The sequence below is a fragment of the Arachis stenosperma genome, chromosome 4 (genome assembly GCF_014773155.1).
Source record: "Arachis stenosperma cultivar V10309 chromosome 4, arast.V10309.gnm1.PFL2, whole genome shotgun sequence".
Lineage (NCBI taxonomy): Eukaryota > Viridiplantae > Streptophyta > Magnoliopsida > Fabales > Fabaceae > Arachis > Arachis stenosperma.
Genome location: NC_080380.1, coordinates 1 through 71,892, shown reverse-complemented (window position 1 = coordinate 71,892; position 71,892 = coordinate 1). Strand labels below are relative to the sequence as shown.

The following is a 71,892-nucleotide window of genomic DNA, read 5'->3' as shown; positions in this document are numbered from 1 at the left end:
CATCTTTTGTGATGTGATTATATTTAAAAAAAATAAATCTCATAAAATAAAGCAGCTCATAGTCACCATTTTAAAATACATTTTAAAATAGGGTGACTATACATAACCTATGGTCATGGTTTTAATCAGGGGTGACCATAGATAAGGCTATGGTCACGATTTTAAGGAGGGGTGATCATAGAGGCTATGGTCACGGTGAAAGCCATGACCATAGATAAGGTTATGATCACAGTTTTAAGAAAGGGTGACCATAGATAAAGCTATGATCACGGTTTTAATGAGGGGTGACCATAGATAAGGCTATGGTCACGGTTTTAAGGAGGGGTAACCATAGAGGCTATGGTCACGATAAAAACCGTGACCATAGATAAGGTTATAGTCACGGTTTTAAAGAAGGGTGGCCTTCACCGTGACCATAGATAAAGCTGTAGTCATGGTTTTAAGGTGGGGTGACCATAGAAGTTATGGTCACGGTTTTCGCCATGACCATAGATTAATCTATGGTCACGGTTAAAAATCTGGCCTAAAGTGTCAGAATTTGAAAATTGTAATCGTAATTATAGATAAAAAAAAATGTGACTATAGACCTATGGTCACGGTAAAAAATCGTGACCATAGATCTATAGTCACCCTAACTGTGACCATAGGCCTTTTTTTTTTAGTGATTAACAGTTCAGCTAGCTAATAGTTCATATCAAATTTATCAATCAATTTTTTTTAATAAATCATTTATGTATAATTGTATATATATAATTTAAGTGGTAGTTAGTATTTACGAGCCCTGAAGCTTATCATATAATTAAGTCATGGGAAAAACAAGCAGATGTCACTCGTTCTTACCTCGATAAAGCTGTCAAGAAGATGAAAAAATGGACAGATAAGAAGAGGAGGCATGCAAGCTATCAAGTGGGAGACAAGGTAATGATCAAACTTCTTCCACAACAATTCAAAGTCTTTCGCAAAGTTCATAAGGGTTTAATCGGCAAATACAAAGGGCCATTTGAGATTATTGGATGTGTTGGGGAGGTTGCTTACAAAGTACAACTCCCTCCCTCTATGAAGATCCACTCGGTCTTTCATGTGAGTATGCTTAAACCATATCATGAAGACCAAGACGAACCGAGTAGAGGTGACTCGAGTCGTGCCCCGCCCGTGGTGATTAGATCATTTGATAAAGAAATCGAAGAGATCTTAGCTAATCGCATTGTGCGACGAAGAGGGGTACCACCAAGTTTCCAATAGTTGATCAAGTGGAAAGGACTCCCGATAACCGAAGCTAGCTGAGAAACTCGTGAAGATCTATGGCAATTCCAATAACACCTACGACGCTATCATGAACAGAACGCGATGAGGACGTATGCGCATTAGGTGGGGGAGAATGTTACGGTAAATTTTAGAAGGTTAAATTTAACAGTATTTATATAATTTTCTGAAGTGTTCGAGAATGTTCTAGATGGTTCTGGAACATTCTAGAATGTCCTAGAAGGTCGCAGAATACCCTAGAAGGTTCTAGAAGAGTGTAGATGTATATAGAAGTATAAAGAGTGGTATGAAATAATTTAGAAACATTTAGAAAGTTGTGGTATATAGATATTTGTAAAGAAGATTCTAGATGATTAATTTGGATCGTGGATTAGATTTAATCTTAACCATCCATTAAGGAGGTGGATGGCTATAAATAGGGGTGAGAGTTAGAGTTTGTATGTGTGAATCATTTGTAATGAACACTTGAGCAATAAAGTGTTCTTTCCACCAAAACTTCATTTCTCTTGTGTTCTTAGCTTTTTTGCTAAATACTGGGGGTTAGGCTGACTTGGTCTTAGCTCAAGAGGTTGAGTAAATTCGAGTGCCGGCACGGTAGCGTTGGAGTGTGTCCAAGGTCGTGACAATTTGGTATCAGAGCAAGGTTCGAGAGGGAGCACAAGTCGCTTGTGGGTATGACTTCTAGTATCACCATGGAGCATGTTGAGTCTCAAAGGGGAAGAAATGCTATTCTTTCTCAATGGAGAGGCAAGAAAGTCCGTTCTTCAAGTGAGCCTAGAAATAAGGACTCTAACTTCTTAGAAGAGAGAGTTTCTGTGTTGGATAATGTTTTATCCTCTATGGATGAGCGTTTTCAAAGGATAGAACATGACAAGGAGTACTTATTTCGGTAAATATTTTTTAAATTATTTATTTTGGTAATTATTAAATTTATTTTATTTATTTAAATAAAAAATCTAAAAAAAATATTAGAGATAACTGAATACTTTTTTACAAATTGAAGGTATTTATAATTAAAAATTTAATTAAATATTTGACCGCATATATTTTCTTAAAAATATTATGTTAATTTTAACATTTTTAACATGTAAAGGATGTAATTACAAAAATAAAGGTAATGTAAAAATTCAATTGAAAAAAAAAATATAGAGACATAATTAAAAATTTGATAAAATTATAAAGCCCAACAGAGTAATTAAACCTTTTTGAAATTAACTTCATACACTAAAGCCATCTTTGAGATTTCACTTATATTAATTACATTTTTAAAATAGATAAAAATATACCACGTTAATTTTTGACTTGTTTTCCATTATATTATCATTCTAAATACTAAATTAATCCTTAATTTTATATTATAGTCTTATTTTTTACTTTTTTTTCCCGAAAAGCATTATTACTTCGAAGGAAGTGAATCCATTTGATAAAAAATTATCTTTTACCATCTCTATTTTTTGAAATGACATTAGAAGTAGCCACACTTCTTTTATTAGTATTTAATTGAAGGGAAATAAAAAAGAAAAAGAGAGAGAAAAAATAAATTAATATAATAAAATAAAAATATAGAGTAAATATAATTATAATCAAGCTTTCTCTAAAAAAGTTTAATTTTTATTTTCATTCTTGTTAAATATGTATTTTTATTTTTTTAAACTATTCACTTATAAAAGTTAGTTAAGAGATGCTAGTAGTTAATACGAAGATAAATTGAAAAAATATGTTAATCCCCTTTTATATTTATTTTATATTAGTGTTAAATATGTTCAGTACACGGACTTATATTTTAATTTAATATGATAAATTGAGAACAATATTTTATAATCATAAATTTTTTAAATTTAGTATAACACTATCATCGTTATTATATAATCAACGTACTGAATAAGTTGTTTTATTTTTATTCAAAGTAAAATACAAATGGAACAGTTTAAAATTTATAATATTCTTGAACTATAAGCAAAGAGATCAGACCTGAAAAAATAAGAATATATATAACTGTAATAGTAGCATGTTAATTTCACGCTAAATTTTATATTATAAGACTAATAAAAATTTATCGACAACCTAGTATTTTACTAACCTCATTAGAAAAATAATTGGGATATGATGTTATGCTCCATGTTACACATTTTATTTCAAGCCTGTAAGTATAGGTATAGAACAAATATTTGTACAAAAGTGTAAATCATAATATGTTACTAAAATAAAAATCTCATTTTTCTTACCTAAATATTATTAAAAACATCTTTGAATACGTCATTTGTTGTTGATGACTTTGGATTGCTGTCTTCATCTATAATTAATTTTTTTAATTTTTTTTCAATATACAAGTTATAATTTATTGATATAGAATTATAGATTATGTTCCTTTTATTTGAGCCAGCTCATGAGCTTTCGGTGAGTCGAGCTTGAGTTTAAGAAATAGACTCGATTATTAATGAGCCGAGCCGTGAGCCAAGCTTAATTTTTGTGAGCCGAGCTTGAGTTTGGTCTAGCTCGACTCAACTCGGCTCACTTCCAGCCCTAGTTCAGGCCATTGTGACTCTTAACTCTTGACAAAACAGCGCAAAATTTAATTACTCATAGGTGAACACTAATTTTGGCAAGTAAAGTCCTGCATGTGATAATGATTTATCACATAGTGAAATACTTTGATTTTTTAATATTTTTCTCCTATAGTATCCCGTCAGCCAATAATGTCCATGTTACATTCCAAATACAATTTAGTTTGCTAATACTATTAGATATCAATAGCATCACAAATAGTTTTCTCAATTGATCACCAAACCTCATTAATAGCTGCAATAAATTTTCTATCATCACGTAATAGTCTACTAAATAGAAAGCATCTTGGAAGTTAGGATATGTAATCCCATTAACTGTCTTAATAGACTCATATGTTATGCAACTTTTTTTAACGATTAACAAAATTCTCATATAGTATATATCACCTGTATCCGGTGGAACATAGTTTAACTTCTAGATAAAATACTCTCTTGTTTCAAATTCTTTGTTGGCCTCCATCCATGCTAACAACATCGTGCATTTTTATTTCTCTTAATTCATGATTTTCTCAAGATTGTCATCGTCTATAGAGATGATATTTTGCTTTCCAGACAAATAAAAGATTAATCTCATCATTGAAGGTCATCTTCGATGAATATCATAAGTCAAAGTTCTCCACACAGCCTCCAATGTAAAGAAATACCTGCAATTATAAAATTGTTTGATTTCATAATATGTTTCTTTTAAGAATGCTTATTTTTTATATTTTTAATATTAATATGCCAATAATAATATTTTAAATAAAAAAATAGAAAAATACTTATCCACTAAAAATATTTTTTTTCCAACAAATTAAAATCTTTCAAGTACAAAAAATTTGAATACTACAAAAATAGTTATAACAAAATGAAGTTAAAATAACAATCTAAATAGAAAATACTAAAACAAAGGTTCTGCAAATCGATTTGAATTGACTGGTCAAATTGATCAAACTGCAAACCGTTGCCAAATACAGTTTGAACAAATGGCAAAATCGGCAAATTTGAAAATCGATGTTAGACCGTCGAATCGGCCAAGAACCAATTAGTCAAACCGAACCGTGACTCGGCCGGCTTTTGAATTTTAACAAAAACACTGCGTTTCGAATGGCAGGGATGGGCAACCCTAAGTTCCCTAACACCTCTTCCCTCTACTCTCTAGCCTCCACAACGCGAAGCAACAGTCTAGAGTCCAAACTCCAGCCCCAATTCGTCTCAACCTCATCGAAGTTGCCGGCGCAAGTCCGTTTAGTCACCACCACCATCCCAGCTTCAAACTTCGAAGGCATCGGCACAACGTCCGTCCAACCAACATCTAGCCATCGCCGTTTGAGTTTCAAAATCGAAGCCACCGTCACCGGTCTCGCCTCTTGTCTCTGTTGCCGATCTCGCTTCCTGACTCCGCCGCGCAGCCACCTCCCGTTGGTGCCAGCTCTGTTCCACACCATTGCATCAGTCACTGTCTTTCCAGTCATTGTCCCCAGCTACTTCCACACCACCGCCAGCTCTGTCCTATTCCAGTTTTCCAGGATTCAGCTTCTAGCAGTAGGTATTATTTTTTTTTTTTGGTAATAATAATTGTTCAACAATTGATTAATTGTTGTTACTTATTAGTTAACTTTGCTATTGAATCATTGATTAATTGTTGAATAATTAATTAATTGTTGTTACTTATTAGTTAACTCTGCTATTGAAACATTGATTAACTATTGTTACTTGTTAGTTGACATTGCTGTTAAATCATTGATTAATTGTTGAAGGCTTGAAGCATTGATTAATTGTTGTTACTTGTTAGTTAACCTTGTTATTGAAGCATTGATTAATTGTTGAAGGCTTGAAGTGGAGAGGGATTATAGAATTTGAATAATAATATTAATAATAATACTAATTACAAAGTAAAAAGAGATTGTAGAATTTTAAATAAGAAAATAGAAAAATATTTATTCATTGAAAACAAATTTTTTTAACAAATTAAAATCCTTCTAGCACAAAAAAAAGTTTAATATTATAAAAATATTTATAACAAAATAAAATTGGAATAATAATTTAAATACAAAATACTAAAACGAATAAATTCAAATATATAGAATAAAATTTTAAAACAAATTCAAATAAATAAATTTACATTAAAGTTAATATTTAAATTTTTAGATTTTATTTTATTCATCTATTATATGTAAGTGCTTATATTTAAAAAATAATAATTGATTATCCATCATCGACTTCTAATTCAACAATATTGTACGTAGTAGACTTGTCATCATTTTTAAGAGTGTTCTCACTCCTAATTTCAGCAAGATATCCAACAACATTTAAAATGGATTAAAATAAAAAATATTTGTTGTCAATAAATTTGTTAAAAAAATACAACCGATATTATTAATGAATTAAATAAATTGATCATTAAATATTATTTTAAACAACAAACTTATAAACTAAATAGGTGTAATATAAACCAGGAGCATTGAGAGTATCAAGACTCACAAAACTAAATCTATATTGTAGGATACTTGACGATTTGAGAAGTCTCTGCACATTAGTACATTGGTTTAAACTCACAAACTATTTCTTCTCTTAGTAAATTCATGAATCGATACACAAGAGTCTTCTTTAACTGAGGGATGTATCCCTCCCTAGAATTGACACACATAAAATCAAAGAAAAAATAAAAATGGTAAATAAACATATTTGAAATATCAATAATACAAATTAAACATTAATTAAAAAATGGCAAAAGCTTCAAATCTTCATCGAGGCAAACCATATCAATTGAGTATGGTAGTAGAGAATTTTTGTAATTTAGTAGTGTCCAACTCTCCATAACCTTATCACTTGTATATTTACACACAAATTCTTGATCATAGAATTGATCTCAACACTTTTATGAATACCAACTGCCACTAAAAAAAGTAGAGAAATTTTAAATAAGGCAAATATGTAAATAAAGTAATTGATTGTTGATAAACGAAATTTTGCATGCCGATTTAGAATTCAAAGATGAATATGATCGTGAGTATAGTCTAACCGACACTTAAACCTCGTACCAAACAATCCTACAATCTATATCCGAGAGTACTAGTCTCCCGAGTCGTCCTCCATTGGAATTGCCAAAGTGTGCATCTTATTGATTAGAAAGCCTTGTTAGAATTCTTTGAAGGTTTTAGCAAAGTAATAAGAAACAAACAATCAATCATTAAAAGACTTGGCTTAGGGTTGGCATTAGAATTCATATCCTTATAATTCATTCAATGATGACAACAATTAGGCTTTGCCTCATTTAGTTATCCTTTAGGTATAAAGGAAAGTCAAATGAAAATAATCAACTTGAGTCACAAGTCCTAGCTTCACCTCATGGGAATCTAGCTTTAGTGCACTCCAAATCAATTAGCAATCCCTAATTCCAAATCAACAATTGACACAACTATTCAACTTCTCCTAATGTCCCAACCCTATGCCAAGTAAGAAATTTCTACTTCATAACTAGTGTTGACATTTTATCAAACATGTGATGAGCAAGAAAGAAAGTCATAGTAAAATGAGAAGAAAAGTAGAATGGAAAGTATTGCAACACAAGGTACTAACAACAATTCTCAAAGAACAACAATGAAAATCAAATTCTCAATGTATTGATAAAATCAAAAACTACAAAGTTGAATTCTAGATCTATAAGAATTGAGCAATTACAACTACTACTTGAAATTGGAGAAGAAGATCTATGACATGAACAAAATGAAGTGAGAATTGCAATGGATCTCACCAAAGGAGTGATTGAAATTTCAGAAATTGGATGAAGAAGAACCCTAGTGAGAGCTTGAGATCTATCTCTCCTCCTCCAAGAGTGTAACTAACTATTCTCCCAAAATTATCTAAAATCTAGAAAATGAACTAAAAGTCCTTAACCCTTGCTCCTTTGGTCTTCTTAAGCTTTCTCCCGCCAGGGCATTCCCCAAAAATGGGATTCACAACTAACTCCACGCCTGAGTCACGTGGCTTCTTAAAAGATCATATTCGAACATCGGCGCGCACGCGCACCACAGATGCATCATGTAATGTACGCGGAGGCGTGACGTACGCGTGCGTGCCCATGAAGATCATGGCTTAGCCGCTACGCAAGCCGACTCGTGGCTCGACTCTTGGCTTCGGCTTTTAGTTGCTCTATCCACGCGGACGCGTCAAGTGCGCGCACGCGCCCATGCTGAGATTTCCAAGGCTTAATTCTCTTGCTCCCTTCCTTTGCTCCCATCCTCCTTCTCTCTTCCGGTCCATCCCTGCCCTATATTCTGAAACCACTTAACACACAAGTCATGGCATCGAATGACATCAAGAGAAGATTAGAAATGTATCTATTTTTGTGCAAAATAAGCATGTTTTCATCCATGAGGCAAAACTAGGAAAGGAACACAAAATCTTGTATTTTCACATAGAAAGTGTGTGGAATCATTGATAAAACCCCTGAAATCAGCACAAGATAAACCCTCAAAATGGGGTTTGTCAACCTCCCCACACTTAGATTCTAGCATGTCCTCATGCTTAGAGAAATGTAAAAGAAACACAGAAGACCGAGGGATCACAAAAGTATAAGACTCATGAAGTGCAACCTACTTATATGAATGCAACTATGACTAGTGCTATTTCCTACTTGGTTAGGAACAAATCAACCTTCCCATGACATATGCGAGCATATGGGACACAATGGTGGTCAATGTATGGGACTTGCCAATTTTTAAGCATCAAATGCGGCATATGCAACCTTGCATGAGGAATGCTCGTGAGAGCCGGGAATCAAGGAATTGAGCATCGAACCCTCACCTAAAGTGTTTACACTCCAGCCGCTCGGTGTTTGGGATTGATTCACTCAATTCTCCCCTAATCATGCTTTCCAAGATTTGTTTCTCTTCTAACAATCAACACTTATTCAATGTATGCATACAATTATCATGAGGTCTTTTCTTTAGGTTGTAATGGGGCTAGGGTTCAGGTAGGATACGTATTTGGTTAAGTGAGTTTGAAATTTGAATATTTGATAAGCTTAAACTTCCCACCTAACCTATATAGTAACCTATACAATTAAGTGCTAACCTAGCTACCCATCCTTCACTTTTCCACATACTCATGCACTTTCTTTTCACTTCACAACACTTATGCATTGATTTTATTGAGCTACACCTTGCTTTGGAGCATTTTGTCCCCTTTTTATTTCTTTCTTCTCTCTCTTTTTTTTCTTTTTCTATTTTTTCTTGTCTTTTGCATATTTATTTCTTTTCTTTTCTCGTCTCTCTTTTTTTTCGTCATCATTTTTTTTTCTTTCCATATACAAGAACATCAATGCATAAGGTTTTAAATTTAATCAATACATGAGTATGTGCCCCATTCCCAATATTTTCAATAGCAATACAAAATTACCCTTTTATTCACCCAATGTCCCAAGGTTCACACACTTGAATGATACTCACACACTCTAGAATAAGCTAATCAAAGATCCAAATAAGGACATTTATTGTTTTTCGCTTCAAGGCTTGTAATGTGCTAAAAATTAAGAACAAGTGGGTTAATCGTTGGCTCAAAGTTGGCTAACAATGGAAGATAAAAGGTAAGGTCATTTGGGTAAGTGAGCTAATGAAATGATGGCCTCAATTATATAAATGCATGAATACACAAAATAATGGACATAAAGAATCAAACAAATCAAAGATTACAATCCTAGAAAGAGAATAATGCACACAAGAAGGAGAATAAGTGGTTATAAGATGTAACCACGCAATTAGGCTCAAAACTCACTAGCTTGTGTTCTCAACTCAAGATCCATGTTCCAAAATATAATTCTTCATGCAGATTTGGCATCAAAGTATTTTAAAATTGGCAATGCCACGGTTGCCCCAAAGTGTCGGTTTCCTAAGAAAGAGTTTCATTGTTCCAACCAAGTAAACTTATCATGCGAATGGTGTCAACTAAAACCTACTCATGCAACCTATCCTAATTACAATGGGGTTCAAGAAACAAGAATTTATTCGGGTGTTACCTACGGAGATCGGTCGGCCGACCTCCCCACACTTAAAACTTAGCACGGTCCTCCGTGCTATAGGTTAGGCGCAATGGGTGGTCGAGTCGCGAGTGTCCCTCATCTCCAATATCATCGGTATCCCCGCCTGAAGTTGTGGTGGATGTGGAGATATCTGGCTCCTCCATAGGTGGTGTGACTACGCTTAGAAGTCTCTTCACATGAGCACATCGGCGTTGGTTACGCCTCTCATAACGGTCCAATTTCTTGTGAAGGTCTTCAAGGCGTTGGGTGGCTGATTTTTGTGGTGTAGATGATGTGGTAGTGTTGCGAGTTGGTGTGGGTAGGCCAATGTCCTTGGTGAATTCCGGAGGCTTGAGGCATCTCTTGGTCGGAATAACATCACCTTCGACCGGAATTGAGGTTCTCCTATCTTTAGCCTCTCGGTTGACGTCGGCCTTTGCAACTAATTCGGTCACCATAGCGGGAAATGGTAGATTTCCCTTAGCATGAATGCGCCCCATGGATTGGCGAATGGCATGCGAGATGTCGACCGATTTCTCGGTTAAGATGCACCATATCAATAGGGCAAGCTCGGCAGTAATGGATGACCCATGTGTGCTTGGGAGCACGTAGTGAGCTAGAATTTGGGCCCATGCCGTGGCTTCTTGAGTGAGGTGGCGGACATCTAAACCCTTTGGTCTTTGCTTTATGGTTCCCCAAATCCAACATGCGTCGGGTAAAGCAATGACGTGGAGGATCACGCCCCAATCGAATGCACGGTCATCGCATGTAGCCAAGACTTCTTGGTAGGCATCATATCCATCCGACAATTGCCCAATCCCAAGGACTTCTCGGATGGTTTCCACTGTGACTGACATTTGCTTTCGGCGCACAAATATTGATGTGAGAAGGGGTGAGTGGTAGTTGGAGTAGAATTCCACCACCCATGAGAGATTGGCCTCCTTTGGTTGCCTCAAGAGGAACCCCCATTGCCTCCGGTCAATGTGTGGCATCACAATCGGATTGAGGTGAGCCGGTAGGACTAGAAGGGGCTCCGGGTGATAATTCCTTTCAATCATTCTTGAGTAAACAAGTTTGCAGTAGCGGTTGGGGAACTTGTTTGAATCCTTTGGAGGGTTGTCCTTCTCTAGAACATCAACGGGGCCCTTAGTCTTCTTTAAGAGTGGCTTGGCCGTTAGGTCTTGGCGCGCTTTATTGGAAGCTGACTTCTTGGGGGGTTTTCCCTTTGTTCTTTTTTATGACCATCCTGTGAAAGCAAAGAAAGGGGGTAACATCAAACCCAAAGAAGTGGAAATAAATGCGATTATACAATGAAAGGTTATGCCATAGAATATTGGTATCATTGTTACATGACAGCTGCAACATGTAATTAAGATAACATGGGAAGAGCAAGGAAAATCATTTTCATGTGGTACAAGGGTAGTGTAAGCATGCAAGTAAGAAGCATGAGAAGCATATACCCTTAAGGACCACAAATGGAAAGCAAGTTAAGAGAATGTGAGTGAATGGATTGGAGAAAGTGGGGATGCACGCGAAAGTGATAAGTTGAGAGGCAATTTAGTCAAAATGAGCTCAAAACTCAAGTATGTCTTTCGTCGAACACTTGGCGTGCATCCTTTTGTAGTATGGGATTAGAGGATGGTGAAAGCAATGTAACATTCCACAATCCATTATTAATGATTACAGTGCACAGTGATTGTAAGAAAAGCAAACAACACAACTCATCTACTAATGCAAGTGAATTTGAGACCCAAATGCCCATGAAGAGTTAAATTGAAAGGGAGAAAAACAAAAACATCCTAAAGAAGTAACTAAAAAAAAAAGAAGAAAAGGAAAGAAGCTACCTAAAAGAAGGTAAAACTAAATGATTAAGAATCAAAAGAGATGGTTGGAGTAAGAGGGTAGCTTAGTATAGTACCTTGTGAGATGGAAAAGGATATGGAAGAAGAAGTTGTAGAGTGGGTTGATGGAGAGTGGAGAGTTAATGTGGGGCCACCGGAGGTAGGTGGTAGAAGGTGGTTGAGAAGAAGGAATGGTGGTGGGTGGATGGGTAGTAGAAGGGATGAGAAGAGGAGGAAAAGGGGAATAAGAATGAAGGGGGTAAGTGTGCCCCTTCTTAAGTTGGCGCCGATCACCCGCGCGTGCGCGCACGGTGCGCGCTCGCGCAGGGAAGCGAGGTGGAGTGGGGACGCGCGCGCACACGTTGCGCGTGCGCGCCCATGCACTTGGGTTGGTAGCACAGGGGTGGCATAGAGGTGGCACAACTCTCTGGACGCGGTACCAGAAGTTGGCTACAGGCTGTTGGCGCGCGCGCGCACGGTGCGCGCACGCGTCAACGTGGTTATGCCCCAGGCGTGAGAAGGGCCTGGGGTAGGCCCAACTCTCTGTGGAGTGGCCTAGAGGAGAGGGCAGAATCAGGGTATGAGTACCTCAAGTGGGGTGGTAGTGGCTTCAATTCCATCTTTTTGTCACTCTTTGAAGTTTGAGTTTCCAGATGGTTTGTATGATGTGTGGTGTTTAGTTCGCTTGAACTTTCATTTGCTTCTTCAACCATGTACTTCTCATCTAACTTTGCAAGGTGCACTTCGGCAACCATGTTATCAATTGGGTCACACCGAAATAGAGAGTGATTCTCCGGTGGATGCTTCATTGCTTCTTCTAGGCTAAAACTTACAATTCTCCCATCTATTTCAAATGAGTAGTTCCCCGAGTAGGCATCAAGCTTAAATCTAGAAGTTCTCAAAAATGGTCTTCCAAGTAGGATAGATGATGCTCTCTCGGTCTCGCTTGATGGCATTTCAAGGACATAGAAGTCAATCGGAAATACCAACCCTTTGATATTCACCAATACGTCTTCCGCAACACCCGTCACGATTATTATGCTTTTATCCGCTAGGACAAATCTTGCCATCGACCTTTTTAGTAGTGGCAACTTCAATACCCGGTAGACGGAGAGCGGCATGATGCTAACACATGCTCCGAGGTCACACATACAATCTATAAATTGAACTCCATTAACGGTGCAAGTGACCATACAAGGGCCCGGATCATCACACTTCTCGGGCAATGCTCCCATTAAAGCGGAAATAGAACTCCCCAATGGGATGGTTTCCAATTCAAGAATTCTATCCTTGTTTATGCATAGATCTTTGAGGAATTTTGCATATCTAGGAACTTGATGTATAGCATCAAGGAGGGGGATGGTTACCTCTACTTTCTTGAACATTTCTACCATTTTGGGGTCGAGTTCTATGCGCTTTCTCGCTTTCTTTGCAAGTGTTGAGAATGGAAGTGGTTGAGCAATTTCTTCTTCCAAGGTTCTTTTGGCCTTGGTAGTCTCCCTTGTTGGTTGGACTTCATTCTCAACTATGACTTGTGGTGTCTCCTCTTTCACTATCTCTTCTATATCTATTCCCTCTTCCTCTTGGGTGGTTGTGATAGGATTTGAGTCCTTTGCTTCCTTCTCTTTTAGTTATGTTCCGGATCTAAGGGTGATGGCATTGATGCCCCCCTTTGGATTTGGTTGGGGTTGAGAGGGAATGACACTTTGGATTGGGGGTTGAGGAGTGGGATTTGATGGTGTATCCATGCGTGCAAGAAGAGCTTGTAGTGTAGAGGTGAGGCCGGTGAGACCGGAAGCAAGTGTATTTTGTAGTTCCTTTTGGCCTTGGATAATGGTCCGGAGTGTTTCGTCTTGGTTGGAGGGGGTGGTTGCATATGTGAGTTGAGGAGTTTGTGATTGGTTGGGTGGTGGTCTTTGATGTGGAGGTTGGTATGTTTGGTAGTTTCTTTGTGGGTTTTGTTGGTTGTATGGTTGATTTTGTGAGTTATATGGCCGGTTTTGTGAGAAGTTTTGTGAGTTGTTGCTCCATCTTTGACCTCCTCCATTGTTGTTGTTGTCCCTATTCCCATGTTGATGGTTGTCTCTCCAATTTTGATTGTGGTATCCATTCCCTTGATTGTAGCTTCCTCCTTGATAAGGGTGCCCTTGGTTAGGATTGCCGCCTTGGTAGTACCCTTGATTGGGGCGGTCATAGAAATTATGGGTAGCCGCCAAGGTGTTATCTTCTTGAAGGCTTGGGCACTCATCCGTGTAGTGGGAGTAGCAAGAACAAATGCCACATACTTTTTGAGGGACCAATTGTTGGTTGTGTTGTTGAGGTGGTGGAGGGTGTTGTTGGTATGATTGAGGTTGTTGTGGTTGTTGTTGGTTCAATTGGAGTTGCCTCAAGATGGATGTCATTTCGCTCAAGGATTGAGTTAGAGCGGTGGTTTCACTACTAGTTGATACCTCATTCACGGTCCTTGGGTGGTTGACTCTTCGTCTCATATGTTGATTGGATTCGGCTAAGTCAATGATAAGTTGCCATGCCTCTTCCGCTGTTTTATATTTGGACAAAGACCCATTGCTAGAGGTGTCCAAGAGAGTTCTATCTTGCTCTCGCATCCCTTGACATATGTATCCAAGCAATACTTGAGTATCAATCATGTGATTAGGCCATGCGTCTAGTAGCTTGCGAAACCGTTCCCAATACTCGTATAGTGGTTCCGTCTCACCTTGCACAATACAAGACATTTCCTTCCTTAGCCTATCCATCTTCTCCGGGGGCAAGAATTTATCCAAGAATCTTCTTCTAAGTAGGTCCCAATCGGAGGTGACTTCACTAGATAGAGTGTAGAACCATTCTTTAGCCTTGTCTTCAAGAGAGAAAGGGAAAGCAAACAACCATATAGCAACTTCATCGGATCTCTCTCGTCTAGTAGTTGAGCATATACGATGAAAGTCCTTGAGATGTCGAATGAGGTCTTGTGCGGGAAGCCCGTGAAACTTGGGTAGGAGGTTGATAAAAGCAGTATTCAAAGTTTGCATTTAAGTTGGGGTGAGTTACATGAAGGGGTTGAAGGACATAATCCGGTGCACCCGCTTCCTTGATGGTAACTCTCCTCGGAGCATCCATGGTATTAGTACCTAAAACAAAAGAAGAATTGTTAGTGAGATTGATGGAAGTATGACTAATGCCTTCTTTGAGTGACGGTTCAATGTTCACTTTTAGTAAGGTGGTTGAGGTGGTGAAAACCTCTTCACCTTTCCCAAACTTTAGCCGCCTCCGAGCTTGTCTAATATGAAACAAAGTTCGTTCTATTTCCGGATCAAAAGGGACTAAGCTCGGATTCGGTTGTGAACGCGTCATGCAATGAAGGGGAAATGAAATTCATGGTAACGATGAGGGGTTAGTCACTTGAACAATTTACAATGAAATGTAACTATGTACATATATACACACTATTCCAAACAATAACATGGCACACTAAGCAAATCCCCGGCAACGGCGCCATTTTGATAAACGAAATTTTGCATGCCGATTTAGAATTCAAAGATGAATATGATCGTGAGTATAGTCTAACCGACACTTAAACCTCGTACCAAACAATCCTACAATCTATATCCGAGAGTACTAGTCTCCCGAGTCGTCCTCCCTTGGAATTGCCAAAGTGTGCATCTTATTGATTAGAAAGCCTTGTTAGAATTCTTTGAAGATTTTAGCAAAGTAATAAGAAACAAACAATCAATCATTAAAAGACTTGGCTTAGGGTTGGCATTAGAATTCATATCCTTATAGTTCATTCAATGATGACAACAATTAGGCTTTGCCTCATTTAGTTATCCTTTAGGTATAAAGGAAAGTCAAATGAAAATAATCAACTTGAGTCACAAGTCCTAGCTTCACCTCATGGGAATCTAGCTTTAGTGCACTTCAAATCAATTAGCAATCCCTAATTCCAAATCAACAATTGATACAACTATTCAACTTCTCCTAATGTCCCAACCCTATGCCAAGTAAGAAATTTCTACTCCATAACTAGTGTTGACATTTTATCAAACATGTGATGAGCAAGAAAGGAAGTCATAGTAAAATGAGAAGAAAAGTAGAATGGAAAGTATTGCAACACAAGGTACTAACAACAATTGTCAAAGAACAACAATGAAAATCAAATTCTCAATGTATTGATAAAATCAAAAACTACAAAGTTGAATTCTAGATCTATAAGAATTGAGCAATTACAACTACTACTTGAAATTGGAGAAGAAGATCTATGACATGAACAAAATGAAGTGAGAATTGCAATGGATCTCACCAAAGGAGTGATTGAAATTTCAGAAATTGGATGAAGAAGAACCCTAGTGAGAGCTTGAGATCTATCTCTCCTCCTCCAAGAGTGTAACTAACTATCCTCCCAAAATTATCTAAAATCTAGAAAATGAACTAAAAGTCCTTAACCCTTGCTCCTTTGGTCTTCTTAAGCTTTCTCCCGCCAAGGCATTCCCCAAAAATGGGATTCACAACTAACTCCACGCCTAAGTCACGTGGCTTCTTAAACGATCATATTCGAACATCGGCGCGCACGCGCAAGGTACGCGCGCGCACCACAGATGCATCATGTAATGTACGCGGAGGCGTGACGTACGCGTGCGCGCCCATGAAGATCATGGCTTAGCCGCTACGCAAGCCGACTCGTGGCTCGACTCTTGGCTTCGGCTTCTAGTTGCTCTATCCACGCGGACGCGTCAAGTGCGCGCACGCGCCCATGCTGAGATTTCCAAGGCTTAATTCTCTTGCTTCCTTCCTTTGCTCCCATCCTCCTTCTCTCTTCCGGTCCATCCCTGCCCTATATTCTGAAACCACTTAACACACAAGTCACGGCATCGAATGGCATCAAGAGAAGATTAGAAATGTATCTATTTTTGTGCAAAATAAGCATGTTTTCATCCATGAGGCAAAACTAGGAAAGGAACACAAAATCTTGTATTTTCATATAGAAAGTGTGTGGAATCATTGATAAAATCCCTGAAATTAGCACAAGATAAACCCTCAAAATGAGATTTGTCAATTGTACTAAACAATCGAGACACAAGATGGCAAAGGAGAATTTTTGTAACTTGGTAGTGTCTATAACTTTATCACTCACATACGTACACACAAATTATCAAAAGTAGGATCGATCTCAGTAATTTTGTGAACATAAACCGTCATTAAAAAAATAGAAAAATTTAAAAAGAGTAATTAATTGTATTAAGTAAGGGAGATATGGTGCTATATATATGTAATTCATACTTTTATAGTAAACTCATAAGTAGGATTTTCTAAAACCTAATTGACTTTAATTTAAATTTAAAATATAAATCCTAATAACTAACTAAAAGATGATATAATGTAAACAAAATTATTATTGTTACGGGAAAACTAATTGAATAGTTATTACTTATTATTGTTAGTACGTGAAAACTAATTCGCACTTAGTTATAAATCTTAAGTGATAAAACTAATTCACACTTAGTTCAAAACATGATTAAAGTATATTTTTAATTATTATTAAATAGAATTATTATTATTATTTAGGGCTGAAAGTCAGTCGAGATGAATTGAACTAGACCAAGCTCAAGCTTGGCTCATGAAAATTGAGTTTGTCTTACGACTTGACTCATTAACAATTGAGTCTATTTCTTAAGCTCAACCTCGGCTCACCGAAAGTTCACGAGCTAACTCAAATAATAGGAACATAATCTATAATTCTATATCAAATTATAACTTATATATTTATAAAAAAAATTTAAAAAGATCAATTTTATATCTTTTCTATCTATCAATAAATTATAAATTTTTTATTTATGTCTTACATCAAAATTATATATAAAAAATATAAAATTTTAAATAATTAAGATCATTAATATATATATATATTACTATTTTATATGTATATATAATATTAAAAATATAGATTAAATGCATATAGGATATATATAATTGAGCCAACTCACAAGCTAATGAGCTGAGTTTATCCAAGCTCAAGCTCGACTCATTTAATTTATGAGCTCAATTTCGAGCTCAAACTCGACTCACTAGCTCACGAGTCTAATTTATTGAGCCATTAACAAGTCGAGCTCGAACTAGCTCATGAGTTGGCTTGACTTACTTCCAGCCCTATTGTTATTACATGAAGTTAGTTAATTCATCTGTAAATTTAAATAAAAGAGACTCTTATTTTTTTTATTTAGTTTGTTTAAATAGAACTTAATTTTTTTAAAAATCACAATAATTACGTGAACTTATTAACTTAGGAATAAATTTAAATTAAAATAAATTTAAAATAGTTTTTTTTCGAAAATTTTAATTTATTAGCTTAAGAATATAAGTTAACTAAAATAATCAATAATTAAAAAGAGTAATATGCAAATAACTTAAATTTAAAAAATAACAACTTAAGTAAATAATTTAAAATTTTAAAAATAACAACCTAAGCAAAATAACTTGAAATTAAAAAGTAATAACCTAAGCAAATAATAATTTATAAATAGAATTGTAAAAATTTTTAGTGAACAACCTAAACAAATAATAATTTATATTTTTTAAAAATTTCTAGTGACGACACCTAAGCAAATAATTGGTTTAACAATATTAAAAACTAAATACCCAACAACCTAAGAAAACGTATTAAAAATTTAAAAAATAAACACCTAAGTAAATAATAAGTTATAATTTATAAATAAAATTTTAAAAAACTTTAGTGATGACACCTAAAAAAATAATTGGTTCAACAATATTAAAAATTAAATACCCAGCAGCCTAAGAAAGTATATTTAAAAATTTAAAAGGTAACAATCTAAATAAATAATAAATTATAATTTATAAATAAAATTTAAAAAATTTTAAAAAATTTTAGTGATGACATTTAAGTAAATAAATTCTCAAACTCAATGCATAAATACCTAAGAATTCTTTATTACTTTTTTTTCGGAAAGAATTCCTTATTACTATTACTATTATTATAAAAATAAAGATAAAGATATGTGTATAATAATAATAAATATAATAATAATAAGTACTTGACCCTCTAATTATAAGAAGACTTGATTCAAATTTTATAAATAGCAAAATGCATCAAATTTATTTTAACTCCCTTTGTAAATAAAATAGAAATAGAAAATAGATTTTGTTGTTGTTCGACAGTTTAAATTTTATCTATGATGTTTTAGTATTAATCTAAATTTAAATTAATTTAATCAATCTTTAACATTAAAGTAAAGTTGAAATGATTTAAGTAAAAGATTGATCTAATTCTACATTATTTAGAAATGACTAGTGTATGAACCCGTGCTAAGCACGGAAAAATTTATAAAAGTAAAAAAAAATTATATGTTTAGATATTTTAAAAAAAACATAAAATAATTATTATGTTAAGAAATTTATAAAATTATTCTCAAAATTAAAGTTTAATTCAAAAATAGTGAGTAATAATTATTTTACACTTTTTTTAAGTAAAATAATTATACATTGGTACAGAATTTAAAATAAAATTAAAATATTTATATTAAAATCTTATTTTTTCAAAGACTTCTCCATAAACAACATTGATAGTTAAATTTATAGACATTCCTACGTGATTCATAAGTAAAACTTTTAAATATCTCTTACTCTTAACTCTTGAAAGTGCCACATATAGTTGGCCATGTGTAAAAACTGGTTTGGGCAAGTACAATCTAACATGAGATAAAGTTTGTCCCTGAGACTTATTAATTATCATGGCAAACGATACTATTATGAAAAACTGTCTTCGTTGGAATCTAACTGGGACGGTTTCATTTGTTGGTACCATATTCATTTTTGGAGTCAAAGCAATATGACCAACATTGTTATCCGTTAAGACTTCACATTCTATGACATGATTTCCAAGCTTCCTAACTTGTAGCCATGTACCATTACAAATACCACTGGATTAGTCAATATTCCTCAGTAACATCACCGGATCACCAACCTTGAGTATTAATTTATATGGAGGCAAACCAGAACAATTTATGCTATTCAGTAATTCAAGATCTAAATTTTGTGCAGACATCCGATTTTTATCCCTAGTGTATGTTCCCGTGTCCTACACGGGATAATACATAAAATTATATAAAATTTTTTAAAATTTAAATAAAAATATACATAGTAATTATTATTATAAATATTTTACAACTTAAAATTATTAAAAATAATTAATATTTATTTTAATCAATTTAAATTTATTGAATGGTCATTTCATTTGCCCGCTTAAGCAAGTATTTGGAGTTCGAATCTCGCCTTGTGTATCACAATCCATTAGTTAGCGACAGACCCTTAATAAATAGAACATTAATATGTGGTGGATTAATTCTCGACTTGCCAAGTTAAAAAATCTGTAGAAAAAATTGTATTTGTCTTTAAAATAGATTAATTTTTCATTAATAGAAATACTTATGAATTTTTGTCTTTGTTGAAATTTTCTTGGGACAATTTTATTTATTACTATCGTATTCATTCTTGAAATCAAAACAATATGATCAACATTGTTACTTGTTAAAACTTCACATTTTATGAAATAATTTTTAAATTTTCAAATTCATAAACTTATGTCATTACAAAAGTTATTAGATCGATTAATATTTTTTGGAAATATGGTGTATCGAAACACCATCGTTGAGTATTAGTTAGTGTGAAAAGAAACCGATAACAACTTTTGTTATTCAATATATAATTTATTCTATTGAAAAATAAATTAATATTTTCTAAACTTGTAAATACATTTTCTTCTAATTTCTTACACCATTTTATTTGCCAATATTTACTATTAAAAAATAACAAATGACCATACTATCTTACAATATATATGATGTACAAAGTAATTTCTTATCTTAAAATTAATTTTGGTTAGTGAGATAAAATGTAAAATATTTTTTTATTTTCTTACTCAAATTTAAATTTAAATTTAGAATTGATTAACACTCATCATTTTTTTAATTTCAATAAAAATAAATTGGTTAGATGCAAAATATTCATCATTTAATAATTTCAATCATTTAAATTTTAATTACCAAAAATTAGATTAAAAATTAATTATAAACTTAATAATCGATTATATATATATATATATATATATATATATATATATATATATATATATATATATATTAGTACGTAAATAATAATATCCAATGTATTGATTATTTATTTTTTTGACAGAATTAATATATAATCTATTGAGGATTGATTTATTATCCAATTTTTTTATAAATTTTGTAATATGTGAAAATAGTAATCTTATTTTTTATTATTATTTAATAAATTCTTCTTAATTTTTAATTATGTAATTAACTTAATTAATAATCTTTATTATTGCTTTTATACTAAAAAAATATCAATTTATACTATTTATATTTTTTACTACTAATAAATAAATAAATATTTGCACTATTATACTTATTGTGCTAGATGATAACTTAAGTTATTTATTTTGTATGTTAAATTTATTAAATATTAAGATGAAAAATTAAAATTGTTCAATAAATTATATAAATAGTCATTACAGAAAAGAAAAAAAATTATATATATATAATAATTCTTGATATATATAGTGTCATGTATATATTAAAATTCTCTATTTTAATTATGTGAGTGATTATTGTTATTTTCACTTTTTTGTTACATTAGAAAATAATATTTAAAACTAAAAAAGAGATAATTAATTTTTTTAATTTGAATTAAAAAATGTCTTGTAAATATATCTAACTTTTATATATACTAAGTGTTATAATATTAAATAGTATGGTATTTGCTATAACAATGACTCAAAATATTAATTTAAGATATATTTGAACCTGGTAAGACCTCAATGCAAGCAAGATCAACTAAAATATATTGTTAGGGTCCCAAATTTGACTTGAGTTCGTTACCTTAAAGACCCAATGCAGATGAAGTCCATGCGTTTCCTCTTAAATCGGCTCAAATTGGATCTCCGTTGCTAGTTAGATATGGTAATGAGAACTCAGGAGAGCGTGAGAAACCCACTTTTCATCCTTCATTCCTATTTAAAAAAAATGTCTCTGTTCTTTCTCCGTCATTGTAAGTTCCTATTTAATTACTCCTAAGAGAACGTAGATCTCTTCGGGTATCTATTAATATTCTTTGAAAATTTTTTAAAAAATTAACACAAAAAGACATAATATAATAAATCATAAAATAATCAATTCAATATAATTCAACACAATTTATAACATATTCGTTATGAAAAAATAACATTTAAAAAGGAGAAAACATAAAAAAATCCAACATAATAACATAACATAATTTTTTAGGACGATACTGAGCGACATAGTGACGGACTTGATGAGAGGTAGAGAAAGTGAGTTAGAGAGAGAGAGGATCAAGGCTGAGAATGAGTATGGAAGAAAAAGGAAAAATTCAAATTGGAGGCAGAAATTAAGGTTACTAAATTCAAGAAATAGATTTACATATATATAATAAATAGGATAAATTAATAATTTTATATTCGCGTATATTTAATAAGTTTCATGAGGCGGGTACTTATGTCCGTGCCCCTATTAGGAGTGGCAAATGGGAAAGTCCGCCCTGTCTTGCCAAAAGCTCGCCCCGCCTAGTAAAACGGTTCTGAATTTTTCCCCTGCCTACCTAATGGTAGGCTAGCGGGATCTCCTTTTTTTTATAAACCATTAAATATTAAATAATATATATAATTTCACAACAATTTCAATAAATTTATAATTTCTAAAAACATAAAAAAATTATAATTTTTAAATTCACGCACATTAACGTCTTTATAATTATAAATATGTAATAAATATACTTATAAATCAATTTTTTTGAAACAAAATAATAAAACCAGCATTGTCCAAAGCAAAAAAATATTATCCAAAATATATAATTAAACATCTTCAAGTTTATAATCAATCAAACATAAACATAATCCAAAATATAACTTAAAACTCCTTCAATTATCATCTTCATCCTCTTGTAGATCAATAACATTATAAAAATTTGTAAAAAAATGTCTCTACCAAAATAAAAACTTGGCCCAGCGGGAAAGCCTGCCCCGTCCCGTCGAAGTCCGCCAAATCCCGTGGATTAGGCGGTGCAGGGTAGGCGGGATTTTTAAGTTTGGTGGTCATAAATTTTCAGCCAAACTCGCATTTTTTGGCGGGTTATGCAACCAGCTCGACAGGTTTCGACCCGTTTGCCACTCCTACTCCCCATCCATTTTCGCATGGCAGGCCGTGAGGATTTCGGGAGTCCCCATCTAGCTCCAAAACGCGAGTAATTCCTGCAAATACCCGTTTCGGCTGTTTTTGTGATCATCCTTATTGCTAGCATTCATTGGTTCATGACGTGGAGCTATTCTAGCCACTCAATAAATTCTCAGATAATCAAAGTCTAGGTTATATCATTTTTATAAAGTTACATGTATCCTTATTATAATAATATTAATAAAAGATAAATGGATAAACACTAAACTATTGTTTGGATATAAGATAAAAAAATAAGAGGAAAGAAAATGAAAAGAAAAGTATATTTTTTGTGTGTGTTGTTTAGATGAAAAAAATGAATGAAAAGAAAATAGAGGAAAAAATTTCTTTTGCTTGAATGGAAGGAAAAGTAAGAAGAGAAAAAATCATAATAGAGAAAAATTATATTAATGTTTTTATATATTATATATAAATTATAATTCAAATGGTAACTCTGTATTTTTATCCATGTTTGCACTTTTGAATCAGTTTTTTTCGCAACTTTGAAGAAAAAAAATTTACGTGAGCTCCATATACACTTTTATGTTTTTCATTCAATTTCTTTGTTGAACCAAATAATGAAAAATTAATTTTTCCATCTATTTTCTTCTCCAGCATGTTATTCCTCTACAAATTCTTCTAATCTAAACAATGCATAAATATGTCATCTATTCTATTATATATAACAATAACTAATATCACATATTAGGCTAATTTATGTTGATAAACCAAAGTCACCCTAAAATTACCTGAATCCCCTAAACCCAATAACGTTATCTAATTGTCTCCATTTACATTTCCATATAAATCGAATATAATGAATTCGAATTAGGATAATAAGTAGTAAATCTAATTTATATTTAATAATTTACTCTAACTTATGGTAAAAATGTAAAATTTGATGCAAAAAAAAAAAAAATAAAATGACATACATTTTTTACTAACGAACAAAAAATATATTTTTTTATTTTTTATATACGTATCTATCTTTTTAAGTTATACATTTTGATTTATATAAATTAATGATAATTAAATGTACAAAAAAATACTAATTAATAAAAAAATAAAATTTAAGATAAACATGTCCTGAACAAATTGAAATAAAATAAAGACTTTTAATTATGATCATTAATTATAATTACATATATTTACTTCAAGATTTATACTTCAAAAACACACTTATTAATATTTTGTATTTTTATTTTTTAATTTTATACTATCACAAACATTAGTTACTCTCCAATAATGACAATACTTTTAAAAAAATAAACATAACTAAATGATTTTAAAATTATATAATAATTTTTAATATAACAAAAAAATATACAATTACCTAAAAATAATATTTATGTAGTAACTGAAATTTAATTGTCAATATAAAAATATATAATATCATTTCGTAATCAAATAAGTGTTTAATCAAAGAATTTAATATTTATATAATAATATGACAAATAAATTAAAATTTGAGTTTAATCATAGCAAGCGTTCAAGTTTAAATTTTTATAAATTAATTTATTTGTGTTAAAGTGAATTGCGTAATAAAAAATTCATAAAAATTTCATATATTGAAGTAGACAACAATTTATTTATAAATACAAAAAGTGTATTGAATAAGTAAGAAATTATTTTATTTTAATTTGGTCCATAATTCACATGATTCGAATTTAGTTCAATATATATAATTTGATTTGATTTGATTTAATAATTAGTTGAAAATATCTCAGTTGCCTATTTTATTCATAGATTTATTATTTTAATGACTAATAAATTAATCAAATTAATTAATTAGTACACACAATAAATTTGGATTAATAAACTAAAAGAAATAAATTAAAAATACTAACAAAATATTAAAATAAATAAATTAAAAAATACTACCAAATCAAATTGATATAAATTATAATAAATTATATAATATTTAAATATTTAATCAAATTAATTAGTTGATATAGTTAATTTATCGTAATAACTTATAGTTAATGGGTTAAAAGAAATAAATCAAAAAACATTCTTAGAAACATGCTATGTCAGCTTTATCATTAAGTACAAAAATCCAATTTTTATATAATAGAATAGATAAATTTAAATGTATAATATTATTCTTATTAAAATTATCTAATTATATTTATACAACTTAAACTTTTAGAGAAAATTATGAATGACATCTTATTGGTCAAAAAACTTATTAATGACTCTAGAGTCTAAATAATTTGATGTGAATTTCTTTTTATTTTTTACATTAACTTTAGATTAAAAAAATTAATTCTGACATATAATTGAAAACTTAAAATGCAATTAATAAAATTTTTTTATCTATAATTATTAATGAGATGTAATCTAGATATAATGAGAAATAAATCATATAAATAGAGATTTTGCATAATAGATAGAGTTAAATTCAAGGATAACGATGTTTTTTAATTAATTTTTTTAATTTATTCAATTACAATAATAATAATAATAATAATAATAATAATAATAATAATAATAATAATATTTGTCTAACTTAATTTAACTTTTTCGTACACAATTTTTAATCTATTTTATATTCATTTACATTAAAAAAAAAGAAAGAAATAAATGATATACAATCTTTAACACGGTACTCTTTTAGGTATTTAGAAATCTAGAACAAAAAAAAAGCCTTGAAAAACTAAATAGCCACCTAACTTTTCTTGCCCTCAATTCTGTGACCTTACTCCCAAAAACCCAGAAGAATAAAATATTGCTTGACTTGCTTTCAAATGCAGTAGAGAAGAACATGCAACTTCCATCTCGTCGCCGTTATTCCACCTGCCCAGTCACTACCATTGTTGTGTCTATTCCGCCACCGTATGCGTTGCTATGCGTCATCCAATTTAATGAATTTAATTAGAATAAACAATAAATTATTTATTTTATTTTAGACTTCATAAATGAAAAAATCAATTCACTGATACAATGAATTACAATTAACGTAGTCTAATTAATTAAGTAATATAAATTATAATAAATTATATTAATATTTAAATATCCAATTAAATCAATTAGTTGATATAATTAAGTAATTGTAATAAATTGTATTGAATGAGTTAAAATAACTAAATCGGAAAACACTCTGTGGAGCATGCTATGTCAACTCCATCGTTAAGTGTAGAAACTTAATTTTTATATAATAGAATAGATAAATAAAATAAATAAGTAAGTAAGTATTTGCACTATTATACTTCTTGTTCTACATAATGACTTAAGATATTTGTTTTGTATGTTAAATAATATAAATAATATTTTGTATCTTATATTCATTAAATATTGATATTAAGAGGAGAAAATTATGTAATAAATTTTATAAATAGTAATTATAAAAATAAATAATTATTTATTATAAAGATGTCAAAAAGAATCTAATATATAAAGATGTGAATTGTAAAAATAGAGGGATACATATATAAAGAAGAATAGCATGCATGCATAAACGTTTTTTAACTATATCATAATTTGCTGTAACTATACAATGAATTCAACGGCAGTGCTCCAAAAGTTTGCATCGGTGCACCTCGAGCACATGACTTGATTTCTTAAGCCGCAAGTATGCCGAGCACATTGTCATCCAATTCCATCAGCAACGATAAGGCTTAAATTGAGATATTTTTGAGTTATAAACAAACAATCAACGAAATATTATTCATCTATACTTTTTCATTTATCCGTAAAAGAAATTTTACATAAAAAAAAAGAAGAAAAGAAGAGTTGAAATAGCAAGAGCGATAAAAATGATGATTCTTATCATTTTGTTTGGTTGTCTATATATAGAAGACCAGAAAATTATAATTATCTAATAAAATTAATTTGTATTTATTGCATTTAATTTGAATAAGCAAGAAATAATCATATTTTAGTTTAGTATTTAATTCACATGATTTGAATTTGACTCAATACATATAATTTAATTTGATTTAATTATTAGTTAAAAATATCTCATTTGCTTATTTTATTTATAGATTTATTATTTTAATTATTAATAATTTAATCAAATCAATTAATTAATATACATAATTTATACCTAATTTGATTTAATAAATTAAAAATACTACCAGAATATAAAAAAATTAGGAAATACTATTAAAATAAATTGATATAAATTATAATAATTATGTAATATTTAAATATCTAATCAAATCAATTAGTTGATATAATTAATCTCATAATAGATTATATTTAATAAGTTAAAAGAAATAAATCGAAAAACACTCTCCGAAGCATGTTACGTCAACTCCACCATTAAGTGTAGAAATTCGATTTTTATATAATAGAATAGACGTTAATTCATATATAGTATATAAACAAATTTAATTAGAATAAATAACAATTTATTTATTTTATTTTAGACTTTATAAATGAAAAGATTAATTCACTAATATAACGAATTATAATTAATGTAGTATAATTAATTAAGTAATATAAATTATAATAAATTATATTAAGAAAAGAAATATTTAAATATCTAATCAAATCAATTAGTTGATATAATTAAGTCAGTGTAATAAATTGTATTGAATGAGTTAAAACAATTAAATCGAGAAACACTCTCCGAAGCATGCCACGTCAGCTTCATCATTAAATGCAGACATCCGATTTTTATATAATAGAATAGATTATAGTCTTATTATTTATTGTAATAAATTTTAGAGATAATTTTTATAAATTATAAATTTTTTTATTTGCATTCAACTTTTAAGAATAATTTTTTAATTTTGTATTTATAAAAAAATTGTTTTCTACTTTAATATATGAATTTTTTATTGTGCAACTCACTTTAACAAAAATAAATTAATTTATGAAAATTTAAATTTGAGAGTTTGCTATGGTTAAACTCAAACTTTAATTTATTTTGTCATATTATTATATAAATATTAAATTCTTTGATTAAACATTTATTTGATTATGAAATGATATTATATGTTATTTTTATATTGGCAATTAAATCTCAGTTACTACACAAATATTATATTTTAGGTAATTGTATATTTTTTTGTTATTTTAAAAATTATTATGTAATTTTAAGATCATTTAATTATGTTTTTTTTAAAGCATTGTTATTATTGGAGAGTAATTAATATTTGTGATAGTCTAAAATTGAAAAATAAAAATACAAAATATGAATATACTAAATTTTTGAAGTATAAATCTTGAAGTAAATATATGTGATTATAATTAATGGTCATAATTAAAAGTTTTTATTTTATTTCAATTTGTTCAGGACATGTTTATATTAAATTTTATTTTTTTTATTAATTAGTATTTTTTTTGTACATTTAATTGTCATTAATTTATATAAATTCAAATGTATATCTTAAAAAAATAGATATATGTCTAAAAAATAAAAATATATTTTTTATGTTAGTAAAAAATTTATGTTGCTTTAGCTTTTTTTTGGCATCATATCTTAAATTTTTATTATAATAAAAATTTAAAGGCAAATTATTAAATATAAATTAGTAAAAAAAATATAATACTTAATGAATTATCATAATCACATTTAAAGGTATTTAAGTTATTTTCATATAATAAAAGTGATATGCTTCAAAAAATATTTTTATATAATTTATTAACAAATATATGAGATATTTATCATAATTTTTATTTTTAATAAAAATATCATTGTATTAAAGTGATACATTTTAAAGATGTATAAATGATATTTTTATTTAAAAAAATTACAAGATAGCAAATACTATTTTATTTTTATTTTTATTTTATCTTTAACATTTAGTTTTAATTTTACCTTTAGAATTTTAATATGTTTCAATTATACTATTAGTGTGAACAATATTAGTTATAATTAATCAATTATATTATCTGATTTGACCAAAATTAAATAAACATCAAATTATTTAATAAATAATAAATAAAAAAGAAAATAAATAAATTTAATTTAAATTATTTTCTTATTATTTTTTATATCTAAAAATCAGAAGATACTTTTATGTATTTTGATTAATAATTTTTAAGGGAGTTACTATTTTATTTACTAATATTTTAAAATTTTTATAATATTTTCATAAAACTTGATTAATAGGTTATTTTTTACAATATTTTTCTTGAATTTTTCAACAAAAATATATTTTAATTTTTATCTTTCATCTTTTATATTCATTGATTATACTAATTTTTTTAGTGTATTTTTACAACTACACGTATTGGTTTTCTATCTTTTTTTTTTACTTTTTTTTAATTATTTTATTACCTTATTTTTAATTATTTATTTTATCATAGTTAACTTTTAATTATATAAAATTCAATAGTTTCTTTCAAAATATGCTTAAATATATTATCTATTATATACAATCATTAAGATAAACAAACACATATAAATTGAATATATAAGTTAATTTTAATTTAAACTAAAAACTAAATAAATTGTCAGAAAAATAGCAACTAATTTTGTTTTTTATTTCTCTATAATTTATTTAAAGGTAAAAATCTCTCTATAACCACAAACAGGGACGGATTCAGAAATCTAAGAGTGGAGGGGTGAAAATTAAAATCTTGTATAATCAAATATAATGCTATATATTTAATAATAGATATAATTATAATTAGTTTTTTAATTAAAAAAATTAATAAATATTTGTCAAATAAAAGAATTATCTCAGTTTTTTATAATTTTTTCATAATTTTTTATGGTTTTATATCTAATAAAATATAAAATTATATATTTTTAAATATTTTGTTAATTAATTTACTTTATTAAGTATTTATGTCACAGTAAGTTATTTTTATGTTTTATATTATTAAAAAATATGTTTAATTACTCTGTTGGTCCCTATAGTTTCGCAAAATTTTAATTAGGTCCCTATACTTTTTTTCTTTTAATTGAGTCCTGGCACCAATTTTTTTTTTTTAATTGGGTCCTTACACTTTTTTTTATTTGGATCTCTACACCAATTTTTTTTAGTTAGATCCCTATAAAATTAAGCCAATTACTGCCAAGAGGGACCTAATTGAAAAAAAAATTGGTGCAGGAATCCAATTAAAAGGAAAAAAAGTATAGGGATCTAATTGAAAATTTCACAAAACTATAAAGACCAACAGAATAATTAAACCTAAAAAATATAACATAAAATAATATAAGTTAATTGCACTAACAATTTTGTTAAGTGAATTTAAAATATATTAAAGTATTTTTATATAATAATAGGGTTAAAAATTAATTAAAAAATAATAAAAAAATCAACTAAATAAAATTAGAAAAAAATAATATTATCATAAATAATATTAAAATATTTTTATATAATTATAAATGTTAAAATTAATCTTAAAAAAAGAAATGTAAAAAATTCTAAATTAAATAAAAAATATAAATAATATAAATATATGTAGAGAAATTTAAACTCTAGTACATAAAGAATAGTAACTTTTTTTATTATCACTACACTATTAAATTTTACTATATACAATACATATATTATAATAGTATATGAGTTTTTAAAATTTGTTGGGGGGCCAAGGCGACTACTTACCCCCTTTGAGTCCGTCTCTGACCACAAATATTGCCGATATAAAATTATAAGTCTTTATAAAATAAAAAATATATAAAATAAATAACATATATAATTTTAAGGTTATTAATTAGATTATGGACATTTTTTTAAATTATGGATTAACATGTAATTTTTTTATATTTTTTTCTAAAATTTTTTAAACTTATCAATATTTAAGTTGTCTATACATCACTTCTCAAAATATTATGATTTCACAAGTTATAATATGTGGGGTAAATTATCTTTATAAATCATTTACAAACCAATTTTAAATGTATTCCCCAAAGTAAAAAAGGTTATGCGCATGTCTCAATTTACATATCTACATGCCTCAATTTACATATCTATGTAAATCAAATTTATGGAGTTTGAATTATGTGTTTTCGTAGTAAATCGAATCTATAAGATTTGAATTACTTGGATACTATCTATGCTACTAAATCGAATGAAGGAGATTCGATTTATAATGAGCTAGATTGGTACTAAGTGAGTATAAATTGAACCTTATTGCTTCGATTTAGCATACACCATATAAATCGAAATTTATAGATTCGATTTAGTAGAGGATGACATTATTCGAATTCTTTGAATTCAATTTACTTTCGAATCACAATGTCAAGTAATCAAATCCTATAGATTCGATTTACTACTTATTTCCCTAATTCGAATTCATTGGATTCGATTGATGTAAAAATATAAATGAAAACAATTAGTTAACGTTTTTGGATTTGAGAGATTTAGATAATTTTGGGGTGGTTTTGGTTTATCAATGTAAATTAACCTAATATGTTATATTAGTTATTGTTATATATATGAAAAATGTGACTTATTTATGCATTGTTTGGATTAAAAGAATTTATAAGAAAATAAAATGCTGGAGAAAAAAATGAATGGAAAAATCAAATTTTCATTGTTTAGATCAACAAAAAATTTAAATAAAAAACATAAAAGTGTATGTGGAACTCATGTCAATTTTTTCTTTTTAAAATTGAGAAGAAAACTAACAAAGAAATGTAAACGTAGGTAAAAATATAAAGTTACCATTTGAATTATAATTTATATATAATATATAAAAACATTAATATAATTTTATTCTATTATAATTTTTTCTCTTCTTGCTTTTCCTTTCCATCAAAGCAAAAGGAATTTTTTTTCTATTTTCTTTCCGTTCATTTTTTCCTCATCTAAACAACACACAAAAAATATACTTTTTTTCTTCCTAATTTTTTTTATTTTCTTTCTTCTTATTTTCCATCTTATATCTAAATAATAGCTTAGTGTTTATCCATTTATTTTCTATTAATATTGTTATAACAAGGATACATGTGACTTTATAAAAGTGATATAACATAAACTTTGATTATCTGAGAATTTATTAAGTGGCTAGAATAGCTCCACGTCACGAACCAATTAATGCTAGTAATAGGGATGATTACAAAAATAGTCGAAACGGGTATTTGCAGGGATTACTCCCGTTTTGGGGCTAGATGGAGACTCATGAAATCCTCACGACCTGCCACGCGAAAATGGATGGGGACTAGGGGTGGCAAATGGGCCAAAACCCATCGGCCTGGCCTGCATAACCCGTCAAAAAGGCGAGTTTGTCTGAAAAATTGAGACCGCTAAACTTAAAAAGCCTGCCAACCTTACACTGCCTAATCCATAGACTTTGGCGGGGCAGGACGAGGCGGGCTTTTCCGCTGGGCCAAGTTTTTATTTTTTCAGGGCCATTTTTTTACAAACTTCTATGATATTATTGATCTACAAGAGGGTGAAGATGATAATTAAAGATGTTCTAATCTATATCTTAGATTATGTTTTATGTTTGATTGATTGTAAACTGGAAGATGTTTAATTATATATTTTGGACAATATTTATTTTGTTTTGAATAATGTTGGTTTTATTATTTTGTTTTAAAAAAAATTGATTTATAATTATGTTCATTACATATTTATAATTATAAAGATTTTAATGTGTGTGAATTTAAAAATTATAATTTTTTTATGTCTTTAAAAATTATATATGTTGTTTAATATTTAATGGTTTATAAAAAAAAGGAGGGCCCGCCAGCCTACCATTAGACAGAGTGGGGCGGGCCAACCCGTCAAATGGCAAGCTTTTGACGAGACAGGGCAGGCTTTCCCGTTTGCCATCCCTAATGGGGACACGAACATAAGTACCCGCCCATAGAACCTATTAAATATACGCGAATATACAATTATTAATTTATCCTAATTTATATATACATCAATCCATTTCTTGAATTTAGTAACCCTAATTTCTCCTTCCAATTCAAATTCTTCCTTTTCTTTCGGACTCATTTTCAGTCTCAATTCTCTCTCTCTAACTCACTTTCTCTGTCTCTCAAGTCCGTCACTACGTCGTTCAATATCGTTCTAAAAATTATGTTATGTTATTATGTTGGAATATATTTTTATGTTTTTTCCTTTTGAAATGTTATTTTTCATATCGAATATGTTATAAATTGTGTTGAATTATATTGAATTGATTATTTTATGAGTATTATATTATGTCTTTTTGTGTTAATTTTTTTCAAAAGTTTTCAAAGAATATTCGTAGATAACTGAGGAGATCTGTATTCCCTAAGGGGTAATTAAACAATAACTTATAATGACAGAGAAGGAACGGTGACATTTTTTTTAAATAAGAGTGAGGGATGGGAAGGGGACTTTTCATGCTCCCCTGGGTACTCATTACTATATCTAACTAACAATGGAGATTCAATCTGAGCCGATTTAAGAGGGGACGCATGGACTTCATCTACATCGGGCCTTTAATATAATGAACCTAAATCGGATTTAAGACCCTAACAATAGATTTTAGTTGATTTTGCTTGTATTGAGGTCTTACTAGGTCCAAATATATATTGAATTAATATTTTGAGTCATTGTTATAGCAAATACTATACTATTTAATATTATAACACTTAGTATATATAAAGTTGGATATATTTATAAGGTATTTTTTTAATTCAAATTAAAAAAATTAATTATCTCTTTTTTTAGTTTTAAATATTATTTTCTACTGTAACGAAAAAGTGAAAATAACAATAATCACTCATACAATTAAATTAGATAATCTTAATATATACATGGCACTATATATATCAAGGATTATTATATATGATATATATATTTTTTTTCTTTTTTGTAATGACTATTTATATAATTTATTGAACCATATTTTCACCTTAATATTTAATAAATTTAACATACAAAATAAATAACTTAAGTCATCATCTAGGACAATAAGTATAATAGTGTAAATACTTATTTGTTTATTAGTAGTGAAAAATATGTAAATAATATAAATTGATATTTTTTAGTATAAAACCAATAATAAAAATTATTAATTAAGTTAATTACGTAATTAAAAAATTGTGAATCATTTCTTAAATAATAATAAAAAATAAAATTACTATTTTCACATATTATAAAATTTATGAAAAAAATTTTAGATAATAAATCAATCCTCAATAAATTATACATTAATTCTGTTTAAAAAAATAAATACGTTAGATATTATTATTTACGTATTATTAAGTTTAGAATTAATTTTTAATCTAATTTTTGGTAATTAAAATTTAAATGATTGAAATTATTAAATGTTGAATATTTTGCATCTATTCAATTTATTTTTTTATTAAAATAAAAAAAATAAGTTATTAATCAATTCTAAATTTAAATTTAAATTTGAGTAAGAAAATAAAAATTTTTAAATTTTATCTCACTAATCAGAATTAATTTTAAGATAAGAAATTACTTTATACCTCATATATATTATAGGATAGTATGATCATTTGCTATTTTTTAATAATAAATTTTGTAAACTAAAATAGTGTAAGAAATTAGAAGAAAATCTATTTACAAGTTTAGGAAATTTTAATTTATTTTTCAATAGGATAAATTATATATTAAATAACAAAAGTTGTTATTGATTTCTCTTCACACTAACTAATATTCAATGATGGTATTTCAGTACATCATGTTACTAAAAAATATTAATCGATCTAATAATTTTTGTAACGACATAAGTTTATGAATTTGAAAATTTAAAAATTATTTCATAAAATATGAAGTTTTAACAAGTAATAATGTTGATAATATTATTTTGACTTCCTGAATGAATACGATATTAACAAATAAAATTGTCCAAAGTAAATTTTAACAAAGACAAAAGTCCGTAAGTGTTGCTATTAATGAAAAATCGATCTATTTTAAAGACAAATACACTTTTTTTCTACGTATTTCCTAATTCGGCAAGTCGAGAACTAATTCACCACATATTAATGTTCTATTTATTAAGGGTCTCGCTAACCAATGGATTGTTATAAGGTTTAGGGTTTAGGGTTTATGGTTTAGGATTTAGGATTTAGGGTCACAAAGCTAGATTCAAACTCCAAATACTTGCTTTAAGTGGACAAATGAGATGACCATTCAACCAATTCAAATTGATTAAAAATAATATTAATTATTTTAAATATTTTTAAGTTGTAAAATATTTATAATAATAATTACTATATATATTTTTTATTTAAATTTCCCTAAAAAGTTTTTATATAATTTTATATATTATCTCTACAGAGTACGAGAAGATACACTAGTTCATATTTAAAAATATAATTAAAAATTTAATTTTAATATATAGGAGTTTAAATAATCATCTAATTAAATTTATTTGTTTAGATGTTGTTTAAAAATTAATTGTTTTTATAATATGATAATAATATATAATTAAATATTTATATAAATTTTTTTTACGTTATTAGTATGTAAAAATTAAATTTATAATTAATTTTTTTTATATTATTATTTTGTTGGGAAGGGTATAAATCACTGCTTTATATTTCCGTTATTTTAGTTCGTTCGTGGCAAAATTACGCACGTGCCTATAGTTGGAGACGGTGTCACCGGCCTTTCTATCTTTCTCTACGGGGAAATCTTCTCAGTCTTCGTCGGCGCGGTCGTACATGCTTTCGGGTTCCTTCTCCGGTTCAATATAGCGAATTTGAGCTTGTGTTCCGCTATTTGTACACGTTTTCGCCGGTTTAGGTTCGTCGTAACCCATCATCAATCTATTAGGGTTTTGTGTTATTATTTCATTGATTTGATTCGCTACCTTCGGCTTCTTAGAGTTATTGTGTTTGATTGAATCTGTATTTGGATAACTTGAATTTAGTCTTTCAATTTCCAATAACGTCTAGAGGGGGATCAGCTTAGCGTGATTTGATATACGTTTTCCTTTTTTTCTTTTTATTACTGTCCCCCTTCTTTTGTTGATATAATTGGGCAAAGTTTAAAATGATCTCTTGCATTCGATGTTTGCTGGCTTCTCCTAGAAGGAATTGTATATTGCGATTACGAGGGTTTCTTCCCAGTATTTGGTGTTATTGCTACTAATAAAATTGTTGACTTTTGATTTATCGTGGTTTTGGGGGGATTTGTAGATAAACCGAATCTACTTTCTTTTCCTTTGCAGAATTCTCACAGTTATAAGGGCGTTTGTTTTGTTATCTTCATTATAAGCTTTGGTGCGGGAGAAGTGCTACCTGATGGTGGAAATCTTGTAACATTTTTGGGTTATGTGAAGAATAGAGAAGATGAAGCTACAGGCACATATTCCGGGTCAGATATCGGGTCAGGTACCTAATCAAGCAGGATCTCAGTTACCTGGACTGACCCAATTGAATGGGAATGTTCCTCCTCAGATGCCAATTATGGGTGGTGTTCCGCGTCCAACAATTAATATGGACCCTGAATTACTTAGAGCACGATCGTTTATTCAAGAGAAGATGTAAGTTCTTGTATTTGTTTATTTGCTTTCAAATTCAATAATCTGGTGACTTTACTACTTATGAGAAATTTTGTCAGTGGAGGTAACAAGTGGAGATGGATATTTACTTACGACCAACTAGTGATAAATAAATCCTGAAAATTAGTGTATGTAATATTGATTAGTTCACAAACAAGAGGAACCACAGTATTATTAAAAATCAAAAGGGGAAAGGAAAATAATTTTCTTTGACCTTGATCATGATGAAACTATTCTTTTTGCGTCCAAGTTATAATGCACTGTGGTTAACTTGTACATGATATGATATATTAATTTAAGCAGTTAAGGAATTCTATTCACGTTGCAGATGCAGCTTTTGCAAATGTAGTTGTAACTCAATATTTTGCATCACCTATGAATCTATTATTTTTATTAATGTTTATTTTGTGCTGCCATTTGATCCATGATGCTGATACGATCTAGTGGGATAAGGTTTGTTGTATTTTTTGCTGCCATGAACTTTAACACTGATTCAATCTTTACTCCCAGATATGATATGTTATTGCAACGACAACAGCATCCAGTTACAGAAGTACATAGAAGGAAAGTTAAGGATCTTGCAAAACGCTTGGAGGAGGGCATGTTAAAAGCTGCTCTCTCTAAGGTTGTTTTTTATGTTAAAATACTTTTTGTACCTCTACCTAATTTTATTTATTATTATAATGCCAATGTTTTCCATTGTGGAATCAGAAACATGTTAATTCTCAGGATCACTGTACTACTTTCTGGCTTTTTTTTTTTTTTTATCAACAGTTACTACTTTTGCATTGACATTGCTTTGTATTTCATTATTTAGGAGGACTACATGAACTTGGAAACTCTAGAGAGTCGTTTATCTAATTTCCTAAGAAGAGCACACATGAATAATCACAACCAACAGTATCAACAGCTTGTTACCTCTGCTCCAATTGGTACAATGATACCAACTCCTGGTATGTCCCAAGTTCCTAATTCTAGCATGCTGGTTCCCTCTTCTATGGATGCTTCAGTGATTTCTACCAGTGGCTGCAATAGCATAGGATCAACATCTTTCAATGGTGTAAGCATGTTACCATCTGGTGGTATGCTTGGAAGTTCTGTAAATCGATCTGATGGTAATATTGGGTGTTATGGTTATTTACCAACCCTGTTGCTTTACAATTTACATTATTTTACTGCATTATTGAGTCTATATTTATTGCAGGTTTGTCCAATGGTTATCAGCAGTCTTCATCCAGCTTTTCTGTTGGGTCAGGGGGGAATATGTCAGCAATGGGGGTGCAGAGAATTGCTAGCCAAATGATTCCCACTCCTGGTTTTAGTGTCAGCAGTAATAATTCACACATGAATATAGATTCTTCCACTACTGGCAGTTCCTTTTCTGGTGTAGAGTCTACAATGGTATCGCAGCCATCACTGCAGCAGACGAAGCAGCATGGGCAAAATAGTCATGTTTTGCAGAACATTGGCAGCCAAATGGGTAGTGGAATGAGATCTGCTTTACTGCAAAAATCATTTGGGAACTCAAATGGTGCTGTAAATAGTGGACTTGGCTTGATTGGAAACAATATGCAACTTGCAAATGAACCTGGAACTACTGATGGTTATGCGCCAACCTACGTTAATTCCCCTAAACACTTACAGCAGCAGCACTTCGATCAAAATCAGCAACCAGTTGTTCAGGGTAATGTTTCTTATTTCTTCATTATTGTTGTTTCTTTTTTACCTCTTCTGTTTTCCTCTCTCTCTCTCTCTCTCTCTCTCTCTCTCTCCGTTTTTCTTTTTCTTTTTGGGTGGGGGGGAGGAGCTAGCCTATGTCATTTACCTCACCCTGCACCAATGTATTTTAGGGTCTTTTGCACATTTTTGTTAATCGGTTTTATGCATGTACTGGGCACTTTTTCTCCTTAGAAGTGACATATCTGAAAGAGTGATGATTTTATTATTAGGTGATGGATATGGATTGAATAATGTTGACACGTTCGCTTCTGGAAATTTTTATGCATCTGCAACAACCTCTGGGTCCATGATTAATGCTCAGAACACAAATTCAGTAAAATTGCCATCAATACCCAAAACTAGTTCATTGATAAGTGGTCACTCAAATTTGCATGGTATCCAGCAGGCTGCTCATATAAAGTCTCAAGCAATTAATCAACTGGAAAAGTTGAGTTTCCAGTCTTCATTGTCTTCACGAGATGGACTTCTGCATTCGCAACAGCAACATCAGCAAAGGCCCCAACAATATCAACAGCCAGACCAGTATGCACAGCAGCAATGCCAATTGAAGCTGCAAAATCAGCAACCTCAGCATGTGGTGAACAACGATTCTTGCAGTCAGTCTCAACTGTCTTCTCATCTAGAGAACCGAGTGAAGCCTGAGCCGGGGGTTGAACACCATAAGGAAGTACTCAGCTCTCATGTTCCTGAACAGTTTCATTTGGCTGAGATGCAGAGTCATTTCCACCAGAACTCAGCTGAAGATTGCTCTAGGAGTGATCAACATCTTACATATCCATCTGGTGTACATGACTTAGCCTCGTCAACACCTCAAAATTCACAACAAATGTTGCACATGCACCAATTGGTTGCAGAGCCTCAGAATAATCTTAACTGTCTTACGGTTGGGGTGCAATCCAAATCTTTAGTTCTAAATCAATGGCCTCAGTCACAAGATAGTAACCATATGCCTGCGAATATTTCACATGAGCAGCATGTCCACAGGGATTTCCACCAAAGAATATCAGTGCAGGGTGAAGCTCAGTGCAATAATTTATCTTCAGATGGATCGATTATTGGTCAAGCAGTTGCTCCTAGAGCTTCAATTGATCTGATAGACTCTGGAAGTGGGGTCAAAAAGGAACACAGGAATCAGCAGAGGTGGCTTTTATTTCTACTTCATGCCCGACGGTGTCCTGCCCCTGAAGGACAGTGCCCAGAACGCTTCTGTTCTAATGCACAGAAGTTATGTAAGCACATAGATGGTTGTAACAAGGTTCATTGTTCATATGCTCGGTGTCATCATACCAGGCTTTTGATTCGTCATTACATGAACTGCAAGGATCCTTGTTGCCCTGTTTGTGTTTTCGTAAGAAATTATCGACGTGCAGTGCAACTTAAGTCTCAGATTCGGTCAGAGCATGAATCAAGTTTGCCAATTACAGCAAACGGGTCCTGTAAAACATATAATACTGTGGCCCCGTTGGCTAGATTGATCTCAAAGCCTCCATTAGCTGCTGAAACTTCAGAAGATCTACATCCATCTCTAAAACGTATAAAGACTGAGCATTGCACCATGCAATCCATGAATCCTGAAAATGACAATTCTTCATCCATTTCTGCAAATTGTGAATCTCTTATTTCCAGGGATGCACAGTCCCTGGCCTATCCAAATGCTGAGAAATCTATCTCAATTAAGTCTGAGATTGCTGAAGTTAAGGCTGAAGCTTCAGCACATTTGGTACATGAAAAGCTTAGTGAGATGAAAATGGATAGCAATCGTTCAGATAATAAAACGTTGGGTGGTGAACCTGCCAAATATGATGAACCTGCTAATTTATGTAGGTCAGAACATGTTAAAACTGAGAAAGAAAGTGCACAAGATAAGCAAGAAAATGTGATGCAGCCATCTGAAAATGCAGCTGGAACCAAGTCTGGCAAGCCAAAAATAAAGGGTGTCTCGTTAACTGAACTATTTACGCCTGAGCAAGTCAGGGAACATATCACTGGCCTAAGGCAATGGGTTGGTCAAGTAAGTTATTTATTTATTCTCATACCAACTTTTCACATGATGATGATGATAAATTATTCCATTGCTTTAGTTTATTTCGTTTCTATGTTTCTTCCTAAAGTTTGTGCATCTATTGTTTGAAGAACATGTAATTCATCTGGGCTTATCATTTCCTTGAAGAACATGGCTGGGTGATCAAAAGTTCAAACTTCAAAGTTATTTTTAAGTTGTGGAGGTCTCTTAATTTTAAAAAATTATACGGAAATAAACAAAAGTGGGGAATCCATTGTTATTTTGTGGCATATATGACTTGGTTTTTCAATATCACAATGGAAATTTATTTATTTGTTTTGGGTATCCATTAGAGAAGAAAATGTATCTGAACTATACATTAAGCTAGAACTTCATTCCCACTAGAAAACTGGCAGTGTGATTCTCTGCACAATTTGCATGGATAGACAAAAATCCAATGCCTAGAGACAAAGGTTTTCTTTTAAAGGTAGTAGGTATTTCAATAAAGCAAAAGGCACTAAAGAACAGCAGGTAAAATACCCTGCCACAAGAATATGCCTCCTTTCTCCTACAAAGGAAATTTTCTAATTTTTTAGGGCATTGGAAATATTTAAATTCACAAAACAAACAAAAAGGTATACTCTAAATGTATCAACTGGACAAAGCTTGTGCTATGCTTATTTGGCTATTGGAAAACTTGGGTTCCTGATTGCAACTATAACATTTCTCAAATTTATCTGTTACCCACATCTGACTGTGGTGCATCTATTGTTGGTCATCTATTTTCTTGTGACAGAGCAAATCAAAAGCAGAGAAGAACCAAGCAATGGAGCATTCGATGAGTGAGAATTCTTGTCAGTTGTGTGCTGTAGAGAAGCTTACTTTTGAACCCCCACCAATCTATTGTACAACCTGTGGTGTTCGTATTAAACGAAACAATATGTATTATACCACGGGGGCTGGTGATACACGGCATTATTTTTGTATTCCATGCTATAATGATGCTCGTTCAGAGAACATTAACGTTGACGGGACTCCAATTCCGAAGTCAAGATTGGAAAAGAAGAAGAATGATGAAGAAACTGAGGAATGGGTGCGTGGCATGTGTGTCCTTTTGTTGTTTGATTGGCATTCTATTTGTTAATTGACGGTATATATTTTCTGTGTGCAGTGGGTTCAATGTGATAAATGTGAAGCCTGGCAACATCAAATTTGTGCCTTATTTAACGGAAGAAGAAATGACGGTGGACAAGCTGAATACACTTGCCCTAACTGCTATATTCAAGAGGTAGAAAGAGGAGAGCGCAAGCCTTTACCCCAAAGTGCTGTTCTTGGAGCCAAAGATTTGCCGCGAACCATTCTCAGTGACCACATAGAACAGCGATTATTTAAAAGACTAAAGCAAGAAAGGCAGGAGAGGGCAAGGCTTCACGGAAAATCTTATGAAGAGGTGATTCATTTACTGATTAGTAGAAGAAAAATGTGCTAGTCCTTTTTGTTAAAATATTTTTAAAATATATTTCAGTTGTTTATTTTTTAAATAAATAAAATAACCAAGCCTTGTTCAATTATTTGGAGTCAGTTACATGAATTAAACCTTATCTTTTCTGTTCAATTGATACTGATGAAATTCCTTCTTAGCAAATCCTGATTATTTGTGGACTACTAAATTTATTTGGTGTGTTATGCTGGAGATTAATAAACATTTCGACTTGGATATTGGCAGGTTCCAGGAGCTGAATCGCTTGTTATAAGAGTTGTGTCATCTGTTGACAAGAAGTTAGAAGTGAAACAGCGATTTTTGGAGATTTTTCAGGAAGAAAATTATCCAACAGAATTCCCATATAAATCCAAGGTATGGGGAGTTGCTTTCGTAGTTCTGTTGATCTGGTGCCTAATTAAAACATGAATAACACTATTCGTAAACCAAACACTCTTGACACCTGTATAAAAATACAATTGTTACTAATTAATTATATATTTAAATTATGTTTTAAGTAATAAAACAAAGAGAATGTGTATTGGTGGTTAAGAAAATATTGGTGTTAAAATGGTGAGTATGCATAGCGGGATTGTTAAAATATTAACTTTAACACCCTTATCTTGCTATCCCAGGTAATTTTGCTGTTTCAAAAGATTGAAGGTGTGGAAGTCTGCCTATTTGGCATGTATGTCCAAGAATTTGGATCTGAATGTCAGTTGCCCAACCAGCGCCGGGTGTATCTTTCATATCTTGACTCTGTGAAGTATTTTAGGCCCGAGGTCAAGGCCGTAACTGGAGAGGCTCTTCGGACATTTGTTTACCATGAAATTCTGGTAAATTTTAGTCAAGTTCTTATTTTCTTCCTGTAAACAATATTTTATTATAATTGAGGAGTGTACAATATAATTTTTTTGTAGATTGGATACCTTGAATATTGCAAGAAACGTGGTTTTACAAGCTGCTATATATGGGCATGTCCACCATTGAAGGGTGAAGACTATATTTTATATTGCCATCCAGAAATTCAGAAAACACCAAAATCTGATAAGCTTAGGGAATGGTGAGCAAAATAGCTTCAGTATAAACAAAATGAAAGAGAAGTGGGCTCTCTTTTGCTTATGCAATTTTACTGCTTTTATCCATCCCTAACTTCAGTTTCTTTTGTGGATGTTTCTTCAGGTATCTGTCCATGCTGAGAAAAGCTATCAAGGAGAATATTGTGGTTGATCTCACCAACTTATATGATCATTTCTTTGTATCTACTGGTGAATCTAGGGCTAAGGTTACAGCTGCCAGACTCCCATATTTTGATGGTGACTACTGGCCTGGGGCTGCTGAGGATTTGATTTATCAGCTTCGCCAAGAGGAAGATGGAAGGAAACAAAATAAGAAAGGAACAACTAAAAAAACTATAACAAAAAGGGCCTTAAAAGCATCTGGTCAGTCAGATCTCTCTGGCAACGCCTCGAAAGATCTGCTTCTCATGCACAAAGTAATTCACTTATATATATATTGTTTATTTATATATTTTTTGTCTTTGGGGTGAATAACGTCCCTTGCAAATAATTTAAATTATTTGGATATTTTATGTGATATAATTATATCTTCAAACGTTCAGGCGTGTTCCTTGGTTGAGTGCTTTTAATATCTAATCCATATGTGTAATAATGGTTTTCTTCCTACAATGCTTATCTTTCTCCAGCTTGGTGAAACCATTTGCCCAATGAAGGAGGATTTTATCATGGTTCATCTACAGCATGCATGCAGTCATTGTTGTATTCTAATGGTGTCTGGCAACCGTTGGGTTTGCAACCAGTGCAAGAATTTTCAGATTTGTGATAGGTAAGTATTGTTCACTTCTATCTCCGTTTGCCATATGATTCTGTTGACTGCAATTGGTTAAACATACTATCTCAGTGTATGCATTACCATACAGTTGTAGGGTAAACAGTAAAACCACAGAAAAGGATGCAAGAACAGAGAAAGGAAAATGAAATATTTTATTTCCTCTCTGCTCCACTCTTCGAATTCTGCCTAACTAATTTGAACTATTCCCTATCACTCCATTCTCCCATTTGTAGAGTTCTCCTGCATAATCAGTTATTAACTATGAACTACATTTTGTAATCACTTCAATCAGTTACAACTTACAAGCAGTTAGCTGTTAACTTTCCAAACGCAACCTTTCTTTACCAACATTTAGCCAAAACTCCCTCCCTCTCTCCTTGCCTTCAGAGTGAAGTTCTGACTTCTGAGTGTCCTGTTAACAGTTTGAAGCACCTCTGGGGTCTGCTTGAAATATGATAGCTGAGTTTTCCTCCGTGCAGGATAATGCAAACCTTTTGACTGTGCAAGAGACCTCCCCTCCCCCTCCCCCAAATCTGCATCTGACAACTGGGATTGAATAGGTGGAAACCATCTATTATCCCAAATAAAATTTCAGCAGGTTTCTTCTGCTTTCTGAATAAGATTCTCTTGCTGGCATCCTTTTGGGCTGGCCCATTTGGTCAAATATTAATTAAAATTCCGAGATTCTCTTTCTCCGTCATTCTTTTCTATTTCCCATGTATGCTGTTGTGACTAGGCAACTGTCATAGCAGCCTCAAGATCTAGTGGTTTTGATGTGAGGAACAGCCCATGCTTATCTGCAGCTGGAGTCCTCTGTCCTCCTGTCTTCCCTGGTGTGATTCCAGCCTTGATGTAGTATTCTCCTTTCTAGCCTCTTCTTTTTGCTTTCAACTCAATTGACTATGGACATTGAAGGTCACCCACAGCCACACCACTCATCATATTTCACTTAGTCATCCACTTCAAATTCCACCATTAGAGTTGGTAATACTTTTAGTCTGGAAACTCAAGGAAACTTTGGAAGAAATATCACAGATATTTAAATATGAATGGGTTGACCACGTCTATTGATCTATGTAGCAAACCCCCCACCTGGTGGGATAAACCTTTCTTGTTGCAGAGTTGGGAATACTTTCATTATTGTGGATAGCTGGAAAGTATTAGTATAGTTGATTTATTTATTTAAGTTGCCAGTTTTTTCTTATTCAGGTCTTGAGTTATAACTAGATGACAAGATTTTTTGCTTGCTGCCTTATGCCATGCTTAAACTCTCTTGTATTACAAACAGTTTTAATTCAGACTGGACAAGTGCTATGGAATATGGATATTGTTTCAATAACAGATTTGTGTTTCTCAACATTGTATCTGATTATTATCTATTTGACGCCCCAGCCCCATTGTTGTTTTTGTGCAGTTGTGTCAATAACATCTTATGTTGTTTGCCTGATCCTTGTTACAAAATATTCAATACCTTGATCTAATATAAATGGTTTCTTAGGTGCTATGAAGTGGAATTAAAACGTGAAGAGAGAGAAAGGCATCCTATTAATCAGAGGGAGAAACATACCCTTTATCCAGTAAGCAAAGAGTTCTACCTAATTAGAACATTTCCCTTCTTCTATCATGTGATAATTTTATTAGTACTTGCTTGTTACTCACCTTAATGTCTGCGTAATTAGTAATTACTACTAGGAGGTATTAAGTTGTCAGACATTATGGAGTTCCAATTTGAACTCACATAGTGATTGTGTTTTCAGCCACAACTTCCCCTTGAGCATTTTAATTGTAGATTTTTCTGTATATTCACAGAAAAAAGGGTGAAAAAATAGTACAGATTATCGTGTGGCACTAACTGATTGGAAGTGAATTTGGGTTTTATTTAAATATTTTAAAAAAAATAACTTGCATTGTCTTGCAGATTGAAATCAATGATGTTCCAGTTGATACAAAGGACAAAGATGATATTCTCGAGAGTGAATTCTTTGATACTAGACAAGCATTTCTCAGTCTCTGCCAGGGAAATCATTATCAATATGATACACTTAGGCGAGCCAAGCATTCATCAATGATGGTTCTATATCATCTTCATAATCCAACCGCTCCTGCATTTGTGACTACCTGTAATATATGCTATCTTGACATAGAAACTGGCCAAGGGTGGCGCTGTGAAGTTTGCCCCGAGTATGATGTATGTAATGCTTGTTATCAAAAGGATGGAGGCATTGACCATCCCCATAAGTTGACAAATCATCCATCAATGGCAGATCGTGATGCTCAGAACAAAGAAGCAAGGCAGCTTCGAGTATTGCAGGTATTGCACAATATTTAATTTTATTTTTTGTTCCTCTGAATTGGACATGTATCACTCTGTTAGTTCCCTAGTAAAAGTGGATACTTGGTTTCCTTATTCTAACAATTGAAATATTTAAAGGAAAAAATTATTCGAATTTTAGGAGTTTCATCAATCGTTACATGGTAAAAAAAGAAAAAAAAGAGGATTTTTTTTTAAATTGCTTGCTTCTTTTGTCCATAGTAACTATCTTTCTGTATATGCTTTTTTATTTAAATGAATTTGTGTTTGTATTTACAGCTACGGAAAATGCTTGATCTACTTGTGCATGCATCCCAATGTCGTTCCGCACATTGCCAATATCCAAATTGCCGCAAAGTAAAGGGGCTTTTCCGCCACGGGATGCACTGCAAAACACGAGCTTCTGGAGGTTGTGTTCTTTGTAAGAAAATGTGGTATTTGCTTCAACTCCATGCTCGTGCTTGCAAGGAATCGGAATGCCACGTGCCGCGTTGCAGGTTTGTGGGTTGGGCATTATCTCCTTCTCTCAAATTTTTCATCCGTTAACTTTTTTCCTTGTATGTGTTAAATCAGGGATTTGAAAGAGCATTTAAGGAGATTGCAGCAACAGTCTGATTCACGGCGTAGGGCTGCTGTAATGGAGATGATGAGGCAAAGAGCTGCAGAAGTTGCCAACAACGCTGGATGAGCAATTTGTTATGTAGATACGAAGGATAATGCTAAGTCCAAATGGAGGTTGACATTAGGTACACCGTACACCTATGTTCTGACAGCGATGATTTCTTTTTGTGTTGGGAATACATAGTGCATCTTCTATTGATTGTTTGTAGTATCCTTTATTTAAAGCTTAAAAGTAAATAGTTTAGTATCTTTTAGCATGTTTCGCATTTAATAAACAATTATTGCTGTTTGCTGGATAGCATCTGCAGATCAGTTTCTTGTTATTGATTATTATTCCTCTATGATTTACCGCAGTGGAAGGTTTCAGTGTATACAGTAGCCTGTCCAGATCTTATACAATATATAAGGAATTAAGGATCGGTTCGATTTGTAAAAATACTTGAGCTTTTGATGATATTATTTTGTAAAACATGACATCTTTTCTTGTAAATATAACACTAGGAGAGATCAGAGTAATAATATCAAATAATCGAATAGTATATTTTGAATTTTTTTTTGGTTCGTTCAGCAATCATGATTCGTTAATTTCGTTTTAGTCTTTAGTTTTTCATAATGATCATTTTGGATTTTTGTTCTGCTGAAATTGGACTTTTTTCTTTGGTCGGGAATTGGCCATCATAAATAAAATTACAAGACAGAAGAGACTAATGTAAGGTAAAATTAGGTACCAGTCCAAAAAAAGAGTTTTTTTTTTATTTAGGTAGGGTATAATTTGATAACGTGAAAAGGAAAATTGGACCTTGTTAAATAAATAAAAATGCAAAAGAAGAGAGACTAATGTGAAGTAAACTTAAATTAGATAAGTATAGTTTAATTTCTTTAATTTGATAAAGAGAAATATCGTTTTTTTTAGATTAAGTCTTAAACAAAGTTTCTAAAAAGTTCTTTTTTCTTCACCTATTTTTTGTTAAATTTTAAGCTAATTTATTTTAAATAAAATTTGTAAAAAGAAAAGAGATAGATACTAATGTAAGGTAAAAAACTTAAATTAGATATGTATAATTTCTTTAATTTGATAAAGAGAAATACTATATTTTTTTAATTAAATCTTAAACCAGTTTCCAAAAAATTCTTTTTCTTCACCTATTTTTTGTTAAATTTTAAGCTAATTCATTTTTAAAAAAACTTGAAAAAAGAACACATTTTTAAAACTAACACAAATTTTGCAAAAACAACAAAAAGTACTGGTGTTTAAAAGTTGAAAAATGAATACTTAATTGAGGATTTGGTTGAGAAAAAAATTCATTTAGAACTAATGATGTTTAAAATTAAAATCATGTCGTTTATATTAATTTTTGGCCATTTCTAGTTGCATTTTATTTTAGTTAGATTAAATAATATTTATACAAGTAATTAGATATGTAGCATTTATTCTTGAATGTGTCAAATATCTGTTATTAATTCTTTTTAACACCAAAAAAGTATTAAAATACATTTTCTTCTAATATAAGATACTTATTATGAAAAGGCGTGTGTGTATGTAATATTCACGGGCTAACTATTTTTCTTGCATTTGATTCAATATAAATTTTTTTATTAAAAAATATCACGTAAATACTAAAAATTACCCATTAAATTAGTTATTATATATTAATTTTACGTTTACATATTTTTCAACTAAAGAATTAGCTATCAAAATAATCAAACTTATCATAGTAAAATAATTAAATCTATAATAAAAGAATAATTTAACTTATTTATAGAAGTATAATAAAAAAAAATTGAGATGCAAAATATGTATTTATATAAAAGATGATTCAGTGATTAGTGATTTTTTATATGTATATAACATATTTTTTATTTGTCTATTAAAAATGCTCACCCTAGTATTCTATATATATAACATCAATCATGGTACTAATGCAAAATAAATCAGTTACAACTTTTAGAAATATGTATTTGACATTTCAAAATTTTTTATATTATTGTAAATAAATTTAATTATTTGTCTATTAGATGTTTAATTATTCTACTATGACAAATTTAATTATTTTAATTATTGATTATTTAGTTAAAAAATGCGTGAACCAATAAATATATAAAATCTAAATTTTATAATAAAATGTTAAAATGTGGGATTAAATTACAACCGGTTGTCAATTAAAAAAAGACAATGATAATAGTAGAACAAGCAAGAACATGACTAAGGTCGATAGCTCCTCGGCATTATTTCTGTGTGTCGCGGTATGATCACTCTAAGAAGATCCGATTAAAACCAAACGGAAGATCCCACATCTCCAGCATACCTTTCTGACTTTCTCTTATTTTGGAAACGAAAATGGTATAAATAAGATGACTTGATTTATTATTGTTATTATCACGCCTGCGTTTTGGGATATATAAACGAAACCGCTTTACCTGTCTCCTTTATTTGTTCGATTGCAGTCACGGAGTACTTGGTTCGATTCCTTGCTTATGATAGATTTGTTGTTTTGACAAGCAGCATATGTGTGTTTTCCTCCTTATTTTGCTGCTATTCTTCCCCTCTTTTTGGTTTTTGTTTGCTATTTGTGAATACAAATATCAGTCTTTTTTTTCCTTGTTAATATAAATATGTACTAAGTTTCAATTACTGTTAAATTATAGATGGGGGATGAAGGCTTGTGCTACACGGTCGACGATGCTCTCTTGGCTTTGGGTTTTGGGAATTTCCAAATTCTTGTGCTTGCTTATGCTGGTATTGGCTGGGTTTCAGAAGCAATGGAAATGATGCTACTCTCTTTTGTAGGACCAGCAGTACAATCTGCATGGAATCTTTCCCCTCACCAAGAGAGTTTCATAACCAGTGCTGTTTTTGCTGGCATGCTAATAGGGGCATACTCATGGGGCATTGTTTCAGATAAACATGGAAGGAGGTAACTGTTAGCTCTCTTTCTCCACTAGCTTACTACTTACTATTTTTGTTAATTTTTTTTCCCTGGCTTCAACAATGATTTCAGGAAAGGATTCCTTATCACTGCAACAGTTACTGCAGCTGCTGGTTTTTTGAGTGCATTTGCTCCTAACTACCTATTGTTGATTTCCCTTCGTTGTCTAGTGGGTATTGGCTTGGGAGGGGGCCCTGTATTATCATCATGGTTTCTAGAGTTTGTTCCAGCCCCCAATAGAGGTACCTGGATGGTTGTCTTTTCGGCATTTTGGACTCTTGGTACAATTTTTGAGGCTTCACTTGCCTGGGTAAAATTTGTTCATTTCCTTATAATTTCTCATTATTTTAGAACACTAATAAGTTGATGCCTTACCTTATATTAATGGTTTATTTCTGCTTATCTCCTTAAGATTTTAGAATGATGAAGCTGTATTCCGCACCCTCACAACCCCTTAGCACACATAACAAACAAAACAAGGAGACGAAATGTGTTGCCAATTATGAATGTGTCTTTCCTAGGTTTTGCTGTTGACCCTGAATCTAGATATCTCCTTTGCCCTGCCCATGGGTCTAGATACATGTCATTTTTTCTATATTTATATCGAATAAATATTATGAGCTCAACCCTTTAGCAATTAAGCTAAAACCTAGAATCCTAACTTAGTTTATTTGTTAATTGTTATGAGGACTCCAAAAATTTCCATTGTGCTTGAAGCCTATTTTAGACCTTATAATAATATCTCCTTCATAAGGAATGTGTGCATCTTAATTCATAATGATTTTGCAAATGTCCTGTCAATTTTAGTTTGGGTATTATTTTGTAGTTTCAATTGGTGTTGCATGATGGTTGAAGATGACAATCATGGAGCTGATAGGTTCATCAATTGCAATGTTGCTTGCAGATTGTGATGCCGAAACTGGGTTGGAGATGGCTACTTGCACTATCTTCCCTACCCTCATCATTCCTTCTTTTGTTCTACAAGGTGACACCTGAGTCACCTAGATACCTATGCTTGAAAGGTAGAACAACTGATGCAGTTAATGTTTTGGAGAAAATAGCAAGATTAAATGGTAGGGAACTGCCTTCTGGGATCCTTGTTTCTGACAATCAAATTGAGCTGTATGACACTGGTAACCCTTCAGAAGGCACAAATTTACTCTCAGCAGGAAAAAATGATGGTGAACCTCCTGAAGGAGTGGTTTCCAATTTAGGTGGCGTCTCATCAATTCTAATGCTTTTGTCAGCAAAATTGGCAAGGTCAACCCTTCTATTATGGGCAGTGTTCTTTGGTAATGCTTTTTCGTATTATGGCCTTGTTTTGTTGACCTCTGAGTTGAACAGTGGGCACAGTAAATGTGTGCCGCATAATTTGGACGGAGGGAAGTCTCCGGATGTTAGCTACAAAGACGTTTTTATTGCTAGTTTTGCAGGTATGTTTTCTACGGGTTTCCAGAATTATCTCAATCTACCCATGAAGCAAAACGCACAACTAATACATCTCTTTGTGCATAGAGCTACCTGGGCTCCTGTTGTCAGCTGCTGCAGTAGATAAACTTGGTCGGAAGCTCTCAATGTCAACTATGTTCTTCCTGTGTTGCATTTTCCTTCTCCCATTAATGTTCCATCAGCCTGAAGGCCTAACAACAAGCCTTTTATTTGGTGCTCGCATATGCATCACAGTGACGTTCACGGTTGTGTATATATATGCACCAGAGGTAACATACTTATTGCACAGTAATTTAAACGAGATTGTTGAAAAATTATACTCGAGAGAAATTGTGTACTACTAGTATTAGTACATGTCAACTCAATAAGGCTGGTAAAATAATGCTTCGTCATACGTGATGGAACTGCAGATATACCCAACTTCCGTTAGAACAACAGGAGTTGGAATGGCAAGCTCAGTGGGCAGAATTGGTGGAATGATATGCCCTTTGGTGGCAGTGGGTTTAGTGCATGGTTGTCATCAAGTTCTTGCTGTCCTCCTGTTTGAGATTGTAGCTCTTCTTTCTGGAGTTTGTGTTATGTTCTTTCCTGTTGAGACTATGGGCCAAGATCTGCGTGACAGTTTGTCAAGTCTAAATAATATCAACAGCACATAACAGTAACACGTTGAGGTGTATACACCACTTAAAAAAAACATGAAAATATATAGCTAAATTTGTTCCCTGCCCTAATATTCAAATTACTAGAGGGAGGGAGGTGATGAATATGCCAAGAGTTATCGATCTAAACAAGGGTGTATTTTGTGAAACAAGGGTCAATTGCTGTTAGAGCGATAGAAGCACTCTGCTAATAGTCCACATGAGTAATTTGTATTAGTACCCTACATCGTTCAATGTAAATGGATTGTTATCAAGTCACCATTTATCATGAGAAAAAAAATTTCATATTTATTTTTAAAATTTTGTTTGATGTTGTTCAAAAGTACTTTTGTTCTTTCGAATTGACTAATTATTTGAACAAATTTTGTAGAGAAAGTCACGATGTTGTCATTAATGTCTTGAGCTCGTCCTTCTCATTGTGGGAAGTGTATCTGCAAAAATTTCAATGCTCAAATTAGCATGAATCATGAGAGGTATTATATAACATTTTTTAAATAAATATTTGACATAATGTATTTGATTTTATTCTCTTCTCTATACAAAAAGGGATAATAATATAGATATTAATTTTTACTAATTATAATATGCAGTTAAAATTATTTTCAATCACATACTAAGTTAGAGATCATATTTATATGCATGTATTTAAAATAACGTATATATTGTGAGATTATGAGTCTCTCTTGTATGGATTGTTTTTTTCATGAATTACTCTCTTTATAAGATACTTGATTCTTCATTATATGTTGAGTCATTAAACTCATAAAACTGAGGTACTAGATATTATGTCCATTGAAGAGGAATTATTATCGTTATAACATCTTCCATAGAATCTTTTTGGAATTCGAGATAATCATTGGAACTATTTTCTTAGGACTTTAGATATTCTTAAGTCTGGTTTTTCGTGTTGGGTCTAGAAAAATAGTCCATAACATACCTCCAAATTCGATATGTCTTTTTCTCAAAAAAGTCATTCCATATTTCAGATCTTATCCCAAGCATTTGGCCTTTTAAGGAGGGACTTAAAACATTGAGTTTCGAGTTTTAGTGAATCAATTACCAAATTGGTGAAATCTCGAAATTTGAATTTGTTGGGGTCAAATTATATAACCTTGAAACTCTAACCATAACTTCTATTAATTTTTCTGGCTTGTTAAATACGTTTTAAAAAATTAGAGTATTTTTGTCAATGTTAAAATAATTTAAGTACATGGTTTATCTTTAATTTTTAAATTCCATAAAAATAAAAAAATTAGATAAACCCTCTTTTATTTTAGTCACAAAAAAACCTCTATTTTCATCACATGTTAACTATAATAAGTTAATAACAAAATATTACCATTTTTAAGAATAAAAAGTAAAAAATAAAAATAATAAAAGCTCTTTTTGCAAATTATTAAAAAATTGAATGGACAGGTCAGCGCAACGAAAATTACATAAGAACTGATATGTCCAAATTATAAAGAGGTAAGAAATTTTTAAAATATTTTAAAATTATTCTCTGAAGTGCTAAAACCCTGCATGCCATTAGGGATCATGAGTTTTATCTTCTTATTCTTCTTTTATAAAAAGGAACTTTTGCAATTTTTTTTGCTATGTCTCTGCAGTAAACTGTTCAGACACCAAGACTAAGTTTCCCTTTTCCTTCCGGTATGACATGGTCTTCGTCGGTTGAACTGTGTAGGTCAATGGAAGTTTTCCTTTTGCAATTTCCCTTTCATGGAAAGGTTCTGGACCGGATGCACAGGGAAGTATTGGATCAGATAATCAGCAAAGTAGCCTTGTTTTCCCCAAGGGCAATCCCATTCGAAGATTAAGGCATTGACATTCTACAGGCCAGGAACATTTCTCCTGGTGTACAATATTGTGATGCGAGTGAACCGCAAAAACCTGTCAAGATCAGTACATATACTGTAAGTTGTATTTGAGGTTTTTTTTCCTTGTTTCTGTTACATTTTTCCCCTTTTACTGGTCCTCTGACTCTCAAGTGCATGCAGATTGGTCCGTTCTAAAGTACAAAAACTGAAAGAGCAAAAGTTAAAGTGAGAGTTCATTTGAATTTGCATGGAATCGTATCTATTGATTCAACAACTGTAAGTGTAAAAGCTTTAGTGATTTATTTTCCTCGTTTGACATGATTTCAGAGAGCATCTGCTCCTGTGATCTAATGAAAGTTTTCCTTTTGCAATTTCCCCAAGTCCAGGAAGAAGTTGACATTCCAGTTTCCAAAGAATCAACTGCAGAAAACACCAAGATGGGATACCGATGAATCCCCTGCTGATGGTGCTGCTCCTCCAACCTTCAATGACAGAAGTCTGTGCAAATTGACACTGATACCAAGGTTTATCCAGGTGAAAGAAATACATAAGCATATGCATGAAGCTTTCTGTTATCAATCAAGTTAAATTTTATGACACCGAGTTATTTATTTTTGAAATTTTATGCTTGTGGACAGGCACAGACCTAGGCATAACAGTGAGGGACACTTGCCCCCACTGTGTTTTCAATTTTTTTTTTTTTAAAAATAGTTATACATAATGTAACTCCATTTTAAATTTTAAATGACCTTAATACAAATAAATTAAATTTAATTGGCTAAAGTTTTAAATTTATTTTTTTTATTTTTCTATAATTTTGACCATTATTTAACCTAATCAAATTTAATTTTTGTGTCGTCTCACTTTTATTTCATTAGACCCTCCTCTTATTTTTATATTTTCAACTTTTTTTTTCTATTTTTTATCTAGTGGTTATCCTCTTTTTATCAAAAGGTAAATTTCAAATTCTCCGTATTTTTTATATAGCTCTCCATAACTCTATGCATGTATTTTCTAATTTCATTGTTTCTCTTTTTGATATTTTCAATTGAAAATTTTAATTCAAACAATTATAGTTTAGATATTAATCTAATGTTTTATTCTCTTCATGACTTTATATATTTTATTTTATTCTCAATTTATTCATTCTTATTACTTTTTTTTTTTACTTTTGTTCTATTATATGTACCTATGTTGCATATAAAATTTTAAAATGAATTGATTAATTTAATAATTTAAAATAGATTATTTATTTTTAGAAATAATAATAAAAAAATATTTTAATTACAATACATAATTAAACAAATGCATAAAATTTTTCATCTAACATTATATTAAAATTAAATTAAAAAATATATAACAAATTTAATTATTTTAAAAAGAAAAAAAGAAAAAAATTATAAATTAACTTTTTATTATTTTATATAAATATACTTTTCATATACCGATTTAATTTTTTTAGTATTTATATATAATTCTAATTTTAAATTATAAATACTAGTGTATTGTTAGGATAACAAATTATTTATATAATTTAATTAAAATATTTTAAGTTCAAATTTTAGAAATAATTTTTTTTATAAATTATATATAATGAGTAGTATTTTAAGAATAAAAATATTCACTAATTTTTTTTTTTAATTTTTATATCTTCTTATAATTAATAATATTTAACAAAATTTATTGTAATATATATATATATTTTTATTTTCATTTAAAATTTTTTTGAATCCATTACTACTCGTGGATGGCTTCCAGCAATGGAACATTGACATTTTATTTATTGGAAGCGGTTCTGGTGTTCTTCTGTACAAAAGTGGAACTTTGTTGTTCCGTTCAAGATAACCACAAAAATATACAATAAATTATTTATACGGTAGAGATACGTGAAAGCTTTTATTAAGTGGAAACAATGAAAAGAAAGTTCACAGAGAAAATACAACCGATTAAAAAGTTATTAAGTATATACAGGTAGGAGATGTCTTTTGTGCCCTTTTTACTTGTCTCATTGTTAATAACTTACATTTCTCGTCATTTTCACCAACAACTTTAATATCATTAATTATAATATTTATTTATTTATATCATAATATGCAATTTACAAACTAAAATTATAGTATTATATTTAATTAGAATTACTTATATAAATTAACTAATTGTTTATATTAGTAAGTTAAAAGTAATAATTTATCCTTTTACTTTTATTAAATTAACTAAAAAATTATGAAACTAATACTATATTGATTATATAAAATTATAGAGGCGGTTCTCTATGAAAATATAGATGTAATTTTGAAATAGTTAATTTTTTTTATATTATTGCAGAATAAATTTATAAATGAGCACATCATGTATTATTGAATGTGATTGGATCAATGGTTATTATTGTAATATAACACACATACATATATGAATTATTATTTGTAACTAATATTTCAATATGTTAATAAATAATCATCAATAATATATGTTGATGTATTCTCTATGTATATAAAATATTAGAATAACCAATAATATCCAATAAAAAATATCTTTATATAAAAAATGAGAAGATATAAATTTAACAATTAAATCTAAATAAATAATTAGGATTAAATTTTGAAATCAAACTCACTCATCTACATCTTCTTCATGTGTTTTTTTTTTCAAATTAAAACTATTAATAAATTGTTGATATTAAATTAAAAGTTTATTTTTTGTGATAAAAATTTCTTATGTTAATATCCAAAAAAGATAATAAAAATATTGATCAAAGTGTACCTAATCTATTATATTTATTTATATTTTTCTTATTTATTATATAATACTAAATTTTTAAATAATGCTCACATAAAATGAGTAGTTTTTTCTAAGTATCCAAATTTTAGAAAAAGTATTTAAATAAAAATGAATCTATATGTGTACGGAAATTTTTTTTTCACAAAAAAAACCTATATAATATAATACTATTTTTAGTATGTAAAATAATTGGTTATACAATTTTTGTGTGATTGAATTAGAAGCAAACTAAAAAAAAGAGATATATTATGAACACTATATAAAATTAAAAATTAAGATTAGGATTGACGGTGGTGTTAGCGGCATGAGTAGGAAAAGGTGGTAATGTTAACAATGAACATTATGTAAAAATAAACTAAAAGGGCATTTTTGCATTTTAAAATCAAGTTCAAATTTTCACCTTCTCATACAATCAAACAATATAAATTAATTTCAAATGATTTTTTTAAGTCTCTTTCAAATTAACCTTCAAAAGGTTATTATGTTCTTCTAAATTAATAATTTCTAATATAGATAAACGATTTTTTTTATAAAAGAGTTTTTTAGCCTTTTTAATATTAATATTTAAATGTTATCTTATTTTTTAAAAAATTAAGTATAAGAGTACTTGAATCTTTTTAATATTAAATATAAGTTTTTAATTTTTAATACAATCAAACAATCTTAACTAATCCTTTATGGATAATTTAGTCTTTTTGAAAAATTAATGGTTAAAGAATATTTTAGTACTTCAAATATGAACTATAAGAGTTGCCTTTTTAAAAACAATGTTAAAAAATTCTTTTAGTCTTTTGAAATGAACTATGCAAAAATTTTTTAGTCTTTCTATAATTAAATTTTAATTTTAATTTCTAATACAATTAAACATCTTTAAACCTAAAAAAAATTCTAGTCTTTTTAAAATTAATTTTTTTTTGAGTTTTAAAGGGGGTACTTTAGTCATTTAAAATGAGCAAAAAGAATATTTTATCCTTTAGTGTATTTTAGTTGTTTTAAAAGATCAAATTTATAATTTATAATACAATGAATCAACCTTTTATTTTAATTATTTTAAAATTAATCCTAAAAGTTTATTTGGTATTTTAAAAATTAACTATAGATAATTTATTATTTTGATATTGAATTAAATTTCCTTATTGCTAATAAATAAAAAAATAATTAGTCCGACAAAGATATTTTAGTAATTTTAAAATTATTATTTAAAGGATACTTTAATCTTTCTAAAATTAATAATAAAAAATTATTTAATTTGTTAAAATAAATTCTGTGATATTTTAATATTTTTACATAAAAATTAAATTTAATTTGTAATATAATTGAACATCTTTAAATATAAAAGAGTATTGACAACCAAAAAAATATATATAAAAGAATATTTAAAAAAAAAAACTTGATTGTTAGACTAGTTCTCAGATTATTTGAGGCCAAATAATTAGTCAGGTAACTTTTTTTCACCTTTTTAAAGCCAACAACTAGCAATTCCTTGTTAATATAAGGATAATATCGTCAATTCATACCTCACTACATGACAAAATAACACTAGGCAAACTGATTGTACAATGAAACATCAAAGTTCCAGTTTCGTACATGGAACACGGGATAATTTTCCTTATTTATATTGGTATTCACATCACGAGGATGTGCGATAGGATGATGTGACCAACTCAAGTGGATCTCCAGAAAGCTGTAGAGGAGGAGTTTGAAATGGCTTTGCAAGATTGCGGGATGGAAGAAACAAAAGGCTTGAAATATTGATGTTTATGAAGTGCGGGCCAAAAGTGTAATTTGTCAAAAATTGAGGGTTTAGGGTTTAATTTGTCAAAGTTGAGGGTTTGTCAAAAGTTAAGGGGGAAGTATAATTTGTCAAAAGTTGAGGAGTCAAATTGTAAGTTGAAAAGTGTTGAGTTGTCAAAGTGTAACTTTTCAAAAATTTATGGGTCATAGTGTAATTTGTCAAAAGTTGAGAGGTCAAAGTGTAATTTGTCAAAAGTTTGTGGTCAAAGTGTAAAAAAATTGAGCGGTCAAAGTATAATTTGTCCAAAATTGAGGTGTCAAAGTGTAAATTAATAAAGTTGAGGAGTCAAAGTATCATTTCTCAAAAGTTGAGGGGTTAAATTGTAATTTCAAAAAATTGAGGGTCCAAGTGTAATTTTTGTCAAAAGTTGAGGGTTAAATTATAAATTAAAAATGTTGAGGGGTCAAAGTATAATTTTTCAAAAGTTAAAGGATCAAAATATAATTTGTCAAAAGTTGAAGGGTCAAAATTAAAATTAAAAAATTAAAAAATTAAATTATAAATTGAAAAATGTTAATGGGTCAAAATGTAATTTATCAAAAGTTAAAGAGTCAAAGTATAAATTTTAAAAAGTTGAGGGGTCAAATTGCTACAATAATCAAGAGTAATAGATCATAATTGATTAATTCTATAATATAAATAATTAACTATTTTTTTATTTTATATTAAGTATTAACAATTTATAAAAATATTAAGATAATTATTAAATTTTATTACAAATATAAATAATAAAAAAGGTCCTTAATATTTTTTCTCTTTCAATATTAACCTTTAAGTATGGTAACTTTTTTTGTTTAGTAATAGAATATATAAAATTTAAAAATCAATTAATAACTTGTTGAGATAAAAAATCAGATTTAAGTTATAACAAAAATAGAACATGAAAACTTGAAAAGAGACAGAGGTACTAAAATTAGTTGCATAAAAACTGTCATGTCTCTTGTATTCTAATTTCGTAACCATTTTAAATAACGCTTTATGATTCTGTCCCTTCTTTTATTTGCTTCTTCTGCAAGCTACAACAACACATGAGTTCTTTACAGTAACTTTTCAAAATTTTCTTTGTTTTTCATTTTCTATATTCAATAAAGATCTTTGAAGAACCAACCCTAAATCCTAACCCTAAATTCTAAACTTTAAACTCTAAAAATCATAAAATTCCTAGAAAACTTAAAAAATCTTAAAATCTTAAACTCCTAAACCCTAAACTTAATCCCTAACACTAAACCCTAAATTCTAGAATTTTCTAGGGTTTTCTAGAATTTTCTATGATTTTTTAGGGTTTTCTTGAGTTTTCTTAGGGTTTTTAGGTTTTTTTAGGGGTTTCTAGGGTTTTTTTAGGGTTTTTTAGAATGTTCTAGGTTTTCTAGGATTTTCTAGGGTTTTCTAAGAATTTTCTAGAGTTTTTTAGGGTTTTCTAAGGCTTTCTAGGATTTTTCTAAAAATTTCTGGGGTTTTCTTAGGGTTTTCGAGGGTTTTTCTAGGGTTTTCTTTGTTTTTCTTGAATTTTCTTAAAATTTTCTAGGGTTTTCTAGGATTTTCAAGGTTTTTCTAGGATTTTTCTAAGATTTTCCAAGACTTTCTACGATTTTTTAGTATTTTTTAGGATTTTCTAAGCTTTAGCTATGGTTTTCTAGGGTTTTTTGGATTTTTTAGGGTTTAGAGTTTAGGGTTTAGGGTGTAGGGTTTAGGGTTTCGGGTTTAGGGTTTAGGATTTAGGATTTCGGGTTTAGAGGTTAGGGCTTAGGGCTTAGGGCTTAGGCATAGAGCTTAGGGCTTAGGGCTTATGGCTTAGGGCTTAGGGCTTGGGGTCTAGGGTCTAGGGTCTAGGATTTTCTAGGATTTTTAAGGGTTTTTCTAGGTTTTTCTTAGATTTTCTAGGATTTTCTTAGGGTTTTCTAGGGTATTTCTAGGATTTTTAAGGATTTTCTAAGGTTTTTTAGGATTTTTCTAGGGTTTTCTAGGATTTTTTAGGGATTTCTAGGGTTTTTTAAGATTTTCTATATTTTTCTTGGGTTTTTATTTTTTAGGGTTTTCTTAGAATTTTCTAAGGCTTTTTCGGGTTTCAAGTGATTTCTAAGGATTTCTAGGATTTTCTAGGGTTTTGTTAAGATTTTCTAGATTTTTTAGGGTTTTCTAGGATTTTCGAGGGTATTTCTAGGATTTTCTAGGTTTTTTTCTAGAATTTTCTAGGGTTTTCTTATGGTTTTCTTGGGTTTTCTAGGTTTTTTTAGGGCATTCGAGGGTTTTTGTAGGGTTTTCTAGGATTCTCTAGGGTTTTCTTAGTGTTTCTATGATTTTTCAAGATTTTTTACGGTTTTCTTAGGATTTTCTAGGGTTTTCTAGAGTTTTTGAAGGTTTTTCTAGTATTTTCTAGGGTTTTTGAGGGTTTTTCTAGTGTTTTCTAGGGTTTTTGAGGGTTTTTCTAGTGTTTTCTAGTTTTTTCTAGAGTTTTTTAGGGTTTTCTAGGGTTTTCTACGATTTTCTAGGGTTTTCTAGAATTTTTCTAGGGTTTTCTATGGTTTTTCTAGAGTTTTTCTAGGGTTTTCTAAGATTTTCTAGGTTTTTCTATAGTTTTTCTAGGATTTTTAGGATTTTCTAGTGTTTTATAGGGTTTTTGAGAGTTTATTAGGGTTTCCGAGTATATTTCTAAGGTTTTCTAGGTTTTTCTAGAGTTTTCTAGGTTTTTGAGGGTTTATTAGGGTTTTCGAGCGTGTTTCTAAAGTTTTCTAGGTTTTTGTAGGATTTTCTAGAGTTTTCTTACGGTTTTATAGGTTTTTCTGAGATTTTCTTGGTTTTTCTATGGTTTTCTAGATTTTTCTAGGATTTTTTATATTTTTTACGGTTTTCTATGTTTTTGTTAGATTTTCAAGGGTTTTCTAAGATTTTCGAGAGTTTTTTTCGGGTTTCCTATGGTTTTTTTACGGTTTTTTATGGTTTTTCTAGGATTCTTCTAGGTTTTCTAAGATTTTCTATGGTTTTTCTATAGTTTTTCTAGGATTTTTAGGATTTTCTAGTGTTTTATAGGGTTTTTGAGAGTTTATTAGGGTTTCCGAGTATATTTCTAAGGTTTTCTAGGTTTTTCTAGAGTTTTCTAGGTTTTTGAGGGTTTATTAGGGTTTTCGAGCGTGTTTCTAAAGTTTTCTAGGTTTTTGTAGGGTTTTCTAGGGTTTTCTTACGGTTTTATAGGTTTTTCTGAGATTTTCTTGGTTTTTCTATGGTTTTCTAGATTTTTCTAGGATTTTTTATGGTTTTTTACGGTTTTCTATGTTTTTGTTAGATTTTCAAGGGTTTTCTAAGATTTTCGAGAGTTTTTTTCGGGTTTCCTATGGTTTTTCTACGGTTTTTTATGGTTTTTCTAGGATTCTTCTAGGTTTTCTAAGATTTTCTATGGTTTTTCTAGGATTTTCTATTGTTTTATTGGGTTTATTAGGGTTTTCGAGAATTTTTTAAGGTTTTTAAGATTTTTTAGGGTTTTTGATGGTTTGTTAGGGTTTTCGAGCGTTTTTCTAAGGTTTTCTAGATTTTTTAGGGTTTTCTAGGGTTTTCTACAATTTTCTTAGGGTTTTCTAAGTTTTCCTAAGATTTTCTAGGTTTTTCTATGATTTTTTATATTTTTCTAGGATTTTCTAGGGTTTTCTTAGGGTTTTTTTAGGGTTTTCTAGGATTTTTCTAGGGTTTTCGAGGATTTTCTAGAGTTTTCTAGAGTTTTCTTAGGATTTTCTTGGGTTTTTTAGGGTTTTCGAGGGCTTTTCTAGGTTTCTTCGGTTTCTCTAGGATTTTCTAGGATTTTCTATGATTTTCTAATATTTTTTAGGATTTTCTTGGGTTTTTCTAAGATTTTCTAGGGTTTTCTAAAGTTTATATTAGGGTTTTCAAGAAATTTTCTAGGGGTTTTTATAAGGATTTTCTAAGGTTTTCTAGGGATTTTCTACGGTTTTCTACGATTTTCTAGGGTTTTCTAGAGCTTTTCTAGGATTTTTGAGGATTTTCTAGGGTTTTTGAGGGTTTATTAGGGTTTTTTGAGCGTTTTTTCTAGTGTTTTCTAGGGCTTTCTAGGGTTTTCTACGATTTTCTAGGGTTTTCCAAGATTTTCTACGATTTTCTAGGGTTTTTCTATTATTTTCTAGGGTTTTCTAGGATTTTTAGTATTTTTTAGGTTTTTTAGAGTTTTTCTAGGATTTTCAAGGGTTTTTTTAGGGTTTTCTATATTTTTCTATTTTTTTTAGGGTTTTCTAGGATTTTCTAAGGATCTCTATGGATTTCTAGGGTTTTCATAGGCTTTTTAAGGGTTTTCTAGGGGATTTTCTAGGGTTTTCTAGGAATTTCGAGGGATTTCTAGGGTTTTTTAGGATTCTTTAAGGCTTTCTATGGTTTTTCTAGGGTTTTCTAGGAACTTCTAGGGATTTCTAGGATTTTCTTAGGGTTTTCTAAGATTTTCGAAGGTTTTTCTAGGGATTTCTATGGTTTTTCTAGGGTTTTCTAGGATTTTCTTAGGGTTTTTTAGTATTTTTTAGCAGTTTCTAGGGATTTCTATGGTTTTTCTAAGATTTTCTATGGTTTTCTTAGGGTTTTCTAGAATTTTTTAGTGTTTTCTAGGGATTTCTAGGCTTTTATAGAATTTTCTATGGTTTTCTTAGAGTTTTCTTGGGCATTCTAGGGTTTTTTAGATTTTTCTAAGATTTTCGGGGGTTTTCTTAGGATTTTTTAGGGTTTTCTTAGGTTTTATTGGGTTTTTCTAAGATTTTCTAAGGTTTTCAATAATTTTTTAGGGTTTTCTAGAGTTTTCTTATGATTTTCTAGGGTTTTCCTAGGATTTTCTAGGGTGTTTTAGAATGTTCTAGGTTTTCTAGAATTTTTTAGGGTTTTCTAAGGATTTTCTAGGGTTTTTTAGGGTTTTCTAATGCTTTCTAGGGGTTTTTCTAGGGTTTTCTAAGAATTTTTAGGATTTTCTTAGGGTTTTCGAAGGTTTTTCTATGGTTTTTCTAGGATTTTCTTAGAGTTTTCTAGGGTTTTCTAAGGTTTTCTAGGGTTTTCTAAGATTTTTTCTAGGGTTTTCTAGGAATTTGTAGGGTTTTTGAGGGTTTTCGAGGGTTTTTCTAGGGTTTTCTATGTTTTTCTAGGATTTTCTTAAAATTTTCTAGGGTTTTCTAAGGTTTTCTAGGGTTTGTTAGGGTTTTTCTAAGATTTTCCAAGACTTTCTATGGTTTTTCAGTATTTTTTAGGGTTTTCTAGACTTTTTCTAGAAATTTCTACGGTTTTAAGGATTTTTTTCGGATTCTCTATGTTTTCTAGTGTTTTTAGGATTTTTTTTGGGTTTTCTAGGATTTTCTAGGGATTTATAGGGATTTCTAGGGATTTCCAGGGTTTTCTTATTGTTTTCTTGGGTTTTCTAGCGTTTTTTAAGGGTTTTGAGGGTTTTTCTATGGTTTTCTAGATTTTTCTAGGGTTTTCTATGGTTTTTCTCGGATTATCTATGATTTTCTTGGGTTTTCTAGGATTTTCGAGTGTTTTTCTAGGTTTTTCTTGGGTTTCTTAGGGTTTTCTAGGGTTTTTATAGGGTATTTCTCGGATTTTTCATGATTTTCTAGGGCTTTTTAGGATTTTTTTTAGGATTTTTTAGAATTTTTTAGGGATTTCTAGGATTTTTAAAGATTTTCTATATTTTTCTTGGGTTTTTAGAGTTTTCTAAGGTTCTTTCGGGTTTCCAAGGATTTCTAAGGATTTCTAGGGTTTTCTAGGGTTTTGCTAGAATTTTCTAGGATTTTTTACGATTTTCTAGGATTTTCGAGGATATTTCTAGGATTTTCTAGAAATTTCTAGGGTTTTCTTAGGGTTTTCTAGGATTTTTCAGGATTTTTTAGGGTTTTCTTAGAATTTTCTAGGGTTTTCTAGGTTTTTGAGAGTTTTTCTAGTATTTTCTAGGGTTTTTTAGAGTTTTTCTAGTGTTTTTTAGGCTTTTTGAGGTTTTTTTAGTGTTTTCTAGTGTTCTCTAATTTTTTCTAGGGTTTTCTATGATTTTCTAGGGGTTTTCTAGATTTTCTAGGTATTTCTATGGTTTTTCTAGGATTCTTTTAGGGTTTTCTAGTGTTTTCTAACGTTTTTGAGGGTTTATTAGGCTTTTCGAGCATATTTCTAAGATTTTCTAGGTTTTTCTAGGTTTTTGAGGGTTTATTAGGGTCATTTTTCTAAAGTTTTCTAGGTTTTTGTAGGGTTTTCTTATGGTTTTCTAGGATTTTCTTAGGGTTTTATAGGTTTTTCTAAAATTTTCTTGGTTTTTCTATGGTTTTTTAGATTTTTCTTGGATTTTCTATGGTTTTTTTAAGGTTTCTAGGGTTTTGTTGAATTTTGTAGGGTTTTCTAATGATTTTCGAGGGTTTTTCTCGGGTTTTCTAGGATTTTTCTACGATTTTCTATGAATTTTCTAGGATTTTTCTAGGTTTTCTAAGATTTTCAAGATTTTTCTATGGTTTTTCTAGGATTTTCTTGGGTTTTCTTTTGTTTTCTAGGTTTTTGAGGGTTTATTAGGTTTTTCGAGCATTTTTCTAAGGTTTTCTAGGATTTTTAAGGGTTTATTAGGGTTTTCGAGCATTTTTCTAAGGTTTTCTAGATTTTTATAAGGCTTTCTAGGGGTTTCTACAATTTTCTTAGGGTTTTCTAGGTTTTTCTAAGATTTTTTAGGTTTTTCTATGATTTTCTAAGTTTTTCTAGGATTTTCTAGTGTTTTCTTAGGGTTTTCTAGAATTTTCTAAGGTTTTTCTTAGATTTTTTAGGATTTTCTAGAATTTTCGGAAGTTTTTCTAGGGTTTTCTAAGTTTTTTAAAGATTTTCAAGGGTTTTCTTTAGATTTTTTAGGGTTTTTTAAGATTTTCTAGGATTTTTGAAGATTTTCTAGGGTTTTTCTGGAGTTTTCCAGAATTTTCTATGGTTTTTTAGTATTTTTAAGGTTTTCGAGGCTTTTTCTAGAAGTTTTTAGGATTTTCTATGTTTTTCTAGGGTTTTTAGAGTTTTCTTAGGGTTTTCTAGAGATTTCTAGGATTTTCTTGGGTTTTCTAGGGTTTTTTAGAGTTTTTGAGGATTTTTCTATGGCTTTCTAGGTTTTTCTATGATTTTCTAGGATTTTTTTAGTGTTTTCTAGGGTTTTCTAGGATTTTGAGGAGTTTTCTAGAGTTTTCTAGGGTTTTTGAGGATTTTCTAGGATTTTCTTAGGGTTTTCTTGGATTTTTTAGGGTTTTTTAGGGTTTTCGAGGGCTTTTCTAGTGTTTTTTAGGTTTCTCTAGGATTTTCTTAGGGTTTTCTATGATTTTCTAATATTTTTTAGGATTTTTTTGGATTTTTCTAAATTTTTTAAGGTTTTCTAGGGTTTATTAGGACTTTCGAGGATTTTTCTAAGGATTTTATAAGGATTTTCTGAGGTTTTTAGGAGTTTTCTAAGGTTTTCTATTATTTTCTAGGGGTTTTAGGGCTTTTCTTGGATTTTCGAGGGTTTTCTAGGTTTTTTAGGGTTTATTAGGGTTTTCGAGCGTTTTTCTAGGTTTTTCTAGGGTTTTCTTGGATTTTCTACGATTTTCTAAGGTTTTCCAAGGTTTTTCTACGATTTTCTAGGGTTATTCAAGTATTTTCTAGGGTTTTCTAGGATTTTTAGTATTTTCTAGGGTTTTCTATAGTTTTTCTAGAATTTTCTAAGGTTTTTTTAGGGTTTTCTATATTTTTCTAGTTTTTTAGGGTTTTCTAGGGATCTTTAAGGATTTCTAGCATTTTCATAGGATTTTCAAGGGTTTTCTAGGTGTTTTTAGAGTTTTCTAGGATTTTCGAGGATTTTCTTAGGGGTTTTTAGGGTTCTCTAAGGCTTTATAGGGTTTTTCTAGGATTTTCTAGAAACTTCTTGGGATTTCTAGGGACTTCTTAGGGGTTTCTAGGGTTTTCGAGGGTTTTTCTAGTATTTTCTAGGTTTTTCTAAGATTCTTTAGTGTTTTCTTAGGGTTTTTAAAGATTTTCAAAGGTTTTTCTAGGGATTTCTATAGTTTTTCTATGGTTTTCTAGGGTTTTTAGTATTTTTTAGGAGTTTCTAGGTTTTTTATAGAAATTTCTAAGGTTTTATAGGATTTTTAGGGTTTTTTAGGGGTTTTTTTTGTTTTCTAGGGATTTCTCGGATTTTCTTAGGGTTTTCTTGAGCTTTCTAGGGTTTTTTTATGGTTTTCTAGGATTTTCGAGGGTTTTCTTAGGGTTTTTAGGGTTTTTCTAGAATTTTCTAAGATTTTCTAGAATTTTCTATGATTTTTTAGGATTTTCTAGAGTTTTCTTAGGGTTTTCTAGGGTTTTCTTAAGGTTTTATAGGGTTTTCCTAGGATTTTCTAGGGTTTTTAGAATGTTCTAGGTTTTCTAAGATTTTCTAGAGTTTTTTAAGAATTTTCTAGGGTTTTCTTAGGGTTTTCGAGGGTTTTTCTAGGGTTTTCTATGTTTTTCTAGGATTTTCTTAGAGTTTTCTAGAGTTTTCTAGGGTTTTCAAGGGTTTTCTAGTGTTTTTCTAAGATTTTCCAAGACTTTCTAGGGTTTTTTTAGTATTTTTAGGATTTTCTAGGGTTTTTTTTTTTGGATTTTTTAGGGTTTATATTTTAGGATTTATGGTTTCGGGTTTCGGGTTTAGGGCTTAGGGCTTAGGGTCTAAGGTCTAGGGTCTAGGGTCTAGGGTTTTCTATGGTTTTTCTAGGATTATCTAGGATTTTTTAGGGTTTTCTAGGATTTTTGAGGGTTTTTCTAGGTTTTTCTTGGATTTTCTAGGATTTTCTTTGGGTTTTCTAGGGTTTTTCTAGGGTATTTCTAGGATTTAAGGATTTTCTAAGGTTTTTTAAGATTTTTCTAGGGTTTTCTATGATTTTTTTAGGGATTTTGAGGATTTTTTAAGATTTTCTATATTTTTCTTGGGTTTTTAGGGTTTTCTTAGGGTTTTTAAGGCTTTTTCGGGTTTCAAGGGATTCCTAAGGATTTCTAGGATTTTCTAAGTTTTTTTGGACTTTCTAGGATTTTCGAGGGTATTTCTAGGATTTTTTAGGTTTTTCTAGAATTTTCTAGGGTTTTCTTAGGGTTTTCTTGGGTTTTCTTGGGTTTTTAGGGCGTTCGAGGGTTTTTGTAGGTTTTTTAGGATTCTCTAGGGTTTTCTTAGTGTTTTCTAGGATTTTTCAAGATTTTTTAGGGTTTTCTTGGGATTTTCTAGGGTTTTCTAGGTTTTTTGAAGGTTTTTCTAGTGTTTTCTAGTGTTTTTGAGGATTTTTCTAGTATTTTCTAGGGTTTTTGAGGCTTTTTCTAGTGTTTTCTAGTTTTTTCTAGAGTTTTCTAGGGTTTTCTACAATTTTTTAGGATTTTCTAGAATTTTTCTAGGATTTTCTATGGTTTTTCTAGGTTTTTCTAAGATTTTCTAGGTTTTTCTATTGTTTTTCTAGGATTTTTAGGATTTTCTAGTGTTTTATAGGGTTTTTGAGAGTTTATTAGGGTTTTCGAGTATATTTCTATGGTTTTCTAGGTTTTTCTAGGGTTTTCTAGGTTTTTGAGGGTTTATTAGGGTTTTTGAGCATTTTTCTAAAGTTTTCTAGGTTTTTGTAGGGTTTTCTAGGATTTTCTTACGGTTTTATAGGTTTTTCTAAGATTTTCTTCGTTTTTCTATGGTTTTCTAGATTTTTTTAGGATTTTTTATGGTTTTTTACGATTTTATAGGTTTTTGTTAGATTTTCTAGGATTTTCTAAGATTTTCGAGAGTTTTTTTTTCGGGTTTCCTATGGTTTTTCTATGATTTTCTATGGTTTTTCTAGGATTCTTCTAGGTTTTTTAAGATTTTCTATGTTTTTCTATGGTTTTTTTAGGATTTTCTATTGTTTTATTGGGTTTATTAGGGTTTTCGAGCATTTTTTAAGGTTTTTTAGGATTTTTTAGAGTTTTTGATGGTTTATTAGGGTTTTCGAGCATTTTTCCAAGGTTTTCTAGATTTTTTAGGGTTTTCTAGGATTTTCTACGATTTTCTTAGGGTTTTCTGGGTTTTCCTAAGATTTTATAGGTTTTTCTATGATTTTCTATATTATTCTAGGATTTTCTAAGGTTTTCTTAGGGTTTTCTAGGGTTTTCGAGGATTTTCTAGAGTTTTCTAGGGTTTTCTTAGGATTTTCTTCGGTTTTTTAGGGCTTTCGAGGGCTTTTCTAGGTTTTTTCGGTTTCTCTAGGATTTTCTAGGATTCTCTTAGGATTTTCTATGATTTTCTAATTTTCTTAGGATTTTCTTGGGTTTTTCTAAGATTTTCTAGGGTTTTCTAAAGTTTATATTAGGGTTTTCGAGGATTTTTCTAGGGGTTTTTATAAGGATTTTCTAAGGTTTTCTACGATTTTCTAGGGTTTTCTAAGGCTTTTCTAGGATTTTTGAGGGTTTTCTAGGGTTTTTAGGGTTTATTAGGTTTTTTAGCGTTTTTCTAGTGTTTTCTATGGCTTTCTAGGGTTTTCTACGATTTTCTAGGGTTTTTCTATTATTTTCTAGGGTTTTCTAGGATTTTTAATATTTTCTAGAGTTTTCTAGAGTTTTTCTAGGATTTTCTATATTTTTCTATTTTTTTAGGGTTTATCTAAGGTTTTCTAGGGATCTCTATGGATTTCTAGGGTTTTCATAGGATTTTCAAGGATTTTCTAGGGGCTTTTCTAGAGTTTTCTAGGAACTTCGAGGGATTTCTAGGGTTTTTTAGGGTTCTCTAAGACTTTCTAGGATTTTTCTAGGGTTTTCTAGAAACTTCTAGAGATTTTTAGGATTTTTTTAGGGTTTTCTAAGATTTTCGAAGGTTTTTCTAAGGATTTCTATGGTTTTTCTAAGGTTTTCTATGATTTTTTTAGGGTTTTCTAGAGTTTTTTAGTGTTTTGTAGGTATTTCTAGGCTTTTTATAGAATTTTCTATGGTTTTCTTAGAGTTTTCATGGGCGTTCTAGAGTTTTTTAGGTTTTTCTAAGATTTTCGGGGGTTTTCTTAGGATTTTTTAGGGTTTTCTTGGGTTTTTCTAGGATTTTCTATGGTTTTCTAGAGTTTTCTATAATTTTTTAGAATTTTCTAGAGTTTTCTTAGGATTTTCTAGGGTTTTCCTAGGATTTTCTAGGGTGTTCTAGAATGTTCTAGGTTTTCTAGGATTTTCTAAGATTTTCTAAGGATTTTCTAGGGTTTTTTAGGGTTCTCTAAAGCTTTCTAGGGATTTTTCTAGGGTTTTCTAAGAATTATTAGGATTTTCTTAGGGTTTTCAAGGGTTTTTCTAGGATTTTTTTAGAGTTTTGTAGGGTTTCTAAGGTTTTCTAGGGTTTTCTAGTATTTTTTCTAGGGTTTTTTAGGAATTTGTAGGGTTTTTGGGGTTTTCGAGGGTTTTTTTAAGGTTTTTTATGTTTTTCCAGGATTTTCTTAGAATTTTCTAGGGTTTTCTAGGATTTTTTCTAGGATTTTCTAGGAATTTGTATGGTTTTTGAGGGTTTTTCTAGGGTTTTCTATGTTTTCCTAGGATTTTTTTAGAGTTTTCTAGGGTTTTCTAAGGTTTTTTTAGGGTTTTCTAGGGTTTTTCTAAGATTTTTCAAGACTTTCTAGGATTTTTTAGTATTTTTTAGGGTTTTCTAGACTTTTTCTAGAATTTTCTACGGTTTTAAGGATTTTTTTCTGATTCTCTATGTTTTCTAGTATTTTTAGGATTTTCTTTGGATTTTCTAGGATTTTCTAGGGATTTATAGGGATTTCTAGGGATTTACAGGGTTTTCTTATTGTTTTCTTGGGTTTTCTAGCGTTTTTTAAGGGTTTTTGAGGGTTTTTCTATGGTTTTCTAGGTTTTTCTAAGGTTTTTCTCAGATTATCTATGATTTTCTTGGGTTTTCTATGATTTTCGAGGGTTTTTTTAGGTTTTTCTTGGATTTTTTAGGGTTTTCTTAGGGTTTTCTAGGGTTTTTATAGGGTATTTCTAGGATTTTCCATGATTTTCTAGGGCTTTTTAGAATTTTTTAGGATTTTCTAGAATTTTTTAGGGATTTCTAGGATTTTTAAAGATTTTCTATATTTTTCTTTGTTTTTAGGGTTTTCTAAGGCTTTTTCGGGTTTCAAGGGTTTTCTAGGGTTTTGCTAGGATTTTCTAGGGTTTTGCTAGGATTTTCTAGGATTTTTTAGGGTTTTCTAGAATTTTTGAGGATATTTCTAGGATTTTCTAGGTTTTTCTAGAATTTTCTAGGGTTTTCTAGGGGTTTCTTGGGTTTTCTAGGTTTTTTAGGGCGTTCGAGGGTTTTTCTAGAGTTTTCTAGGATTCTCTAGTGTTTTCTTAATATTTTCTAGGATTTTCCAGGATTTTTTAGGGTTTTCTTAGAATTTTCTAGGGTTTTCTAGGTTTTTGAGAGTTTTTCTAGTATTTTCTAGGGTTTTTGAGAGTTTTTCTAGTGTTTTTTACGCTTTTTGAGGTTTTTCTAGTGTTTTCTAATTTTTTCTAGGGTTTTCTACGATTTTCTAAGATTTTCTAGGAGTTTTCTAGATTTTCTAGGTATTTCTATGGTTTTTCTAGGATTCTTTTAGGGTTTTCTAGTGTTTTCTAAGGTTTTTGAGGGTTTATTAGGGTTTTCGTGCATATTTCTAAGATTTTCTAGGTTTTTCTAGAGTTCTCTAGGTTTTTGAGGGTTTATTAAGGTCATTTTTCTAAAGTTTTCTAGGTTTTTGTAGGGTTTTCTTAGGATTTTCTAGGGTTTTCTTAGGGTTTTATAGGTTTTTCAAAAATTTTCTTGGTTTTTCTATGGTTTTCTAGATTTTTCTTGGATTTTCTATGGTTTTTTAGGGTTTTCTAGGGTTTTGTTGGATTTTCTAGGGTTTTCTAATGATTTTCCAGGGTTTTTCTCGGGTTTCCTAAGGTTTTTCTACGATTTTCTATGGTTTTTCGTAGGATTTTTCTAGGTTTTCTAAGATTTTCAAGGTTTTTCTAGAATTTTCTAGCGTTTTCTATTGTTTTGTAGGTTTTTGAGGGTTTATTAGGGTTTTCGAGCATTTTTCTAAGGTTTTCTAGGATTTTCTAGGGTTTTTAAGGGTTTATTAGGGTTTTCGAGCATTTTTCTAAGGATTTTCTAGGGTTTTCTAGGGGTTTCTACGATTTTCTTAGGGTTTTCTAGGTTCTTCTAAGATTTTTTAGGTTTTTCTATGATTTTTAGGTTTTTCTAGGATTTTTTAGGGTTTTCTTAGGGTTTTCTAGGGTTTTTCTTAGATTTTTAGGGTTTTCTAGAATTTTCGAGGGTTTTTCTAGGGTTTTTAAAGTTTTTTAAATATTTTCAAGGGTTTTCTTTGGGTTTTTTAGGGTTTTCTAGGATTTTCTAGGATTTTTCTGGGGTTTTCCAGGATTTTCTATGGTTTTTTAGTATTTTTAGGGTTTTCGAGGCTTTTTCTAGAAGTTTTTAGGATTTTCTATTTTTTTCTAGGGTTTTTAGAGTTTTCTTACGGTTTTATAGGGTTTTCTAGAGATTTCTAGGATTTTCTTGGGTTTTCTAGGGTTTTTTAGAGTTTTTGAGGGTTTTTCTATGACTTTCTACATTTTTCTATGATTTTCTAGGATTTTCTTAGAGTTTTCTAGGGTTTTCTAGAAATTTCGAGGGGTTTTCTAGAGTTTTCTAGGGTTTTTGAGAATTTTCTAGGGTTTTCTTAGGGTTCTCATGGGTTTTTTAGGGTTTTCGAGGGCTTTTCTAGGGTTTTTTAGGATTTTCTAGGATTTTCATAGGGTTTTCTATGATTTTCTAATTTTTTTAGGATTTTTTTGGATTTTTCTAAGATTTTCTAAGGTTTTCTAGGGTTTATTAGGACTTTCGAGGAATTTTCTAGGAATTTTATAAGGATTTTCTAAGATTTTTAGGGGTTTTCTAAGATTTTCTATGATTTTCTAGGTTTTTTTTAGGGCTTTTCTAGGATTTTCGAGGGTTTTCTAGGGTTTATTAGGGTTTTCGAGCAATTTCTAGGGTTTTCTAGGTTTTTCTAGGGTTTTCTTGGGTTTTCTACGATTATCTAAGGTTTTCCAAGGTTTTTCTACGATTTTCTAGGGTTATTCTAGTATTTTCTAGGGTTTTCTAGGATTTTTAGTATTTTCTAGGGTTTTCTATAGTTTTTCTAGAATTTTCTAAGATTTTTTTAGGGTTTTCTATATTTTTCTAGTTTTTTAGTTT

At 30.5% G+C, this 71,892-nt stretch overlaps 2 protein-coding genes across 5 annotated transcripts; both read left to right on the top strand.

The window, feature by feature from the left end:
- The first annotated feature begins 35,341 nt into the window (after nucleotides 1-35,341).
- LOC130976440 (histone acetyltransferase HAC1-like) lies at nucleotides 35,342-46,836 on the top strand. The gene is made up of 17 exons (XM_057901311.1): nucleotides 35,342-35,523; nucleotides 35,951-36,265; nucleotides 36,794-36,908; nucleotides 37,101-37,398; nucleotides 37,488-37,967; nucleotides 38,233-40,034; nucleotides 40,822-41,118; nucleotides 41,197-41,475; nucleotides 41,752-41,880; nucleotides 42,141-42,341; nucleotides 42,426-42,568; nucleotides 42,688-43,000; nucleotides 43,211-43,350; nucleotides 44,855-44,933; nucleotides 45,275-45,667; nucleotides 45,947-46,164; nucleotides 46,241-46,836. The coding sequence occupies exons 2-17, from the start codon at nucleotides 36,072-36,074 to the stop codon at nucleotides 46,353-46,355; spliced, it is 5,196 nt and encodes a 1,731-aa protein (XP_057757294.1). The 5' UTR covers nucleotides 35,342-35,523; nucleotides 35,951-36,071; the 3' UTR covers nucleotides 46,356-46,836.
- Nucleotides 46,837-48,468: 1,632 nt separating this feature from the next.
- LOC130973079 (organic cation/carnitine transporter 7) lies at nucleotides 48,469-51,612 on the top strand. Of its 4 annotated transcripts, none has more exons than XM_057897470.1 (7): nucleotides 48,469-48,629; nucleotides 48,935-49,203; nucleotides 49,288-49,525; nucleotides 50,120-50,475; nucleotides 50,560-50,648; nucleotides 50,731-50,933; nucleotides 51,075-51,612. In XM_057897470.1, exons 1-7 carry the CDS (start codon nucleotides 48,627-48,629, stop codon nucleotides 51,318-51,320), a joined length of 1,404 nt encoding a protein of 467 aa, XP_057753453.1. In that variant the 5' UTR covers nucleotides 48,469-48,626; the 3' UTR covers nucleotides 51,321-51,612. The 4 variants fall into 4 exon arrangements, with proteins under 4 accessions (XP_057753453.1, XP_057753451.1, XP_057753454.1 ...); XM_057897468.1 differs by adding an exon at nucleotides 48,734-48,796 and having other exon boundaries at nucleotides 50,120-50,648; XM_057897471.1 differs by having other exon boundaries at nucleotides 49,077-49,203; nucleotides 50,120-50,648.
- The last annotated feature ends 20,280 nt before the right edge of the window (nucleotides 51,613-71,892 follow it).

What these genes read in the sequence shown, in the direction of transcription:
- LOC130973079 (XM_057897467.1), top strand. An exon ending in TCAGATAAACATGGAAGGAG is followed by an intron (nt 49,204 to 49,287) that starts GTAACTGTTAGC and finishes CAATGATTTCAG; the next exon opens with GAAAGGATTCCTTATCACTG. An exon ending in TTGAGGCTTCACTTGCCTGG is followed by an intron (nt 49,526 to 50,119) that starts GTAAAATTTGTT and finishes TGTTGCTTGCAG; the next exon opens with ATTGTGATGCCGAAACTGGG.
- LOC130976440 (XM_057901311.1), top strand. Translation starts at nt 36,072, where the DNA reads ATGAAGCTACAGGCACATATTCCGGGTCAGATATCGGGTCAGGTACCT. An exon ending in AATTCCCATATAAATCCAAG is followed by an intron (nt 41,881 to 42,140) that starts GTATGGGGAGTT and finishes TTGCTATCCCAG; the next exon opens with GTAATTTTGCTGTTTCAAAA. An exon ending in AATTTTCAGATTTGTGATAG is followed by an intron (nt 43,351 to 44,854) that starts GTAAGTATTGTT and finishes ATGGTTTCTTAG; the next exon opens with GTGCTATGAAGTGGAATTAA.